Here is a 71,388-nt window from a genome sequence, read left to right on the forward strand (position 1 = left end):
CTTCTTCTCTAAATAATTTTCTCTCATTTTCCTTCACTTTCTATCCATTCCACATCTTTCACCAGATCACCATCACCGTACATAATTTGTTGTTAATTTATTGATTCGAAATTATAATTACGAATAAATCTAGGGTTCAGGCTGAATCCGCAACTCCCAATCCGAATATCTCAACCGCATTTGTTCCCTTTGGGTATAGTATCTTTTTGTTATAGGCTTCGATTCGTCGGAGGCATTGAAATTCAACCTGCTGCAATTTTTTCTAAAGGAGAAAGGAAAAATAAAATTGTGGACTCGTGTTGATCTTCGTGCTGAGTGATTTGGTCTGTGAATGAGAGATAGAGGAACGAGATTGGTTTAGATGAACATGGAGGTCGTCACTGATGCGGCGTCGTTGGACCTCGAATTGTTGCAGCTTCCAGAGTTTTCCGGTTTGGCTCTCAAGTCTAACCTCAATTTCATCGAGAAGCTCTTCGACCAGTGGTTGTCGCTTCCAGAAAGTAATCGATTGGTACGCTTCATTCCGTTTCGGAATCTGAACATTGCTACATTGCGTAATTTGAGGACTCTCCTTAGCTTGCTTTTATTCTCTTCGTTGATATATTTGTATTTATACGTGTGAATGAAGAATGATGATTTGAAACCACATGTGGTGTTGAAGGGGGTGAGGTATTATCCGTGATTATCAGGCAACGGTTTGTAGATAATTAAGGTTTAGGGAAAGATGCATCATTCTTACATTACGTTTTGGGTCACTATGACATTGCTGAGGAGTATCCACCAACCTTAGCGATGACTAATCTCTGATAGATGATTTGACTGACCATTTCCAGTGGGATCTTCCTCCCAATCATATTTTTTCCATCCACAAGATTCGAAATTGAGACCTTGCTTAAGGGAATTGAGTCAATACCACTTGAATTGAGGACTTGTTGGTTCTTACATTATATTGTTGCCAATAGAGAATGCTGTTGTCACTTAAGAGTTCAGATTTAAAAAAATTGTAATTAAAGATTACAACAGGTTTTGATAGCATTCCACACACTTTATTCACCATATTATGACTTTTCAAGTATGCTTGTGTGCTTCTTTATTCACCATATTATTAAGTAGTAATCATTTATTTTTTAAATCCTACATACTCCCAAGCAATATAAATAAGTTCTTAGTTATGTTGCTCTCCTTGAACACTCCACAGAATATCTCATGCAAAGTTGGTGATATTGTTTTAATATCTCCTTTGTTAATTGTGCAGGTAACATCATTACTCAATGAAGCAAAGTCTGGTGCTCCTTTGACTGTCCCAGGGAATTGCTCTAGTCCAAATGCTTCAAGTAATTCTTTGCCTTCCATGTTTCCTGCTGGCACTGCTCCGCCTCTTTCACCAAGAAGTACATCTGGTTCCCCTCGCATTGTGAAGCATAGAGTTGGCCCTTCTAATTTGGGTTCTCCTTTGAAAGTTGTTAGCGAGCCAGTTAAAGAAGTGATACCTCAGGTTCAGGCAGTCTTATATATATATATTTATTTATTTATTTTCTTCTTCTTTTAATTAGTATAATTTTTTATAGTAGAGGGAAGTAAAGTATATCTAAAAGGAGGATAATATATTCTCCAGAACAGGAAAAGAAAAATATATCAGAGAAGAAGAAAAAAAAGTTCAGCCAAGTTACCGAATCCCATGGAGAATATGACATGGCAACTTTTCTCGAGACAGCCATTTGCAGAGCACCAAAGAAAGGCCATACACCATCCTATCCCGTAGACCTATAGCTAGTTGAGGGACAGAGATACCCTTAAATGTGTGACTTTGCACTACAACTACAACCATATAGAATTGCATGAACTGCAGATTACCGCAAAACTTTTACCTTGTTGTTTTGCTCATGCTTGTCACCTAATCACAAGAAGCTGTTCCAAGGACACACCCAATGCCTGCTGCCAAAACCCCCCATGAACTTGTAGCAAATAATTTATATCGATCCTAACAAGTAATAAGGACGGCTGTCTAGTTCTCTCAGTATTTTATTTGATGACATTTTTATCTTGTACCTGGTTCTCTTGTGTGTTTATGCTTTCTTTTTTCTCTTGTGATTCCTGCCATGTTAATGTGTAATATAAATATTTTCTCGCTTGCAGTTCTACTTTCAACATGGACCTCCACCTCCAAATGAACTGAAAGAAGAATGCTTGTTTAAAATTGATCGGTTATTCCATGATCATATGGATGGCATGCAGGTGCATGGTGAGATATCACACCTATAAGTAGCTGATAGCCTGAAGGGCCATTTTGTTGCAACTGGTGAAAAGTGATTTTAAACAAGTTTGATATTCTAGTTTTCTAAATAATTACTTCCTCTTTAAATTGAGTAAAAATAACTGATTTAAATATTGTCTGACAATCTTTATAAAATACACTTTTTAATATATTAAAGAGTTGTAACAGCCAATTCTGAGAATCATTTTACTTTTTTTCTTCGAATGTCAGAATTCAAATCAATTACTAAGGAAGTTTGCAAGCTGCCATCTTTTTTTTCCACTTCCCTTTTCCAAAAGATTGACAATGGAACTGGTGTTGTGACAAGGTGTGTAATTTATTTTTCTGGAACTTGTTAACTTTTTTGTGTCATGGATGGTGATTCTTGTTTGAGCTGTTGGGCATTTCAAAGTTTTAGGTCTAGGTGCTGGAGTAGCATTACAATTATCATAAATCTTTCAGAAAGATTTTTCACAGCTGAGCTCCTGATTATTGCATTATTTAATTTTGTAAAAGCATGTTTTGAAGTTTGACCCTTTACATGGCTTGTTATCTACGTTATCCATTCCCTCTAGTTTGTTCTACTTTTTTCTTTTCCTTATTTTTTTTCAAAAATACAATCAAGTTTGTGTTTGAAATAATTACCAGCATCATGTTTATTATGCTTGGCTGCTCAATGAAATCTCCATCATAGCTTGAAGATTGTCCAAAGCCTAAGGGTTCCTCAATGCTTCACTATATTTCATGCTTCTTGATTTCATTTTTATACTAAGTTTAGTTTTAACAGACCTTATATTTCCTTTTCTAATCTTCTGTTTTATAGTGAGAATTTTTGTTTTTTCTTTGCACCAATGTTTATAATACAATATCTGACACTGAATCGTCCAAGGCTGAAAGGAAAGGAGGGGGAGATGAACACTAAAGAGGAGTGTCCAAAGTGAAGGAGGAAGCAACCCATAATATCCCATATAAAAAAGAGAATGGTATTACATCTGGGTATACTTACCAAGGATGTTTAATCTAGTCATGGAGATACTTACCAAGGATGTAAAAATGATTATCCCTAACTGCATGTTTTTTGCATATGGTATAGTTTTGATTGAGAAATCAAGGGAAGAGGTGAACTCTAAACTAGCGTTTTGGTGACAAACTTTGGAATCAAGAGGTTTTCGCTTGAATAGGAGTATGACAAAATATATGCATAGCAATTTTAGCAAGAAATAAGAGGAAAATGGATGGGAAGTGAAAATGGGAGATGCATACCATAAGTTTCTAGTTTTAAATATTTTGAACCAATATTACAAAATAATTGGTAAATCAATGAAGATGGCACACACAAGATGCAACTTGCTTGCTTAAAAGAGGCAAAAGCATCGAGGATTAATTGTGATTGCAAAGTACCTACCAAGATCAAAGCACAATTTTTTTGTACTGTTATACATTCAATTATACTCTATTGTAATGAATGTTTGGTTTTAAAGAGACAACAAGAGAAAAAAGGTGGAAGTAGCAAAAATGAGAATGTTAAGATGAATGTGTGGCTGCACAAGAACAGCCAAGATACAAAATGATTGTATACGAGAAGACATTGGCATGACACCGACTGAGGAAAAGATGACAATAAAGCGTTCAAGGTAGTTTGGACATGTGCAAAGAGGGCCACTAGAAGCATTGTTGAGAAGAGTAAAATGTATGGTTTTTAGCTTGGTGAAAAAGGGGAGGGGAGGAAAAGGACATTAAAGGAAATTGTAAGAGGTGTCTCATGGTGAATAATATCCTTGAGAAATTGGTCTTTGAGTATAATGACATTGTGCAATCCATGTAGCCAACCTAACCTTGTGAGATAAGAATTTTGTTGTTGTTTGGCTGAAAGGTGCCTATTGTCATGGATGGAAATACACGAGAAATGTCCTTGTTAAATTGCCATTTTAGTTGGGCAGTATGTTTCTAGCCATTCTGTTCAAATTTTACCAATTCTTCCAGTGCAAATCTTTTTACTTTTTATGCATTTAACTTTCCGTCTTTTGGCACCATTTGTTATGTAGGTTGAATTATTGTGTGAAATTTTTTTGTATTATTAAAAAAGGTAAATATGGTTAATTTGATTCTCTCCTTTCCCATGATGTAGGCGATTATTGATGAATGGTCTTGTGCCTTGTAATTATTATTTCCTTTCACTTATGCTTAAATTTGTGATTTAATGTTTCTACAGGAAAGCATTTATTGAATATTGGATTAATGGCAACATGCTGGCGATGGATATAGCAGCTTTAATATTCAAAATATTAAAGCAACCGCAGCTGAATTACCTTACTCAGGTTTTTTTTATAAAAAAAAAAATTCTATTTCTTTCTTTATGCTTTTTATTTCATTTATATTCCTTCTACTCTTCCCAAAGGTACATTCATTCCTGGCCTAATATTTATAAAAATATGTCATTTATTCAATTCCAGTTTCATTCTAGGAAGATTTATCTTTTTTGGTGGCCCAGCTTATTCATCTCCTTGGCTTTCATATTATGTTCATATCCATCTTTCTTATATTAGAGCAACACTACTACATGTCAGGATGATTTTAAACCTGTTCTACATGAGCTTTTAGCTACTCATCCAGGGCTGGAGTTCCTGCAGAGCACGCCTGAGTTTCAAGAGAGATATGGTTTGTAATTGTATATTGATGCTAATGAGTTTAAATTCTTCTAGTACATAGTTCTTTAATATTTTATTTTACTTGAGGAAGTTTTGTTTCACTTACGAATCATCAATTTCCATGAGATGTACTCAGGCGTGGTCCTTTTATGACTTCAGATGGTATCTTTGTGATACATTCCTAGTTCCTGATAATAAGGATAACTGCAGGCATTAAAATAAGTAGGATCAACAGAGTAAGAACATGCATATACGAAGCATATATTTATGATCTGTAGTAGAAAGAAACAGAGTTTAAGATGAAGGCATAAATGGTACTAAAAAATAGGCATTTATTTCCTGATTATTTTGGCATTTTGTATCGGTGATTCAAAATAAAAACAAAAATGACATTGGATTTGGAGGTGCATCTCTTTGTCGTAGAGCTGGTTGGACAAAAATGAGCTTCGTTGTGGGGTATCCTAATTCCTAAAGGCTAAAGCAATGTGTAATTTTGTATAATAGGCTTTTGAACTCTAGTTGTGAGATTGGTTGGGGATTTTCTTGCAGAAAGAGAATTCTTATATTTCATACTCTATTCAGGGTTCTCATGATACCTAAATAACTAACTATTTCACCAATTGAAAGCAGTGGGCATTGGCTGTAGCTGCACAGATGCTTATAGACAATAACCAATGGGGTTGGGCAATTGATTTTTCATATTGAGTCTCTCTAAAGCTGAATAGATTATATGTTTATATGATATCTAAACATTTGCTTTTCTCCCAAATTAGCAACCTACTTTTGTGCCTGATCCATTTGCTTTTCATCTTCATTCTCTGAAATGATTCCAACCGATGTTTGCCATCTATTATACCAGTCTCACCACTATGTTGCCACCATAATCTATTGAGACCAAAATTATCGATTCATCTGTTTACAGTTGCACTTAATATATTGTAGCCTAGGAAATAGTCCCTACCAAGTCTATTAAGATATTAAGGTACTATATATATGGATGATGTGCAGAACTTATGTACTACACATTCTACTAAATAAGAACCTGTTTCATTCCCTAAGTTCTCTCTTTCTCTCTAAATTCTCCAAATCTCCCCCCCCCCCCCTAATTGGGTAAATAGATTAATTAAGCACTTATTTATGAGTTCTTATCACATGATAGCTTATACCATAAATTTGACCATAAGACTTATTTGAATGAGCTAAAAAGAGCTTATAAACCATTTTCATAACTCAAAATAAATTCTGTAAAAGCTTTTCCAAATGCCTCCTAAAGTTGATCGTTGAAATTTGAAATCTATGCTAGTTTTCTTTCAACTGGTCTTTGGTTTCTGGTGTAATACTTTTTTTTTTTTTGCATTGAGTGCAATATTCTTAATTTGTTTTTTCAATGTCCCAGCTGAAACTGTAATATACAGAATCTATTATTACATTAATAGATCTGGAAATGGTCGTCTCACCCTGAGGGAGCTGAAGCGTGGAAACATAATTGATGCAATGCAGCATGCCGATGAAGAAGAAGATATCAACAAAGTTTTGAGGTAGATATACTATCATTATCATTAAATTCACACAATGACTCTGTTTTTCAGCCAAAATATATTGATACCAGAATGCATTGAGTGTTTTTACTTTACCTAATAATTGTCTGTAGGTACTTCTCTTATGAGCATTTTTATGTTATATACTGCAAATTTTGGGAGCTGGATACAGATCACGATTTCTTAATAGACAAAGAGAATCTTATCAGATATGGTAACCATGCGCTTACCTATCGAATTGTTGATAGAATATTTTCTCAGGTTTGTGTGGATTACTTGTTGCTTCTGTCTTTGAGATTTAACTGTTTCTGACTTCAGCAACAGACCCTATACCCCTTTTCTTTCTAACGCAAGAAGTGTTTGGTTCAGTGTCCATTCATTTTTTTTTATCAGATCATTTTATAGAAGATGCAGATTCTGACTTGCTTTATTATTGTCTCAGGTCACAAGAAAGTTTACCAGCAAGGTTGAGGGAAAGATGGGATATGAAGATTTTGTTTACTTCATACTATCAGAAGAGGATAAATCATCTGAACCAAGTCTTGAGTACTGGTATTTATTTCTCATTCATTATCCATTTCATTCGTTAGTTTCTTTTTCTGAAAGGAGTTAACAGATTAGTTGCTCAAGGATGGTGCTTTGTGAAATTATGCATGGTTATAGTGTGCTTTATTTGATTGGATTTCATAATTTTGCACATGCATGTGCTTCCATGGTTATGAAACTTATGTTAATTTATTAATTTATTTATTTGTTACTGGAAGTCTGGAATGTTATGTACATAATCGTAGGCAAGTTGCAAAGAGAACAGTTCTAATTGAAAAATTCTTGATCCAGTCCTTTGTGCCAAGTAACCCATGCCCTTGAGTGCATGAATATGTTATTGTAAGTTTTTGTGTAACTGCATTCTATGCTTATCAAGTGTAATGTCAACAACACTTAGGCTGCATTATGTGGAACTAATGAAGGAAAATTGACAATGAGATGAACCTTTTCACATTTCTGTCTGTGTTTTTTAATTTAGAAGTTGGAATATATTCCAATCTTTGTACTAAATGTCAGGGTGAAATGAAATGCTTTACATTGTCACTGCTCTCGGCAGTGTCTTACTTCACCAGAAAGCATGCTATTTGGTAAACAGTGGATATTTGACATCGTGGTTGACTTGTTTTCTGGTTTTTAAGTCATCAAAGTACGAGCTGACTTGAAAATGTCACTATTAGGTTCAAGTGCATAGATTTGGATGGAAATGGAGTTCTAACAAGGAATGAACTGCAATTTTTTTATGAGGAGCAATTGCATCGGATGGAATGCATGGCCCAAGAGCCTGTGCTCTTTGAGGACATATTGTGTCAGATAATTGACATGATTAAACCTGAGGTTTGCCTTTCCATATTTCTTTTGATGATTGTTTGATCTTCTATCATTGTGGTGTTGTAAAATTGTTGGACAAGTGACCTCAATAATTTAAGGGGGGGGGGGGGGATGAATTAAGTTTCAAAATTTTTCCACTAACAATTTTAACCCCCTTTTAAATGATAGGCTCAGAATGTAAAAGAAGAAACAATTAATTTAATAATGTTCTTTAAACGTGCAAGACAAAATTGATTGCAATAAAAAAAATAAGATAAGGGAAGAGAGAATTACAAACTCGATTTATATTAGTTCGACCACTTCCCGTGTCTACGTTCAGTTCTCAAGCAACCCACTTGAGATTTTTCACTATCTCTGTAAATCCTTTACAGACTTTGAACACACCTTGGGATCCCTCACCCTTGTGTTCAAAATTCTCACAATCCAAGAGACACACCGTCTCTTGATTACAACTGAGTTCAATAGATGAACAGAGAGATCTCTCTCCTTTAGAGTAGATGATACAAATTGAAGATCCTAGATGAATTCTCAATAGATTTGTAAGTGTTGGACCAAGAGTTGTTTAGAGAGCATTTGACAATTAAGTTCTCTTAGAACATCTCTCTATTTTCTTTTCGAAGTCAGACACACATATATATAGGTCCATCGTGCCTTTTCAAAATGGTTTGAAGAGATGTGTTTTTTAAAAAAAAAATTCTGAAATTTTTTCATTGGTAATCGATTACAGGATTCTGGTAACCGATTACACAATTATATTTTGAAGGGTCATGACTTTTCAAAACATTTTCTGAAGTGTCATTACTAGTAATCGATTACAAACATCTGGTAACCGATTACAAGATTCAAAATTCAAATTTCAAAACCCTTTTGAAAGCTTACTTGCAAACTTGTCTTTTGGTAATCGATTACACTGTCTGGTAATCGATTACCAGTCTCTTGTTTTGTTGGAAACAATGTGTTTAAGGAAAAAGCTGATCAACCAGTGATATTCTTTTAACAAATATTCTAAGGCCTTATCTTTTTCTTTATCTTGTTTGCTTGACCTTTAATCAATCTTTAATCAATCTCTGTTTGTTTAACCTTAAATGTTTGTTGAAACAATCTTATTTGATTATACTTTTGGCATCATCAAAACCTGTATTCATACATTTACAGAAATAATCTTACCTGGAAAAGAGAGTACAACTCTAGTGAGCTGTTTATAATTATTTTTTTTTCTGGAATATAGCATATCCCAAACATATTGTCCCCCTTTTCTTATTATATCTTTGGTCAGTATAATGTCATTACTGATTTATTATCATTTTTTAATCATTTGAAATTCTTTGCTTTGCAGGATGAGAGTGTTATAACTTTGCGGGACCTGAAAGGTGGTAAACTTTCAGGAAGTGTTTTCAACATCCTGTTCAATCTAAATAAGTTCATGGCCTTTGAAACTCGTGACCCATTTTTGATCCGTCAGGTGCATGAAATATTTGATAAAATTTATTGCATTCTTGAGTTAGTATGTATGCTTGGCTACTGTTAGTGACTTCCTTGGTAATTGGTATGCATATCTTGTGTGAATAGGAACGTGAGAACCCAACATTGACAGAGTGGGATCGATTTGCTCATCGAGAATATATTAGGCTTTCAATGGAAGAAGATGTAGAAGATGCCTCTAATGGAAGTGCAGAAGTCTGGGATGAATCACTAGAGGCTCCCTTCTAAAGATATTTTTGGTAAGTGTTTTTGAAACAAGACTTTTTTCTGAGCCTGCTACATGCTTAGAAGTTTGATTTATTTTACTCAAAAATGAATTAAGGAAGTTGAGATCTCTGTTCACTGCAGTGTCTATTCCCTGCTTTCTTCATTTTTAAAAATTAAAACTTCTAAACTTGTCTTATTTTGGGCATTATATATTAGTACAGGGATGAAATGAAATTAATGTCCCATAACTGATGGACTGGCCATTACTCAGAGACACTGGGCTCAGGATCAGCTTTTAAGTGGGGTTGTGCCAACTTTGCTTCAAAGAGTGGGAAATTCCAAGTTAAGAAAATGTGTTTTTGATGGACAAGATGCAACAATATTCTGATTTGCTGGTAGTGGTATACATTGGGGCCATTATCGTGGAAGTTTTGTTGCCTTGTATCACTATCCATGCAAAGTGAAGATGTTTTGTGAGAAGTGATTGGCCCGGTTGAATTATGTTGACATCAGTATGTTATTTGGGGGCACCCAAGTTGTTAAGGAACATAAATAGCAACATTTTCTCACCTTTGGATCTTTTAGTAATATGCTTCCATGATCAACTCCCTTTTGCCCCAGATCCGTTGACACATTTGTTTCATCATCTGTGCCTCTGGTTGCTGTCTTTCAGTGAAATTTATTTGTTGTTAGGGATTAAAGAATTTAAAGAGTAATGCAACACATAAAATGTCATTTTTTTTCCTGGATAATTAGATTTATATTTCAAGATATATGCAGCAGCATTATGTTAGCACCTTCTTCTGCAAAGGATTCTATTTAATGACATCTGTTTTTTTGGAGGGCGGTGGGCTGAACTGCTGATGGGGGTATATATTTTCCATCCAGTTGCTTTCTACATTGCATTTGTCTGATATTTTCTTAAAGAAAGCTTTAGTGATATCCAGCGTTATTGCTGTCTAACTTATACTAATATTAAATCCAGATGGAGTTTATCGTGGCTAGGTTGCTGTTTGTATTAGGCCTAAAACGGAGTTTAGGTTGCAGTGAACAAAAAATTGCTTTGAGAAACCTGTATTGGACATAATGAAAACTCTGTGTGACTTAAAAAATAAATGGAGCCTAAGATGTCTGGATGATTTTATCGAGACTATTTAAGGTCAATCGATAGGTTTGGGATTTATCAATTGAATGCTTGGTAATTTTATTGAAACTTTTTATAGTCAATATTTTGGGCAAGTTTTGATTACTTGTTAATAATTCGATTGCATAAGGCGCAAGCTTTATTGAATCCTATTTCAACTTGTATAAGTGCATTTGGTTATACTCAAAATTATAGAATAAATATTAATTTGGTAGCATAAGTCAAATTTAACGTCAAATTCTAGTGTAGGCTGTGTAGCCGTTCTCACTTATCTCGAGTGGCGTTAAAGGGAAACTTTGGTTCAAAACCAGTTCACTTTAACCAATAGACTTTTAATCCTACCCGTTCGTAGAAAGAGGAAAATTGGACTGGCATAAAGGTATGCAACGTGTTGCCAAGAGTAGTGTTCTGTCTAATATCTCAAGTGATTGTCCTAGCTTGTACCTTCCACTGTCCGGCAAGTCATACGGGGCCAGCCATTTAGGAAAAAAAAAAAGTCATGACCTTTTTTAAGGTGCTCTTTTCTTAATGGCAACATATCCGGAAAAGTTTAGGTCCATATCCTTATCATGATTTTACGCTGGACCCCACGTTAATAGCTTTTGTTTTATTGTAGTAAAAGAAAATAGATTGCACTAATAACTTAAGAGAAAATTGACCCCAAAGGAAGCGATTCAGTTCTTGGATTTAGGCAAAAATAAATTGGCATGGTGGAGAGCACTAACTGAGTACCCCACAAATCCTCCACTTGTTTATCTGAAAGAAAATATCCAGGACACTTTTCTATGACTGAAATTTAATTTTTGTGGACGTCTGATTGTTAGAGTTCATAGATTCGAGAGAACTTCATTCTCCCTTTTTCAGTTAGTTAGATTCACTATCATATTTTGAAGAAGAAATGCTGTTAATATATTCTTTTTATTATTAGACTGTTTCTCATACCTGTGTAATAATTTAAAACCTGTTTTGATTCCTTTCCCACCTTTTTTTTAAAGATAATTACGTACTATTTAGAAATCAATCTCCCATATAATATCTACTATTAAATTTGAAGATTATTTTCAAAACAAAAGTTTTAAAAACATACCCAAAAAAAAATAGGATATGTTTTATCATTTTAATTTGGTTCAATCTCTCTCCCAATTTCACACTCTGTTATGTGTGTGTGCTTTATACTACCTTCCATCAATTGTTTGAGCAACTTTATTTTGTTATATTTTGAAAACTACAAATATTTTTTTAAAAATAGAATCAAACACACCCTTAAAAAGAAATTTTGAATTTGTTACACATTAAAACAAAAGTTATTTCGATGTAAACTAATTTAGTAATTTTTATAGACTTATATATATGTATATAAGCTAATTTATGTGTGTTTACAAACATAAAAATAACTTTTAAAAAACAGCTAATTTTTATGATAAACTATTCAAAATAGTTTACAGATATGTACTTCTTATAGTTGATAAAAAAATGTATTGCGATTTTGGGATCATTAAAGAAACTATGTTGTTTGGTTTCCCAAGTATATGCTAAGGATAGCCTTTCCTTATTCCAATTCTTTTACTCCTCAGGTTTAGCTGCAAAGAAAAAGGAAGGGAGAAGAATCCGCCTTTTATAAAAGCATTAAAATAAAGCAACTGCAAGACAACTAAAGAAAATCAATAACGGTTAACATAATGATTTATGTCCCTTAAGATTCTAATCTTAATTATAATTAGTTCTTAAGGATAAAAAAAATCATATTAAAAATAAAATATTCATCTTAAATATGTTCACGATCTTTCTTTACTAGTCCTTAGGGATGAGTCAAAGAAATAAATATCCTTAACTTATGTGAAAATTTAAAAAACAATTTTAAAGTAAGTATAGAATATAAATATTTGGTTACTAGAATATATTTTGACACTAAAATGTTAAAAACATGTTGATAAGATTTTACTCTGAATAGGAAGGTATCAGAAATTGAAAGTAAAAAAAAGGTGGTAACATATGCAACATTGCTTAGTATGAGAAGTTAGGTTGTCAGCTTGTAATCAAACTCAAGGTATCAGTACTCCATAGACCATAAAAGGTGATCTCAGTTACTTTACCCAACTTAAGGGATGATCATGAACGTGGTTCTCTTTACAGAAATGTGTTTCTTATAGACAATAAAAAATGTTTAGCGAATTTGGGATTATTCAAGAAATTAAGTTGTTTGGTTTTCCAGAAGGTATATTCTAAGGATAGCCTTTGCTTATTCCAATTCTCTTGCTCCACATGTTCAGCTGCAAAGGGAAAGGCATAAACGAGAATCCTCCTTTGGAAAAGTATTAAAATACGCAGTTTCAATTTGCAAAACAACTAAAGAAAAGAAAGAGATTCAACTTGCAGAAGAAGAAACGAAATTGATTACTTTTATTCAACAGCTAATTAAAGAGAATTGATGCTTGAAACAAATAATTTGATTGTCATTCTAAATTTTCGCAATGCAACCTTGTACTGTAGCCGTTAAGGTGTTCGGTAACTTAAAATTGATGCAAAAATAGTTATCGGTGATAATAATTTATTTATGTCAATTGATATCTTTAATTATCTTTGATATATATTTGCATAATTGAATTTATGTCAGAGTCTTCAAATTTTCGAATTCTGTATAAATTTACCTAATTTATATATGAAATTTGACTCGTTTAAAAAAATATCATTTTAGTTAAAATAAAATTTATACAGAAAAATAAAAATAAAAATAAATATTTTATTTTGATGTAACTTTATATTTATTAAATAAATTAATGGTTATATTTTTTGATTTAATAAACTAGGTAAGAAAACTTTGAAGTTTTAATTATAAATTAATTAATGGACTATAATAAAAAATTTGAAGTAGGAGTATAAGTGAAGGCGTGTATCGCGGTGCGCAAAGCGTGAAACGTGGTGTAAGAGTGAAGGGTATCCACCGAAGGAATATTCGGTTCCAATATGCATTGATTGGGTGACTTTTCTCTCTATAAAAAACAGAGTAACCCCAAATCCCAAAAGCTAAGAAAGAAAAGAGAAGAAACGAAGATAGAATGTGCACAGCCCTAAAGACGAATTACCAGCTTAGCGAGGAGATCGGTCGCGGTCGTTTCGGCACCATCTTCCGCTGCTTCCACCCACTCTCCAACGAACCCTACGCCTGCAAACTCATCGACAAATCCCTCCTCCATGACTCCACCGACCGCGACTGCCTCCAGAACGAACCCAAATTCATGACCCTCCTTTCACCTCACCCAAACATCCTTCAAATCTTCCATGTTTTCGAGGACGACCAATATCTCTCCATAGTAATGGATCTCTGCCAACCCCACACGCTTTTCGACCGCATGGTCGATGGTCCCATCCAGGAGTCCCAAGCCGCCGCCCTCATGAAGAACCTTCTGGAAGCTGTCGCGCACTGCCACCGCCTCGGCGTGGCCCACCGCGACATTAAACCCGACAATATTCTGTTCGATTCGGCGGACAATCTTAAACTGGCGGACTTCGGTTCCGCGGAGTGGTTTGGGGATGGGAGGAGCATGAGCGGCGTGGTGGGGACGCCGTATTACGTGGCGCCGGAGGTTCTGTTGGGGAGGGAGTACGATGAGAAGGTTGATGTGTGGAGCTGTGGGGTGATTTTGTATATAATGTTGGCGGGGATTCCCCCTTTTTACGGAGATTCTGCGGCGGAGATCTTTGAGGCTGTGGTTAGGGCTAATCTTAGGTTCCCTTCTAGAATCTTCCGGACTGTGTCCCCCGCCGCCAAGGATCTCTTGCGAAAAATGATCTGTAGGGATTCTTCTAGAAGGTTCTCCGCAGAACAAGCCTTGAGTAAGTTACTACTTGCTTCTGTTTTCTTGTTTGATATAATTTTTGGGGGGTTTTGTGTTGATGGAATTTTTGGATGTTTTGTTTTTGTAGGACATCCTTGGATCTTGAGTGCGGGTGACACGGCTGAACTCACTTGAGAATGTAGCTAGAGAGAGACATGACCTAAGTTACATGGTGCAGTGTAGCTAATTTTGCTCCTTTTGTCTTTTCTCTCTACTGTCTCAATAAGGTGGTCTACTCGTGGTGGCAGAGGAAGGAACGGAACAGAGCACGCTTCTGTAGATTTTTGTTTTGTTTTAGGAATCTTATATCTGAGACTCTGTATGAGTCGAGAGAATCTTGTTTTTCCACTCTCGGTGATTTTCTCTCTGTGTAGTAGAAAGTGAGAAAGTGGGTGATCTCCCAGACTCTCTCCCCCCTAGTAGAAAGGAGTTTGTTTGCTGATATCCTTCTGGTTTTTTGTATCTGTAAATCATAAATAAACAATAATTTTGAATGGTGTTTAATTTAATCTTTCTGATTTTGTGGTTTTGATTTCTGTTTTTTTAAGGTATTTAATAAGGGTGATTCTTATTAGTAGGTGAAATTAGATGAATTTTTAATGAACATTTAAGTGCATATTTTAAATTTTATTTAATTCACGGGAAGAACTGTTATTGAAAATAAATTACAAGTAAAGAATATAGGTTCATTTTGTTTGAAGTTTTGTGTTGTAAGAATAATTTAAATTTTCAATCTTTAAAATGTTCTTTAGATGAAGATATTATTTTATTATTTAAATTTAGGATACTGATTGATATAAAGTATATCGAAAGGGTCCTTTTAAATAGAGAAAAATAAGAAAACTCTTAAGATACCGAATAGTTATTGAAATGTGTGTGGACATAAACAAGAGAAGGTAAAATTGTGTCATATCCTTTCATTGTGAAGGGGTTTGTCACACTTGAAATTTCTACTTGACAATTGCACCAATCAACTTGACTGAGTGTTTAGCACGACGAAAGAACTATCAAATGGGAAAATTGCAGTCAATAATAAACTCTAGTATTTATTAAATCAACTATTAGGTCTGACTATAAAGTAGGATGTTATTATGTTTCTTTTTCTAAAGCAGTGGGCTAGTGGTGTCTCTGGAAGACTACTGGAACTTTTGTAAATCTTCTTACTGACTTGAAGAAACAAATAGAGTGAAAAAAGGAACAGATAACACAAACTGCAGGGACCTCAACTGTTAAATTTGATTTCTAACTTAATAAAATATGTGTAAAAATATTTTGAAATAATTTTGGGTGAGTACTATTATTTCAGTAACACTTTTCCACGGTGTTTTTCTACTAAAAATAAGATGGAAAAATAATAAAAATATATTATAACTGATACTATAAGTCATTATATTATAAAATTGTTAAGTAAAAATAATATTATCCTATTTTTTTAACTGTTAAAGACTTAAAAGATCATATTCCTCCTCAATTATTGTGCCATTCATTAAAATAAGGGAGTATAAGTTGATAGAAAAGTAGTCTTGCTTATGAGTTTTAGGTTTATACTACTACTTTATACAAGCAACGTGATACAGTGATGGGTCATGCACTTCCGATCAAACTTCATATATTCCATAATACTATACAGTGATTCATTTGAATTGGGAGAAAATAATGACTACGAAGTTTACTTTGAAAATACGTTAACTTAATAACTTAAATACGTTGTTGACCAGTATCTTAGATGTATTAATAAAATAAACATATTTTACTAAAAATAATATTAATACACATTTATCATAGTTTTAAATGCATTTTTAGCATTAATTTTTATTTTTAATTAAGATCTTTAAATTACTAACTAATAAGAACATATAATCATAATGATAAGAAATATTAATAACATATTACCAAACATATTTTTTTTTGTTATTAAAAGAATAATGCATTTTAAATGATAAAATTTATAAGTTTAATGAATTATGTTTACATTTTATAATTTAAATATATTTTTTGAAAGAATAATTTAAATAAATTTTAATTAATAATGAAGAAAAAAGTGATATATATAGTGTTGCTTATGACTTACGGAGTACGCAAATGTGAAGGGAATGAAACTAAAAATCTGCTTCACAATCGAAAGGCGTATGTATGCAGTGATGTCATATTAAGTATATATAAGTAGGAAATGGTGAGTTTAAGATAAGCCATGGTATCTATATTGATACCCTTATCAAATATCAATTCATTGTGGCCCATTGTCTTTGGGACCAGCGTTCACATGTGACCCCCTCATTTGTTCCCTTTTAAATTTAGCCTCAAAAGACGTTTTACCACCTTCATGTCGAGTAAATTACTAATTTTACTGCTGCTATTTTAGTACTAGTTTATAAATTATTTTTCAATATTCAATAGTAAACTCAAAACTAAAATTAAAAGATAAATTATATAATTCACATAAGTTAAAATAAATCAAATAATCTTGTTGACATATGTGAATGTGAGTCGTCACTCTTTTATTTGTAGAAAATTATGTAAAAAGGTATACTTTGGTTTGTGTATATTAAAAATTTAATAAATCTATATATAGATTTAGTATTATTATTAGATAAAGCATACTTCGTAAAAAAAATTGAAAATTAAAATGACTATGTGAACACTGTACACGTATAATATATTCAAAGTAATGATAATGAAAATAATTAATTATCTCAAAATGAATCGAATTAGTAGAAGATGATTAATTGAGTTTTAAGTATAAACTTCATATATTTTATAGTTAAAATATAAAACAAAAACTAACCTTTAATTTTGAAAAAATATCAGTAGTTTTAAAAAAAGAGATATAGAAACCCAATTTGAAACAAAGACTCCGTCAGTGCATTATTTTAATAAACTCCCAAGTTTATTTTATTTTTGAAAAAACGTTAGGTGTCCATAGTCTAGTCTTTAGATGAGCGTGGGGCCAAATTGGATGTGAAATGTCAAAAGGAAGAAAATAAGATGCAACGGCCAAAGGTTGTATTCAAAGTTGAAGAACGTATCTGGTCCCGGAGCTTCTAGAATCGATCATGGCATATGCTCTTGCCTATTACAAAATGCATGATAAGGGGGTAAGGGTATGTCAAAACACATTCAGACACCAAACCAAGTCTATATTTTTAATAAAGTAAATGAACATTGACTAACCCATTTTTAGTTTCATTTGATGAGTCGAATCCTACTTTTCACTTCCCCTAACTTGGAATCTAATGTTAAAGACCACATCCACTAATCCAGTGGCTCCAAGCACGAGGTTCTTCTATACCCTAGATTCTCTCCGTACAGTATCACCCTCCTCTTCTTCCCATGCCTAATCACATCATTCACATGGTTGCAATACTAAACTTGCTCCATAGAATTAATGCACCAGACTCCGGAAAATTCACGCCAGCTATGCAGCAACAGCATATTATTAGGATAATCTGCATAGAGAGTGACATGCGAATATATTTAATGCTGAAATTTAGAAACAAAGAATGAAAGAAAATTGGTACTTCTATATCATGCTATTTCCTTCTTCTCTTTTCCTTCAAAACCGAACCTTTGAACTTTATTTTAGAAAAAACGCAAAGACTAAAGGCTTGCTTTATTCCTTTTTCACTTTTTATTATTATTATAAACAGTTTTTTAAAAAATTAAATTACTTCATGTAATTTTACAATCTTTATCTTTTTAGTCCTTATAGAATGAAAGTGATTTTTTTAGTCCATATAATTTACATTTTAATTCTCTTTTAGTTTCTATGATTTAAAAACATTTTTTTAGTTCTTATAATTTATATTTTAATTCTTTCCTAGTGATTTTTTCAATTTCTATAATTTTTATTTTAATTACCTTTTAGTCCTTACTAAAAATATATAAAAATAATTAGTTATAAATTAGTTATAAATTATCAACTATTTTTTATTACAAATTATCTTGCGATAAATTAGTTAAAAATTACTTGTTAATATTTTTTTAGTTAATTGTAATTGATAATATTACTCATATGGTAAAGACTAAAAAAGAATTAAAATATAAAATGTAAGGACTAAAAATATTATTTTCAAATTATAGGAATTAAAAGAAAATTAAAATGCAAAATATAAGGACTAAAAAAAACACTTTCAAATTATATGGACTAAAAGAGAATTAACATGTAAATCATATAGACTAAAAAATTCATTTTCAATTAAAAAGATAAGAATCGTGAAATTATAAATATCAAATAAATAATTTAACCTTTTTAAAATGTTTGTTTAAAAAAATTGTTTTTTTTTAAAAACTGTTTTTTAAAATAGTTTTACAGTAGTAATACTCTCTACATACATGTATATACGCTTACATAAAATGGTATAACCATACCTTAAAAAGACGTCTTAAAAAATTCTTAGTTTTTTTTTGTATTATATTTCGTGATTCATTAAGTTTATGATATTTAAAGCTTGATATAAATCCCACTTATTCAGTTATTCTTGAAAAAAAGTACACTTTAGATATAATTATGCATTTATTTAAAAATAAAAATATTTATTATATATAATTATATTTTATTATAATTTTAACTACTAAATTTTGAATTAATGTTTATAATTATACTTTTCCCATGACTTTTAAAAAATAAATCCTCCTAAAATTAGGTGTCTTGAGTGAAGCAAATAGGTAGGTGGGGGAGATTAATGTGATAAGCTTTCAATGGTGTTGAATGCTTATCAAATCGTACACCTTCGTATTGGAATCCGTGACACGTGTATACTTATTTCCTTTTCAAATTTAATTTAAAGTAACTAACTGTACGGTCGGGGCTGCTATCCCCACAGCACGTGATCGTGTTTCGGCCCAACAATGCCTTGGATGGGCTTCTTTTGTTTTTTTATTTACCTTCGTTGGATTTGTGGTTGCCAGCTATTATTATTATTTTTTAAAGAGAAAAATGAACAAGAATTAATATAATAAAGAAATAAAAATAAATTATAAAAACATTATAATTTTTTATAGTAAAAATAATAATTAAATATAAATTTATTTAAGAATATAATTAAAATATATTAACATTATAAATATTTGTTACATTATCATGCAACTATAACTTATCATATATACAATAAGTCTTTTTATAATAACTAATTTGAAAGATGTAAAAAAATTATATGGACAGTATATATAAATTACTTTTAATTTAATTTATATTATCAAATTTAAATAGTGTTTCAAAAATGTTTTTTTTTTATAAAACCCTCTGCAAACCGAAAGGTTATAAACGTTTACCTCATTTTGGGTGAATTGAGACAAAGAGAGGAAAGGGATAAAAACAAGTAATAAAAAGTAAAGAAAGAAAGTAATAGATGTGATAGAAAACATGGAGAGGGATTGGAAAATAAGGATGAAAATGAATTGCGAGTAAAATGTATGTTTATAAGAACTTATATAAATTAGAATAATTATCGTGAATGTGGAGATTTTTAGGAATTATTTTTTGACTGAAAGTGTTTTTATGATTTTTTTTTCTGAATTAAAGAACATTTTTAGAAATTTCTTATCTCTTTCAATCTGGTCTTTCATGTTTTTTTTAAATTGCATTTTTTTAAAAAATTATAAATAATTTAAAAAATAACATCACAATATAAATTTAGTCATTTTAAACTTTAATTTTAATATAATTTATATGTTAAAAAATTTTATGTATTTTATATTTTAATTATATAAAGTAAACATTTATTACTCCAAACATCTCTTGATTTCTTTGGTGAGGAATCTCACATGGAATATGTATACTTTATAGTACCATTCAGCTAAATTGGTTAACGAAAAGCTACATTTACATAAATTTTTTATTAACTAATTGTTGGCACAGTTAATAATATAATTATATTTCTTAAAATACTAACAAAAGTTTAATTTTAACTATAAATACAAAAATGATTTTTATCATAAAAGACAGTTTCTTTTAATAATCCCTTTAAGCTTAAGAAATCATCCGATGGAGGCATTGACTTTTTAGGTTGGGGAAGGAGGATTCAAAGTGTTGATGAATGATGAATGATGAATGATGAATGATGAATGATGAGTGAGAGCACTTATTTTGGAACGGGACCCAAACAGTCGTAGCAACCCACGTTTGGCAGTTGCTAGCTATTCTGTTACGGAATATAATAATGGAGCCCACCAGAGTCTTTGCTTTGCCTTTACTTTATGTGATTCCTCGTTCCAAGCAAAAATACATACTCATTATATATATATATATTACCCCACAACCACAATTACTATGAATTATCTATTTTACACCCACCCAAACACTGGGAAGATGGCACTGTTTTCCCACAGCCTACTACTTTAACTATTTAAGAGTTTCTAATAGTTTATAAATGTTATGAAGATGGATCAACAATAATTAGTTAGTTAAGTTGTAACCTTGTAACAGAAATCTATTGTAAATCTATTAGCTGTGTGATATCCTTTTTTGTAACTAGAATTGGTGTATATAAGTCTCAACTGATGTAATTCTTGTATGACATATTCTTTAGATTCATTGTGATCAAATACAAAACTCTAAGTGCAAGTGAGGAGAGGCTATTGTAAACTTCCCTAGAAGTCTTGCTGATGTATGTTGCGCAGTTGTGATCAAGTAATGAAGAAAGAATCGGCTACAGTGTGGATGTAGGGGTCTCAAATTGCCCTGAACCACGATAATATTCTTGTTGTTTTGCTCTTTCTTTACCACCTCTGTTCTTAGCATTCTTGCTGTGTGCGCTTGCATATCACCATTTCTGCAGTAATATCATCGCAACAATATAACAATTGGTATCAAGAGCCAGGTTCTTAGAGGGATCTTGCGATGGGGACAAGGTTTGATGTGGAGAAGTTCACAGGGGAAAATGATTTCAGCCTAAGGAGGATCAAGATGCAAGCTCTTCTTGTTCATCAAGGGCTTGATGATGCACTACAAGGAGCCTCTAAGCTTCCATCTACACTGTCAGACAAAGAGAAGAAAGATTTGCTCAGTAAAGCTCACATCACAATCATTCTTTCTCTTGGTGATGAGGTTCTTCGAGAGGTAGCTGAGGAGAAATCTGCAGCAGGGATTTGGCTGAAACTTGAGAGCCTATATATGACCAAATCCCTAACTAACAAGTTGTAGCTGAAGAAAAGACTACATCAGCTGAAGATGGAAGAAGGTTCTTCTATCAAAGAACATGTTTCTTTGTTCACAAAGGCAGTTCTTGATTTGAAAAGTGTAGATGTGAGGATAGATGAGGAAGATCAAGCAGTAATGCTATTATGTTCTCTTCCATCATCCTTTGAAAATTTGGTGGACACTATGCTTTTTGGGAGAGATACACTCACCTTGGAGGAGGTTAAAGCTACCCTGAATTCTTGAGAATTAAAGAAAAAGATAACTGAAAATAAAGGTGAAGGTGGAGATCCCGAGGCATTGATGGCTAGAGGAAGATTAGAAAAGAGGGATTCAAAGAGCAAGAACAAGAAGAGGTCCAAATCCAGGAACAAGAAGGCCTGCTACTACTGCAAGAAAGAGGGTCATTTCATAAAAGAATGCCCTGAAAGGAAGAAGAAGAACAATGGTAAATACAATGATGAATCTGATATAGCAGTGGTGGCTGATGGATATGAAAGTGCAGAAGTGCTCTCCATCTCAACTGAAAAACACAGTGAGGAATGGATTCTAGAATCGGGTTGCTCATTCCATATGACACCCAATCTGGAATGGTTCAGCTCCTATAAGGAGATAGATGGAGGGAAGGTTCTCGTGGGAAACAATATGGCATGTAATGTCATTGGCATTGGAACTGTTAAATTGAAGATGCAAGATGGATCTGTAAAGTTGCTCCTTGATGTAAGGCATGTTCCTGAGCTTAAAAGGAACCTGCTCTCTTTGGGAATACTAGATCAATCTGGATGTTCATTCAAAGGAGAAGGTGGAACTTTAAAGGTATTCAAAGGTTCATTACAAATAATGAAGGGTACAAGGCAGAATGACCTTTACAAACTGCAAGGTAACATTATCTTGAACTCAGCTTGCCTAGTTTCTATCTCTGAACCAAATGCTTCCAAGCTTTGGCATTATAGATTAGGTCATGTGAGTGAGAAAGGGCTAGAAGAACTACATAAACAAGGATTGATCGATAATGGGAATTATCAAAAGCTAAGTTTTTGTGAACATTGTGTATATGGAAACCAAAAGAGAGTTAGTTTCCATAATGCAACTCACACAACTCAGGGTATCCTAGATTATGTACACTCTGATGTTTGGGGGCCAGCCAAGGTACTTTCATTAGGAGGAGCAAAATATTTCATAACTTTCATTGATGATTGGTCTAGGAAAGTCTGGACTTATCTGTTGAAACATAAAAATCAGGCTTTTAAGTGTTTCAAACAATGGAAATTGCTTGTTGAGAATCAAACTGGTAGGCATGTGAAACTGCTCAGAACTGATAATGGCCTTGAATACTTAAGTGAGGAATTCAATGAATTTTGCAAAGACAATGGAATAAGAAGGCACAAAACTGTTAGATTGACCCCTTAGCAAAATGGCCTTGCTGAAAGGATGAACAAGACCATTTTGGAGAGGGTGAGATGTATGTTGTCCAATGCAAAATTGGCAAAGAGTTTTTGGGGAGAGGCTGTGAATACAACATGTTATCTAATAAACAGATGTCCTTCAAGTGCAATTGAATTCAAAACACCAGAGGAAAGATGGACAGGAAAAGCTCCAAGCTATGAAAACTTAAGAATTTTTGGATGCACTGTATATGTTCATTCTAATGAAGGCAAACTTGAACCTAGAGCTAAGAAGGGAATCTTCTTAGGTTATCCAGAAGGAGTGAAGGGATATAAAGTGTGGTTATTGGATCCTGAAGGTCCCAAATCTATTATGAGCAGGGATGTCTTGTTTAGAGAAGAAGACATGATAACAGATTATCAACAGAAGTCTGATTCAATTCGAAAGGGTGTTCAAGCTGAGCAAAACAGACACTCTGATCAAGGAATTAGGTTGGAGGTGGAGAAGCTAGCACAAACATCAAGTCCAGTAGAGGACAGAAATGAAGCATCTCATGATGAACCTATGATTTCATCAATTCCTGAACCTGTTGATACTTCATATAACCTGGTCAGAGACAGACAAAGAAGGCAGATTAAAGCTCCTGTAAGATTGGGTTATGCCGATCTCATTGCTTATGCTTTGAGTATAGAAATTGATAATCAAGGCTCAGAACCAATTTCTTACAAAGATGCAATTTCCAGAACCGACAGTGATCAGTGGAGATCAACAATGCAAGATGAGTTTGACTCTTTAATGAAGAATGATACTTGGAAACTTGTTGAAAAGCCAGCAAAGCAAACAGTTGTAGGGTGTAAATGGAATTTCAAAAGGAAACCAGAAGAAACAGGAATGGATAGCTACAGATACAAAGCAAGGCTTGTGGCTAGGGGTTTCACACAAAGAGAAGGAATTGACTATAATGAGATTTTTTTTCTCCAGTTGTGAAGCATACAAGCATCAAAATCATCTTGGCACTAGTTGCAGTTCACAACCTTGAATTGGACCAAATGGATGTAAAAACAACTTTTTTACATGGGAATCTAGAAGAAACAATCTATATGAGTCAACCTGAAGGATATGAGGTAAAAAGGAAAGAGGAGATGGTATGTTTGCTGAAGAAATCTCTGTATGGACTGAAACAATCCCCAAGGCAGTGGTACAAAAGATTTGACTCTTTTGTAGTGTCAAATGGTTTTAACAGAAGTTCCTATGACAGTTGTGTCTACTTCAGAAGGTTGAAGCCTGATTGTTTTATCTACTTATTGCTCTATGTAGATGACATGTTGATTGCAAGTGCAGATATGGAAGCCATCAAAGAATTGAAGAATCTGTTGCAATCCAAGTTTGAAATAAAGGATTTAGGGGCTGCAAGGAGAATACTGGGAATGGATATTATCAGGAAAAGAAATGAAGGTCTGTTATATCTATCTCAGTTAAGCTATGTGCAGAAACTACTGAGAAGGTTCAATATGCTTGATTCAAAACCTGTATCAACACCTATTGCTGGACATTTTAAATTGTCAATCACTCATTCTCCACAAACCGAAGATGAAATCAAAGATATGAGTAGAATCCCCTACTCGAATGCTACAGGTTCACTTATGTACGCTATGGTTTGTACAAGACCAGATTTAGCATACTCCGCTAGCATTGTAAGTAGATTCATGGCAAATCCTGGAAAACAACACTGGAGTGTCGTAAAGTGGATCTTAAGATATCTAAAGGGTTCAAAGTCTGTTGTTCTGGTCTATGGAAGAAATTCAGAAAGAATCAATGGTCTGTCAGGCTATGTTGATGCTGATTATTCAGGTGACATTGACAAAAGAAGGTCCTTAACAGGATACTTATTCACTTTGTATGGAAGTGTCATAAGTTGGAAGGCTAATTTGCAATCAGTTATGGCTCTATCTACCACTGAGGCAGAGTATATAACTCTCACTGAAGCTATAAAGGAAGCCATATGGCTTAAAGGTCTTGTTCATGAGCTCGAAGGAAAGACTGGTCCTATTGAAGTATGGTGTGATAGTCAAAGCGCAATTGATCTCTCTAAAAACCAAGTTTTTCATGAGAGGACAAAGCATATTGACATTAGGATGCATTGCATCCGAGACATCATAGCACAAGGTGAAGTTGAAGTGAGGAAAGTGGCTGGAGCAAACAATCCTGCAGACATGTTGACAAAAGTAGTTCCATGTTCAAAGTTTACTCATTGTTTAAACTTAATGAACATTGGAACTTGTGACACTTGAAGTCTTTGTAAGAGACTGAAGGGAGGAGAGCTTGCTGGTCCTAATATTGAAGATCCAAGGTGGAGATTGTTATGAAGATGGATCAACAATAGTTAGTTAGCTAAGCTCTAGCCTTGTAACAGAAATCTGTTGTAAACCTATTAGCTGTGTGATACTCTTTTTTGTAACTAGAATTGGTGTATATAAGTTTCAGCTAATGTAATTCTTGTAGGACATATTCTTTAGATTCATTATGATCAAATACAAAACTCTGAGTGCAAGTGAAGAGAGGCTATTGTAAACTTCCCTAGAAGTCTTGCTGTTGTATGCTCTACAATTGTGATCAAGTAATGAAGAAAGAATCGGCTATAGTGTGGATGTAGGGGTCTCAAATTGCCCTGAACCACGATAATATTCTTGTTGTTTTGCTCTTTCTTTACCACCTCTATTCTTAGTATTCTTGCTGTGTGCGCTTGCATATCACCATTTCTGCAGTAATATCATCGCTGCAATATAACAATAAATGTGGTACTAAATTTTGTAGGAAGAGATTCTACTATGGATCGAATCTCAATTAAGTTGTTTTAACTATATTTTATTTTTCTTTTCTTTTCGTTTAAAATTTCCAAGCTTGCCGTGTGTCTTCATCCATTCACATGAATGATTTATATGCCCAACTCACAATTCCATATAACTAGATAACTCAATTATCATTGATAAAAAAAAGATATGTTCGTTGATTCAATTACTAGGCATTTGATTAGAGGTTGAGTATGCTTACGAAACCTAGTTTTGGAATTTAAATCTAGGAGTGAATAATTTTATATCACAATAATGATTTTCAAAAAAAAATTATCTCACTGTAACAATATAAAAATTAAATACACGCACACCTTACACTCACGCAGCGGGGGAAGATATCTCAAAATATATTTCTATTATTTCAACTTCAATTTGACGCACATTACAGAACCTTCATATGTCATGCGTGGCTTTACGAATTTCATATATTAAATAATGCTAAATACCTAAACTTAATAACTATGAAAGAATACGTATTTGTGCTAAATATTAATTTGAAGAAAAATCTACTGTTCAATAGTTCTCTATTACCACTTAAGTATAATTATTTCCCTTAAAACTAAAGATACTTGTAGTCTTTAAAAGAAAAAATACGAAAGAAAACTAGGCAGTGGTGGTGGCAAACTATAAATCATATATATACATAATTTTCTTCAATTTGTGACAGACGGCGACTCTCAAATAGCAGTAACATTTAGAGATGCATAATAGTTTTTTTCGTTTACTAACACACACACACACAAAAAAAAAAAAAAAGAGGCGGTGGTGGCATCCTTGCGACTTGCAAATAGCTTTAATTTGTACTTCGGCTTCATTTAATTATCGCCTATTTTAATTATATCTGACTCAAATAAAAGTATCTCTAATAAATATAATAAAAAATGCATGTGTTTTAGAAAAAAACAATAGTAAATAAATAGAAATATTATTAGAATAAAAAGTAGTTATACCGAAACAATACTAATAATCTACATGAGAATCTCGGAAACCAGAACAAGTGTGCCCACATCGGGTGCCTCAAAGTGATTCCCCCAATTTTTTTAACTCTTTCTTTGGGTTGCGGAGAAAGATTCAACTTCCAGTTATTTCTACCATTAAAAAATTGTTAGTTTTGACAGCAATAATTGCACCAAAGTACCAAATGCTAAACCCAACCCACCACATGTCCGAACCACCAAACATGGTCCTACCCATGTGACACATTACTCTCATTGCTAGTAATGTGATATTTGAGTCCAACCAAAGTGGATAGGATTATTATTAAGAGCAATGGAACAGTTTGTCTAGAATAATTTAGGATGATAAATTGATTATATGGGTCCCCAAAATTCAATAATAGAGAACAATCAAACAACAAACATCTTAGGTTTGGCTGGTAGTTGTGAGTTGTGCTGCTGAGGTTACTCTCACTATGACTGCACAAGACAGTGAAAGGCACGTCATCTTACGCTTTGTATTTTTTTTGCTAATTCAAAACTCATGACGTTGCTAATGTCTCGACGTTTCATATTCTGAAGTGAATAATATTCATTCAATTCAATTCAACCTTTAACAATATCGAAACTACACCACCAAGCACCAATCCCTTTCGTACTCATTACTCAATTTGTTACATGTGTAGTCTCCAAAAAGCTCCAGCATAGCAAAGCAGAAGACACATTACACATTCTCGTCAATTTCAATTTCTGTACGAGGCATCATAGACAAACACACAACATTAAACAATTTCTGCTAAGTTATAAAATAATGTCACTGAAACCATGGGCTTCAGAAAACCATGCCCTTCTTTTCTAATTTATAACCAAGTACTGTCGACTGTCGCATTGACAACGCTTTCCATTATTTTCTCTCTTTTATTTTTTTATTTCACTTGTGAAAATAACCAAATTTTTTTTTTTATACTTTTAGTCTATTTTAAAAATAATATATGAATTAAGAAATACATTCTTTTCGTTTCCTTTAATTTTTTATACTTCAAAAATTATTAAATACATTAAAAAAGTACAATCAATATATTTATTTATTTTAAAGTGATTTTCAGTTTTCTAACATGCCCTTTCATTAACATTTTCTTTTATTTATAAGAATTGAACTCAAATACTTAAAATATACTAGAACTCACATATTATTCGATCGAGTTAGAATACTTTATCATTTAAAATTTATAACATTGAGTAAATTGATTAAAATTTATAAAAGAAAAAACATAATTATAAAGATTACAAGTAATACACTATTATTTATAAATTTTAAAACAAATAAAAAAATTCTTGATAGATAAAAATAAAATAATAGAAGTATGTTCTTTATTACTTTTTCATATTCTTTTCTTTTAGTTGACATGTTATAGGTTGAAAGTATTTATTAATTTTATTGATAATTAATCTCTATTAAAAATTATTTTTTTATTTCAACTAATAAGTTATAGGTATAAAGTATGTTGGACAAGCGGCGTCAATTATCTTAAGGGGATGAATTAATTTTCCATTAACAAACTTTTAACCCCTTCTAAATGATAGGCTCGGAATGCGGAAGAAGAAACAACAATCAATTTAATAATGTTCTTTAAGCATGCAAGACAAAATTAATTGCAATAATAAATGAGATAAGGGAAGAGAGAAATGTAAACTCAATTTATACTGGTTTGGCCACTTCCCGTGCCTACTTCTAGTCCTCAAGCAATCCACTTGAGATTTTCCATTCTCTTTGTAAAATCCTTTTACAAAGTCTGAACTACACAGGGACAACCCGTCCCTTGTGTTCAGGAATCCTTACAACTTAAGAGATCCTCAGTCTCTTAATCAATCTCTTTGATTAAGAAGAAGAAGAAGAATTCTCTCTTTAAGAGAAGATATTACAATTGAAGTCCATGGATGAACTCTTAATGGATTTGCAAGTGTTTGCTCAAGAGTTGTTGAGAGAGCATTTGACAATGAAGTTCTCTTAGAATATCTCTCTTTGCTTTTTGAAGTCAGACACACACATATATATAGGCCCTTCGTGCCTTTTCAAAATGGCTTGAAGAGATGTGTTTTTCAAAAAGTTTTTTCTAAAATTCTTCATTGGTAATAGATTATAGGTTTCTGGTAATCAATTACACAGTTATATTTTGAAGGGTCATGACTTTTGAATTTGAATTTCAGGAGTTTCGTTGTTGGTAATCGATTATAGACGCATGGTAATCGATTACATGTTCAAAATTCAAATTCAAAATCCTTTTCAACAGTTATTTCTCAAACTTCCCTTATGGTAATCGATTACACTGCCTCGTAATCGATTACCAAAGCCTTGGATGACTTTGAAACCTTTTGTTTTGAGGCAAGGTTTGATCTTGAAGCAAGGCTTTGTTTTGTTGAAACAATCTTGTATTAATCTTGAAGCAGTACTTATCCTTTTGAAGCAGCCTTGTTTGATTCTTCTTTGACATCATCAAAATCATGTATGCATACATTCACATTCTTCCCCTTTTTGATGATGACAATCAAGTGATTTCTTTTCGACATCATCAAAAGATACATGATTCACATTCTCTCCCTTTTTGATGATGACACTCATTATTAAGCTAATTCTTTTTTACATCATCAAAACTTGCATGATTCACATTCTCCCCCTTGTTGATGATGACGACCACTGTAGGTTAAGAGCAACAACAACAAAAAATATCTATTTGTATATAGTTTTACTCCCCCTTGGTTTTGCAATGTTTGCTTATATGAGACAATTGAAGATGTCATAGATTTCATATATAAAAAGTTGTCTCATAAAGAATAAATAATTTCCCTTACTCTCTTATCTTTTTTATCTATCTCTCCCCTTTTGTCAACATAAAAAACAAATCATAAGCAGGAAGGAGAAAATCACTTGTTGCAATGTATAAGAGTCAAGCGATACCAAAAGGCATTAAAACAAACTATTTTGCACCCACAAAAATACATATCAACTATAAAACAATCAAAAGTAATCAATAATAAACATAACCTTCAAACACAATCATCAAAATCAATCATAAAAAATGATCATAATAACTCCTAAACACAATCATCATAGACAATAAAAAATAATCATCAAAGACAATCAAAGTTCAATCAAGAACAATCATTAAAAACAATAATCAAAGACAATCAAAACTCAATAAAGAACAATCATAAAAAACAATCAAAGACAGGTGACCTGTTGGTATCATTTGATATCATTTGTTGGGCTTGTTGATCAAGTGACCTTTGTTTGTTGTCTCCATAAATCACATATTCACTATCTTGGAGAAATATGAATAAACTTTGATGCATCTCCTCTTCTCCACTTTCATAGTCTTTCTTTTCTTTGAAATTCCTTTTGTCGGATTTTTTCATTCTTCTTTTAAAGACAGAACAATTGAATCTCATGTGCCCAGGTAGATCACATTCATAGCATTTTGGGGCTAAGGAGGAATCTTTTTCTTTCTTCTCTGGATTGATATTTGATTTCCTTTGATCTTTTGTTTCTCATAAACTCATTGAATCTTTTCACAAAATTTGAAATCATCATCTTCTTCTTCTCTAGGATTTTTTTTATAGTTATTTTTCTCTCTACCATTGTAAGAATAAAGGGATCAAATTCAATGACTTCCCATATCTTTAAATCTATGGCTTCAATAAAGATGTGCATTCGGGTTTTCCAATAGTGATAACCCTTGCCATTGAACATGAGTTAGATGAGACCTATTAATAAAATTTCCCTCAGGAAATGAAAAGTTAGATGAAGTCATATCTATTCTTGAAGTTTTTAAACTTTAGACAAAAATCCTGCTCTGATACCACTTGTTGGACAAGCGGCCTCAATTATCTTAAGAGAGGGTGAATTAATTTCCCACTAACAAACTTTTAACCCCCTTCTAAATGATAGGCTCGAAATGCGGAAAAAGAAACAATAATCAATTTAATAATGTTCTTTAAGCATGCAAGACAAAATTGATTGCAATAATAAATGAGATAAGGGAATAGAGAAATGCAAACTCGATTTATACTGGTTCGACCACTTTCCGTGCCTACTTCTAGTCCTCAAGCAACCCACTTGAGATTTTTCATTCTCTTTGTAAAATCCTTTTACAAAGTCTGAACTACACAGGGACAACTCGTCCCTTGTGTTCAGGAATCCTTACAACTTAAGAGACCATCAATCCCTTAATCAATCTCTTTGATTAAGAAGAAGAAGAATAAGAAGAATTCTCTTTTTAAGAGAAGGATATTACAATTGAAGTCCATGGATGAACTCTTAATGGATTTGCAAGTGTTTGCCCAAGAGTTGTTGAGAGAACATTTGGTAATGAAGTTTTCTTGGAATATCTCTCTTTTCTTTTTGAAGTCAGACGCACACATATATATAGGCCCTTCGTGTCTTTGTAAAATGGTTTGAAGAGATGTGTCTTTTAAAAAAAAAAATTCTAAAATTCTTCATTGGTAATCGATTACAGGTTTCTGATAATTGATTACACAGTTATATTTTGAAGAGTCATGACTTTTGAATTTGAATTTCAGGAGTTTCGTTGCTAGTAATCGATTACAGACATATGGTAATCGATTACATGTTCAAAATTCAAATTCAAATCCTTTTTCAACAACTATTTCTCAAACTTCCCTTCTGGTAATTGATTATTCTGCCTGGTAATCGATTACCAGAGCCTTGGATGACTTTGAAACCCTTTGTTTTGAGGCAATGCTTTATCTTGAAGAAATCTTGAAGCAAGACTTTATTTTGTTGAAGCAATTTTATATTAATCTTGAAGCAGTGCTTATCCTTTTAAAGCAGCCTTGTTTGATTCTTCATTGACATCATCAAAATCATGTATGCATACATTCACATTCTCCCCCTTTTTGATGATGACAATCAAGTGATTTCTTTTCGACATCATCAAAACATATATGATTCACATTCTCCCCCTTTTTTATGATGACACTCATTATCAAACAAATTCTTTTTGACATCATCAAAACCTGCACGATTCACAAAGTATTCATTAAATTTATTGATAAATTAATATTTAATTGACTATCTTTAATAGAATCTCTCTCAATCAATTTTATTAATTTTTTTTAATTTCATTTACAAGGTTGAAACGTGATAACAAGACATTGGTCTAAGTAATATTAGACTCAATTTCTTAAGTAATGTTTCAAATTCAAATTCTCTAGATAAAAAAGTGTTTGGGAGAAAAATTTCACTAAAAGTGATCCAACCAAGTTTTTGAACGGAGATTAATCATCGGCAAAATCAATAAATACTTCTTATCATGATTAAAAAAATTAAATATGAAATTTGTTTGATGGGCTGCTATTCGTAATTAAGATTAGTTACAAAAGGTATACGCAAGATATACTGACAATACATATATGTTAAGCTCTATATAAACGCCCAACAAAGTGACTAGTATCCATTGTTGTAGAAATTTTAGGTTTGATAGTTTATAGAATTTTATACTCATACTAATAAATAATTTGAACGTATTTGCATACCTAAAATTTTCGATATTAATATTGCTCGGCAATTAATACTCTATTTTTAGGAAAGCACATGATACTATGGCTTTAAAATGAAGCAGCTTGCTAATACGATAAGTAAATGAACTAGTGTACAACTACATCTAGCAATTCATTTAGTCTTTATAAATTTTCAATTGCACAACCTTTAAATGCTTCATAATTTCACTTTATTGATAATTGAAAGACGTTCTTATTCCTTAAAGATCATACAGAACAATGATATCATTAACCGATCAAGGTTCAGAAGATGAAAACAATTTTTTTACCCCTACTTTAAACATTTGTCAATAGTTCAATTTATCATAAGGTGTTCAGGACTCAATTCCAAGGTCCAAGTACACCCAGGCCAGGTCCGTCATGGAAGACACAAGAGTCCTTACTCACATTTTGCTTTTTATACTGTTAGAACAGTAAACACGTTTTTTTAAGAATAAACACGGGTTTATTTGTGTTCTGTTAAAATAATTACTTGAGTCTTGACAGAAAATAAGCATAGGATGCAACACAAAGAAAAAATAATACAAAAATAAAACTCACAATGTTAAAAAACAGGAACTTAAATAAAAGCTGTGAACGCACACCCGGTACAAACAAACTCAAGTCTGTCGGCTAGGTCATATTTCTCCTGTCCTTTATTTAACTCTACTTCTATAACAAGAGACACAGGGATTACTTACTTCAAAATGATTGAAGTGCAAACTTTATATGTTAGGATTATCAAATATACATGCACATGCAAAATAAACTACTTTAATTTTTACTTTCTTGATTTTCCAATTAAATGTTATAATTCCGTACTTTACCTTCACCTCTTAATAGAAAACACAAGACTAGGCACATATTGAAAACATGAATTCAAGAGTTGATATAGCAATGCAATGTCACAAAAAGCGTGAGGACCTTTGTCTCATATGGTAGATCCCAAGGGTTGAATCAGGTTTCAGAGGTATCCAAGTAAAAGGACTTATTAGAGATCCCGCATTAACAGAGGATTTCCACCAAAGTCAAAATGACTACCAAAAAATAACAAGGAGACATCCAAAGTGAGGACCATATCCATTTTTACTGGCTTCACTGCCATTCATAAACCAATTGTACGAGCATTTTTAATTAGTTTGCAGAACACATGCAGATGTATCCATCAATGCTTGAGAACCTTATAAGTCAGAATGACATATACCAGCTACTAGTGTACAAAAGAAAACAAGGAGAGGCTGTCTACCTCAAAATGCAAATTTGTACCAGTGGAAAACAACAGTCTACATAGTTCATGATGGTGTTTCCCTTTGTTTTTACAATTCCAAAATATCATGATTAAATGGAACTCTACTTTCCTTTTCTTCAACTATTACATCTTCAAGACCAAGCTGACGGTTGTGGCATCAATTTCACCAAAATTAACTTCATACTTTTGTACCCAGGAAGGACTGAAAGGCAACAAGAGAAATTTGGAATGTATTTAATGCATTGAATGTGAACAACAAAACAATACAAAACATTGACACTAGTGATGCTAAGTGATGTGGTATAATAACTTAAATTACATGATAGGTTAGGAAATCAATATAAAATCAGATCATTCCAAGTTCCAACAATCCTAAATTAGATCAGAAATGGTTAAATCTATGAAATCTCACAAAACTACCAAGTTGAAGTCTAGTCCAACAAGCCAAGACACCATGTCTCCAAATTCAGTGTAATCATGACAAGCACCTATTTCAAAAGGCTAGAAATAAAGCAGATTTTGGCAATTACCACCGTAAGCTTATTTAATTGATCTCCGCAAAAGATTCACAAATCAAGTCTAGACAGATAAAAAACAGTCTGCTACCAAAAAATTGCCAATTCACTGTGAAGGTTGAAATTCATAAATATCTATCTACATATACAATAAAATATATACCACTCAATTTTGTTTATATATTGCATCAGCAGAGATTAAGATATCTCCATACCTTTATGCCTGCTGGAGAGTTTCCTGGCTTAGTAGTAGTAGTACTTCCAAAGTTGAGCTTTGCTTTTTTATCAGCTGGCTTTAATATTTGGAAAGAGCACATTAGTGTCTCATCAACACTCATCATAGCGCCAGCATTGTCAAACTCTCCACAATAATTAGGTGCTGAAAATATTGTTACAAGCTGCCGGTTAGCAAAGAACTCGTACCCATCCTCCACCACCTGGTCAAAACTCAACATTAATCCAATTTAAATGCAGGAACGTAAAGAATGAAGCATCATAAGCTAATAAGTGGCATTTGAAAGGGAGAAGTTTAGCCTCAATTCAGATTTGTGTCAGAATTTACATCGAAAACAGCAATACCAAGTTTGCATGAAGTAAAGCAATTGTTATAATCCTGATAGATAGATAAGGATTGGTGGAAATAAGTCTCAGTACTTTTAGTCATCAATTAAATATGGGGATACAAACTCAACCCAGAAGACTTGGCATAACACATTGAACACCAAAGGCAGGGAGTTTAACCTGATGAGCACGACAAATAAGATCCAAATCATGTTTCTGAAGAAACTCTGAGACCTTATCAGCACCAAATGTATATGAAACTCCCCTGTCATTCATTCCCCAACCTTGGACCTCTTTGCTTGGGTCTGACCAGAGGAGATCACAAAGCAAACCTGTATCAGGCACATCAGTGGGCCGCTGTAGATTTCTAATCTGATCCAGATTAAGTATGTCAGGAGAAAGACCCCCATGCATGCACAAAATCTTTTCATCAATTAGTGCTGCCACAGGAAGGCAATTGAAGCATTCTGTAAATGTCTTCCATAACCTTACATTGAACCTTCTTTTACACTCGTCATAAAACCCATATATACGGTTAATAGAAGCACATTCATGGTTACCCCTCAAAAGGAAAAAATTCTCGGGATATTTTATTTTATATGCTAGGAGAAGGCATATTGTTTCCAAACTCTGCTTCCCTCGATCTACATAATCCCCCAAAAATAAGTAGTTGGCCTCGGGAGGTAGTCCACCATACTCAAAAAGCCTTAAAAGATCAGAATATTGACCATGTACATCACCTGAGAGATCAACAAAAGGACATTAAGAAATAATCACACATTTTTCTCTGTAAACCATAATACAGTACTATGTAGCAATTGCAAAACTGTTGATATTGTTAGGTCCTATTTGACATTGATCAACAAAAGGACTACAAATTGTGTCTAAACTCTAAAAAATGAAGATCTCTGAAAAAAAATTTCATGCCGAACAAGGAACATTTGATATTGTTAGGTCCTATTTGACATTGATTAAATTCTGTTGTTTCAAATAATTGCTTTCAGCAGAATTATTATTTGAATTCATGAATATGAATTCTTGCATCAGCAAATGCTAAGTAAATGATTTTACATGGATTCTGGATATTTTGGTTAAAGTTTTGTTGTTTCAAATTGCTGCTTCTAGCAGAATCATTATTAGAGTTCATGAATATAAACTCCTCAACCACCAATACTACATATTTGGTTTTACATGGATACTGAATATATCTTACCATTTTGAAGAAAAGTTTCACAGTTACAAACAAAATAGCTTTTTAAGTTTGATTTTAATCCTATTATTCATTGCTAGGAACATATGTTAGTAGAAGGTATTCATCAAACAGATCTTCTTGCTTAATTTGGTCCTCTACAAAGAACAAACAATACAGTACTTGAGCTGAAGCCCTATTTGAGAACATATCTCTAAGATTGTGTTTCAACCTTAAAATTTAACAGTAACACTCCTAATTTTTCCAAGTTCTTCAATGTAAACTCTGGATTAACTGGCTAAACATAAGATTCATATAGCTTTGACGTGACAATCTTATAAAGGCAGATACAACAACATCCTTGACCTTGAGACAGTAAGATGGAAAATTGAGACAATATAGGCAAGGATTATGATACATTATTATTAAATGTAAATTCTCATAAGACTGCCATTTTAAGGACACTTGAAACAGCTTCTCATATAAAACCTTTTATCTCAACAAGACTTTACTAGGAAATTCCAAACATTTGTGTTTGACCCAATTTTTGTAGAGCTTAAATGCTACTTCAAGTTAAAGTTAAAGCTGTTTGGTAAATTTAGATTTTTTTAAAATGAATTACTTTTAAGTTAAAATTTCTTGGATAGTGTATTTTTGGATCTTGGGACTTGAAATAAAGAATGAAAAAGAAAAATATGCGTCAAAAGCTCCTAAAATTAACTCATTTAAAAGCTCATTTTTTCCCCAAAGTTTTCTAATTTATAAATAAAATAAAAAACTACTTTTTAAAAGCTCTTTTTGTTAAAATTCTTTTTGGCACAATTTCTTTTAAGGAGATGACAAACTAAACAAAAGCTGGAGCAAACACCATTACATATCATGGAAAATTTTCCTTATGTACCAAACTTTGAACAGCTTGTTTCACAAACTCTGTTTACAAATTTAAGTTAGCTTGAACACTTCAACTCATAGAAACAATAATAAACTTGGTCAAGCCTAAACAACTGAATCAGGACCTTAAGGTCCTGTAAAGGAATTATATATCAGCAGAGAGATCAATTATGTTATTCTGATTATAAACATATCTTCTACCCAAAATTCCACACCACAGCTTAAAAGTTTTAATTCCCCACATGGAAAGTATGTATTAGACATCTGATAAATGACTAAAAAAACCTAATAAAAAGGTTAGTAATGCTGCATCCATCCTTACACTTCCCTGATAATAATTCACAACTTGATCTCAAGGATTTCCCCATTTGCAATTAATATTATTATTTCCTCCACTGAAGAAACGCTGTTCTTGCTCTGCATGACATTTCAGTGTAAAACAACTGTTTAGCTGAGAAGTTAGAGTTTTGAGCATAGTTGATACTGCCTCTGTTTCCAATATTATTTAAAACAAAGCAGTACAACTCTTTTAAAGTAGTAAACTATTTGATTTTATAAATACTGAGTTTAAGGTTTGGCTTTATTTTTTCTATATAATAAACCCCCGTAGCATGAATCACTAAACATTATCCCACTAGCAGAGAACTAACTTTGGGGTGACACACAGAGATCATGGTCCAATAAGCCTTGATAGAGGAACATAAAAAAAATAGGGGATTAAATTATTTGATCATTTTTATTCAGACAGAAAAAGAATGAAAATGAGGAAGGCCACCAATGCTTCAACTTTCAACAAGGAAGAGAACACAGGTCCACAACTGCATTAGGTCAAGGCAGACTGAAGTGCAACAATCAATGGATTTCACCTCAGATAATAAGCTGGGAAGCTGCTTTGCCTCAGCCACTTTAGCTAATATAATATATGAACTTTCATCCATTTCATTTTTCATTAAAAATCAGATAACACGGCATGCCTATTAATGGGCTAATAGGCTATCAGTACTAATATTGGACTAATTGTACATCTCAATTGATATATTACCAACACCAGGGCCACATCAGGGAAACTTTGGTCAAATTTATCTTCCACAAACACCACTCCAACACCACTCCAAGGTTATCAATAGTGTTTTATGGCGCAACGGCCATGTTGGCAGCCACCATATCAGAAATGGCGGAACCCATTACAAAACATCAAATAATGGCTGATGGTTTGTGGCGTCCACCTTTACATGTTCATAACGCTGTTATGGCAGCACCATAACGGTTGCGTGACAGCACTGCATCACTCTTTGTTCTATACCCTACAAAAGGATTCAGGCCTACAATCATGAATTGAGCGAATGTGCTGGGCTGCTGACCCAGTACAATCAGACGCAATAGCTGACCCATAAGGCTTGCAGGTCAAGAACCTTCTGGTGCAACACCAGCAATGTACCAGGTTAGACTCTAGCGTTGTTTAGTAGGCACAACAAATTTCATCCTCTAGAGACATTTCCCACGTCTCATCATATAAGAAACATCACTGTTGCCTGCAGAGAAATAATATAAATAGGCTATACAGGCCTCAGATATCCTCGCTCTCTAACTTTTAGTCACACACTCGTTCTCGTACTGCAAACACTGACTTGAGTGTGGTTGAAGTCCTTGCAAGTACAGCACCAGAAGTGCATACCTGAGAAGATTACAATCAGATATTCCTCCACTCTGGACTGATGCTGAACATTACTGATCCACTCTAAAACATACTCACTAATAAGCAAGCAACATGCAACAAATTTGTAACCAAATACAGCAGAATAGTACTTGAGTTAAATCACCATTTGCAAACTAAACTTAAATAACTCTTTAAACCCCATAATCAAAATCATGTGGCAAGGAATCAAAACAGAGCCAAAACACTAGATCATACACAAAGAGAAAACATAAAAGCCTCGCAGTTGATCAATCCAGATGCCATATATATCCTAGTACAGATCTCCCTATGTTCAAACACGAAACGACGCCGTTTCGGGAGGGGGTGATGCTAGGGTTAAAACTAACAAGCAACAAAAATGACAATATGCAGTTCAAAAAGAAGAAGACAACAGAAATTACCGCAAATCTTAATGGGTGCTTCAAGCTCCAACAAATTAGGTTGCTGCAAGAAAATCTCTCTGGAAGCGGCACAGAGATGGCGGATCTCCGACTCCGACAGCTGCACCTGCTTCCCCGGCCGGCTGCGAACTTCGAGAAGGCGATTGATTATGTCGTCCAGAAGAGCTTGGTCCATTTGTTCCCCTCCCAGAAAAAGCACAAAGTCAACGTCTCTGTAGGGTGTGATTACGATGATGAATAATAATATCCCAAGAGCATGCCTCGGGGAAGACGACGACCAAACCGCAGTCGTTTTGCTAGCGGAAGGGTGTCGTTTGAGGATGACGGCGTGGGGTGATTATGGACATTGGTTTCTGAGGGGAGGCGAAGAGAGGAAAAGTGGGAATTGGTTTGAGAGGAGAGGATTTGATTAGGTTAGAGGAAGGAAACGGATTTCGTAACACTGTGTAATGTAGTCAATTATATAAATTATCAATTATTCAATATATATTGCCTAGTTTGGTGTCATGTGACAATATATTATTTATTTTTTCATTATTGTACTGATACAGAATATGTCTTCAAAAGTAATAATTAATTTTTATATGAAATTAAGAATACATATAAGATGTAAGATGAGATATTATCCTTTATTTTATATTTAAAGTTAGGATTTAAATTTTAAGTCAGTTAATTAAATGATATGAATCAAAAAGAAACGTAAATAAGATGTGTTTAAAAAAAAATGTCATGTTTGTGTGATGGCTAGTCTACTCTCAGAATTCTTTAGGCTAGCATTCAAGATGTATGTTAGTGTCAAGGTTCAACCAAATGAGTCATTCAATGAGTCTAGGTTGCGTTAGGGTATTGAGCCTTTTTTATACAAGCTAGTCTCTTTGACATAACAAGGTGTGGGATAGGTCTAAAACAATTCCCTCTCAAGTTAGTATCTTGGGTTAGTCGAGGTGTTGACTTAGTGATTATCTAACATTTTCCTTCGTTTAGGCATCGTCCATTAGTATTCTTGTCCTTTTTGGGTCACTTTTTATTGGGTTAGGTTCAATGTTTTGGTTTGTATCCATAGGTCGCTCATTTATAAAGTAAGTGAATATTTGCTTCTTTTAAATTCTTTTTATCAGTAGAGGACTTGCCCAAGTTGATTTTCCATTCAATTCATGTTCCTTGCCTTCATTTATTTCTTTCTCCCTCCTTTGCTTGGTTGTCTTTTCCTTTACTTATGCTTATTCACCTAGGCCATAGTGGTGTAAGTGAGATTTTTAAGCCACTAAGACGAAGTGTCATCACTTATTCTTCCTTAAAAAAAGATCTATATTTCACATAAGTGTCTTGTGGTTTTAGCTATCCTATGTTAATTTTGTTGGACAATGGCAAACTGAAGCCACAATTGTTTCATTGTGATGTCCCACATCGAAAATATAATATTCCTTTTCTTTATTCCCAAATTTCCTAACTCATTTTAATCAGTTTTGATTGTTATTCTTTTAACAAATATATTTTTTAATGCTCTTGATTAGCTATAAACCAAATAGCATAACCTCCACTTTATTAGCAATTCTCTAACGGTCAATTTGTTAAATGTGTAGCTAATAATTATGATTTGTGGACAGGAAAAGAAAAAGACGTTTTTCATTGTTTTGCTATTAAAAAAGAGGACTGTCATAGTCTTGCAGAGGTTTGCACAGGGAGAAAATAATTTTCAATTCTTTTCTTATTATCTACTTCTAAAATTCTGGACAATTGTTCTGTGATTTCCATAGCCTAAGGCCACGAGTGCACGTGTTCATAGGCTCGTTGTGTTAACCTTGGGGAGCAGTCGGCAAACTAGATTGCATCAAGGTCTAGCCGAATTTTGCTTTCAAGGCAGTGATTTTTCACGACACAACAAACCTCTGTTTTGTACTTCTGACTTCTAGTTTTTTCCTACAATTTGAAAGCATAATGGTTTATTATTTCCTTGCATCAAGTACTAAACAGAAATTGGTTGTGTTTCCAAATGATGGATGACAAACCAATCATGAAGTAGATTCATGAGTATGAGAATCTAGTTGGTGATATACTAAATGAAGGAATGAAGATGTGTGAGATATTGCAGGCTAATGTGCTTCTAGAAAAATTTCCACCTTCGTGGAGTGACTACCGCAACCAACTGAAACACAAGAAGAGGGACTTCACTTCAAGAATTAATAAATCATATGAAGACAGAGGAGACCAACCGACTTAAAGATAAGCATGTTTTACATTCTGTAAATTCAGTTAATGCTAATGTTGTTGAGTTTGCTGATCAACACAAGTCAAAAGGAAAAGAAAAACGATTTCAGAAAAAAGGACAAAAGAAAACACACACTAATATCAACAAAGGTGATAACAAGATTCAGAAAAGAAAGGGTGAGTGCTATGTTTGTGGCAAAACAGGTCATAAAGCTTATGGGTGCAAACTGAGGAAGGGACAACAATCTAACAACTCGAAACCTGCTGCACCACATGCTCCTCAAGCACATCTAGCAGAAAATGAAGAAGTGATAGCTGCTGTGGTAGTGGAGGCAAACATGGTCGACAACAAGGTGGACTGGATTCTAGATACCGGTGCTTCTAAACACTTATGCGCCAACAAAGAGCTTTTTCACCAGATTGAGAATGCTGATGACGGAGAATGTGTTTTCATGGGAAATTCAGCTACAGCTGGAGTGCTTGGTAAAGGAAAGATTCTCCTTAAACTTACTTCGGGAAAAACATTATCTTTGAGTGATGTTTTGTATGTTCCCTCTCTGCGTAGGAACCTAATTTCTGGTAGTTGTCTAAATAGAGCTGGATTAAAATTGGTTTTTGAAGCTGACAAAGTAGTAATAACTAAAAATGGGTTTATCCATGAAACTAGTGCCCCTTATACTCCTCAACAAAATGGCATAGCGGAAAGAAAAAATAGAACACTTAAAAAATGATGAACGCTATGTTATTAAGTTCTGGTATGTCTACCCAAATGTGGGGGGAAGCCATTTTGTCGGCCTGTTATATACTAAATAGAGTTCCCCATAAACGACTAGATAAAACTCCCTATGAGTTATGGAAAGGATTTGCGCCAAATTTAAATTTTTGTGAAAAGTATGGGGATGTCTTGCTAAGGTAGCTCTACCAGATTTCAAGAGGACTAATGTAGGTACCAAAACTTTTGATTGTGTGTTTATTGGATATGCTCAAAATAGTGCTGCTTATAGGTTCTTGCGTTTGAATGATAATTCTATTTGTGAATCTAGAAATGCAGAATTTTTTGAACAAGAATTTCCTTTAACAAAACATGTTAATGAATTGATTTCTTCTTGTAATACTACTTCAGTGCCTTTACATTTGCGTACTTCTTCCTCTGTAACAAATGAACAAGTTAATGAACCTAGAAGAAGTAAAAGGAAAAGAATAGAAAGTAGTTTTGGACCAGATTTTGTTACTGCCTTCGTGGTTGAAAACAATGATGTCGATAAAATAAATGATATATTTGTATCTACTTTTCTCATTGAGGAAGATCCTAAAACTTATAATGAGGCTGTAACTTCCATTGATGCCAACTTTTGGAAAGAGGCAATTAATAGTGAATTAGATTCTATCATGTCTAATCATACTTGGGATTTAGTTGACTTACCTAAGGGAAGTAAACCAATTAGATGCAAATGGATTTTTAGAAAGAAATTAAGAACTGATGGAACCATTGATAAATTTAAGGCTAGATTAGTAGTTGTTGGTTACACACAAAAGAAAGAAATTGACTATTTTGATACATATTCTCCTGTTACTAAAATTTCCACAATTCGTTCTCTTGTTGTTTTAGCTGCTATTCATGGGCTTATAGTGCATCAAATGGATGTAAAGACAGCTTTTCTTAATGGTGACTTGAGAGAGGAAATTTATGTGGAACAACCTGAGGGCTATGTGATTCAAGGTCAAGAGAACAAAGTGTGTAAGTTGAGAAAATCATTATATGGCCTTAAACAGGCTCCCAAACAATGGTATGAAAAATTTGACCAAACTTTGGTAAGTGATGGTTATATTGTGAATTCATCTGACACTTGTGTTTACTCTAAATTGTTTGGACAAGAATGTGTGATAATATGTTTATATGTTGATGACATGTTAATTTTCGGTACTAATGTGACTGTAGTGGAAAAGACCAAATTATTCTTATCTTCTCATTTTGATATGAAAGATCTAGGAGAAGCTGATGTGATTCTTGGAGTTAAAATGAAAAAAAAGTGATAATGGTTTTTCCTTGTGTCAGTCACATTATATTGAAAAGATACTTAAAAAAAATTTAACTGTTATGATGAATTACCTGTGAGAACTCCCTATGATCCTAGCATACATCTTAAGAAAAACAATGGTTCTAGTGTTTCACAAACTGAATATGCTAAAATCATAGGGAGTGTTATGTTTCTCATGAATTGTACTAGACCTGACATAGCATATGCTGTGAGTAGACTAAGCAGATATACTCACAATTCAGGTAATGAACATTGGACTGCACTTCGTCGCTTACTCAGGTATCTTAAAGGTGGAGGTGCCATATCATGGAAGTCTTCCAAGCAAACTTGTATAGCACGTTCAACTATGGAATCAGAATTTATTGCTCTTGATTTAGCAGGTCAAGAAGCTGAATGGTTGAGAAACTTGTTGGCAGATGTGCCATTGTGGGGGAAACGGTCTATACCAGTTTCTCTTCATTGTGACTCTGAAGCAGCTATTGGAATTGCTAAGAACAATGTTTATAATGGAAAAAGGAGACACATACGCATTAGACACAGTTCAGTCAGAGAATTGTTAAAAAATGATGTGATCTCATTACAGTTTGTTAGATCAGAGAACAACTTGGCAGATCCGTTCACTAAAGGTCTAACAAAGAAAGTTGTACTTGAATCGTCGAGGGGGATGGGGCTTAAGCCTTTGTGTTGAGGAAAGTATGGTGGATACCATCAATGGTCAAACGAAACCATATGATTACTCTATTGTATTACATTTCTCATCTCCATGACATGTGGTAATACATTGTGGATAGGTTGAACTTTCAGTTCTTAATGAGTGCATAGCCTTAATTATTAGGTGGTCCATATGAATTGGACTTGATGGACTCACCGCTTGTTATTTTGAAAGATGAGAATTTTTTGCTCTTAATGAATCCATAGCCTCTTTGGTGGTGCTTTTGAGACGCACTTGATGGATTCAACTTCGTGAGAGTGAAGGTGGGCCGCCTTCTATGAAAGAATTAGGCTTTCTTTCTAGAGCTCTCATTAGTATCCAAGGTGTGCGCATGGCCATTAAAAGCGCTGGTTTGTAATATCGCGGAAATCACAAATATTAGAGAAATACATGTGTTGTAAGGGTCTCATTTGAAAACTTGGTAGTTCAAGAGTAATTCACTACCTAGACACAATTGTTGCCTTACTTCACTATGTATCAATTCAATCATTATGATATTGATACTTAAATGTTACTCTCTCTTTTGCCCAGAAATTGCTCTTTTTTTTAACTCCAGCTTTACCATTGGTGGGGGATTGTTGGACAATGACAAACTGAAGCCACAATTGTTTCATTGTGATGTCCCACATCGGAAATATAATATTCCTTTTCTTTATTTCCAAATTTCCTAACTGATTTTAATCAGTTTTGATTGTTATTCTTTTAACAAATATATTTTTTAATGCTCTTGATTAGCTATAAACCAAATAGCATAACCTCCACTTTATTAGCAATTCTCTAACGGTCAATTTGTTAAATGTGTAGCTAATAATTATGATTTGTGGACAGGAAAAGAAAAAGACGTTTTTCATTGTTTTGCTATTAAAAAAGAGGACTGTCATAGTCTTGCAGAGGTTTGCACAGGGAGAAAATAATTTTCAATTCTTTTCTTATTATCTATTTCTAAAATTCTGGGCAATTGTTCTGTGATTTCCATAGCCTAAGGCCACGAGTACACGTGTTCATAGGCTCGTTGTGTTAACCTTGGGGAGCAATCGGCAAACTAGATTGCATCAAGGTCTAGCCGAATTTTGCTTTCAAGGCAGTGATTTTTTTACGGCACAACAAACCTCCAATATGTGTTATATTTTTCTGTTTTGTACTTCTGACTTCTAGTTTTTTCCTACAAATTTCTTGAGGGAGGTAAGAACTTGGAAATGAAAATACTTGTTTAAGGTTCGCCTGCCTTGATGGTTGTAGTGTCAGGTGGCTAGAAATTTCTTACACAAATTATCACCTTCTATTCAATAATTTCGTACATAAAAAAAACAATATTATATTATAAATTCTTATTATATGGATCATATTTTAGTTTAAAATGATTTAATATTTAATTTCCACGTTTTAAAATTGTCATAATATTATTTTAAAAATATAAAAAAAAGTTTTAATTATACACTTATATTCATTAAAATAGTTAAATCAATAAACGTACATTTTATATGAAGTAACTGATGAGTGATGACTGATTTCTCAATGTAATATTTTTAAAATAGTAAATAATATATTAATTTAAACTAGAAGAATTTTTACGAAATCTATTTAAGTTTATCTTATCTTTTAAATGCAGTTAAGGTTATGAAAGATAATAGAAGAGAGAATATATTATCTTTTATAAAGTAATATCTTTTACTGTATAAGTTATTTTGATTTTATTTCAATAAATTTCGCGATAAATTTGGTCAAAATAAATTAAGAATTGTCATTAGTGTATCATGACTTAAACTTTGAGTTCGCTTTGGTGAGTTAGATGATACAGTGATTTGGGCATCGGCGAATCCAACCCAACTGCGAGCAATCAATTGTTGGTGTGAGAAGGAGGGCGAACTAAAGATTTGATTTTGGGGTGAAGAGAAGCGAAGCGAAGCAATGAGACGAAACCATTCTAACTCGGGCAATTACCGGAATCCATGTTTAACTATGCACCAGCCTTGGGCTTCTCTCCTCGTTTACGGGATCAAGCGCGTCGAGGGCAGGTCATGGCCCGCTCCAATCACAGGTTTCTCTTTTTTGTGTTTAATGTTATTATTGTATCAAACAAACAAACAAACAAAGACATCATTGACCACCTGCACGTGTCCTATGTTTTGATTTTGTTTTTTAAGGTCGTCTTTGGATTCATGCTGCCAGCAAAGTCCCAGAGGAGTCTACAATCAAAGCAATGGAATACTTCTACAAGGAGATTTATGCACTCAATGGCATCACTGATATCCAATTTCCTCAGCACTACCCTGTTTCTAGGCTTTTGGGTATAATACCTCAACCTCGTTCTCTGTTAAATGTTAATTCAGTTCAATTCATCGCTCACCAATTTGAATGCTTGATAACAGGATGTGTTGAAGTTGTTGGCTGCTTAACACGTGATGAGCTAGCATGCTGGGAGATGGTTCCTGAAGGGGTAAGGGGTACCATGTCAATTACTATACTTTTGTTTTTAACTATTCATTCCTAGTTATACACATTATCTTCACTTAAGCGGTTAAGCCCGTTTTTTTATTCCTTAGGTGCGGGTGGAAGCACAAACTGATTATTGCTGGCTGTGCGAACGACCACAGGTTTGTGTCTTTCTACTGCTGTGCGATTCCTATGATTATCAGATTAAGAACTGTTTGTGTGTATGTTGAACAAGTGTTAAGTGTTTTTTTTTCCTGTGCTTAATTCAGAAATTGTTGATTCCTTTTGAGATGCGGGGGTACCAAGGTGTTTATAACCTGGAAAAGAAGGTATTATGGTTCCAAGTCTCTGTCTTGATTTCTGTTTTTTTCTTTCTTGGAATGAAGGCTGATTTTTCCTACTTGTTAAAAGATTTATGAAGCTGCAGTTAGAGGTCTGTCTCCAGTTAATAGTCCGTTGCCGGTGAAATTTCCACTTCCAGATCCACAAAACCCATTTTCATTGAAGCCAGGTTCCATCTCTGCGCTTACTCCTAACTTAAAAGCAACTGAAGTGGATAAATCATCAAGTATAAGTCTGGCCATAGCTGGGGCACAAGCAGCAGCCACTCAGTTCTCAAAGAAGGATCAGAATTCCCATAGTACTGCTCAGAACAATGCACCTACTAACATGAATGCTAATAATGAGGACACAGAAGTTGCAACATCTTATAATCTAAGATCACAAGGCAGGTCTATGGAAAAGGGCAATATATCATCCACCAAGTTAAGTAAGACATTTGATGATCTGACATTGCCATCATATCACGAAGAGAAAAGCAGTAGAAATAGGAGTGAGGGAAGCAGTAAGCAGAATCGATCTCCTGGTGCAGAAGCAGATTTGAGACAGTTTCCTCAACCACCGTCTAAGGTATCTCTTTCTGAAAATGGTGTCTTTATGTACGTTCTATCATTCTTTGGAAAATTCTGCTTCATTTTATATGATTAATTAAAGCAAACACAGTGGAAATAAAAAACTTAAAGAAAGAGAGGAAAAAAAAAGGTTTTTTTCATTTGGTGTAACTCTCAGTTTATATCAATTGTATCACCCCTTTCTTTTGCCAAAGGGACAGTACATAAATTATGCCTAATGCTGATATGACTTGTTTATGTACTATGTCAGTAGTATATTGCTCTAATTCATATTGATTTATGTAGTCATTTGGACCAAGGGATCATTCAACATTAGGGTTTACTTGCTTATTATCCAGAATAGAATATATCTAATACATAATAGTTAAATCATAAGGCCGGGCTTCCATGTTTCTATTAATAATATGGCTTCCATGTTTAACTTAATTCTTAAAACTTAATATCTATTTTATATATTATTAAAGTAGAGAGTGTGAGAGGATTTCTGTCGCCCTTGATGGGGAAAAGGATGGGTACCCATTTTTCATTCTTGGCAAGGATGAGGGCAGGTTTGGAAATGCAGGGTCATGTCTAGCCACAAAGCACCCTGAGAGATGTGGTGACTTTGTCATCCGATCTACCCCATCAAAGCCATCTAAGTTGAGGCTCTGCCTTTGTTATGCTAACATACACAAATCGTGTTTAATGTCTTAGCTCCTTCCATCTGTTTCTTTCATCATTGTGTATCTAATTTTGATCCATGTTATGGAGTGGTCAAACTGAAGCTGCTCATTTATGCATGTATCCATTACCTTGTTTTGTGAACGAATGCAAAGTTGCTCCAGCAACTCAAGGGATAAGCCACATTCTCAAATGATGAATCTTTTGTCATTCATAGCTTCTTGAAAGACATGCTTTTCAAGAGTGAGGCTTTCTTTATTTGCACAATTACATCACGTATCTGTCTTGTTTTAACTTAAGTTCTGTAGAAAAGAATGCATTAGGACATCACAACAAAAATCTGAATATGACTATACGAGTCACTTTCTTTGCTTGCTTTAAAATTAGGACACTAGTTTTGATAATATACTGCTAAAATAAAATACAATAACAGATAATTAAATTATGCTTGTTTCATTATTAGATTTTTGCTGCTGCGTTGAAAGGCCTGAGGCACTGATCGTGCAAGGAGTCTGACCACTTGGAGTCTGAATGTGTATTTGTAGCATAACGAAGTGTAACTTACGAAGCTGAGATAAAGCTTGGAAGTGGTTTGCTCTCATGAAATTGTTTTGATGTTTTATAGTCTCTAAACTATTATAATTTTATGTCATTTCTCGGTGTCTGAGTGATTGAGCTTAGGTTCATGTATCATTAGTAGTAGAAGATTGTAGTCTGTAGACAATGGGGTGATGGATTGCATCCAAGCATTCAGACTCGTGCTGCATGATGTTACAAATGAATCCGCGTTAGTATCCATCTAGAACACATATTGCCATCTCTGATTTCCATTTGTACAACAGTACATGGCTGTTCAAAATATCCAGTTATTTATCCCAAACCACATATAAACTCAATCCACATTAGAAAATAAATAAATCAGATTACAGTTAAAACCAGATAAATTGGCTCATTTTTTTAAACCAGAGATTACTTTTATTTCTCTTTTACAAAACCCGGATCAAAACCGGACTTCACAGCTTGCATTCACTGTTGACAAATCGAACCCTCTCCATTCCCACATATTCTCTCCTTGAATCTGGAACCCTAATCCCCATTTGTGCAGTGGAACTGTAATACGCAAATCCTAATCCTAATCCTAATCTCTAATCTACTATTGGACCTTCATTCTCATTTAAAGATTAAGTACTGAACACTCACAATTCCCTGTTTGATGAACCCTCATCTCTTTGCAATCTATTCTCTCTTATTACTCTCTCCGAGAAGTTTTCTGTAATTTCAAGTCATTTGCTTTAGTCTGCAATTTTGATTTCGAATCTTGAACTCACCATAGCTACACACCATAATGAGAGTATGTTGGTAAGTAGGAAGATGCATACTTAATAGGAAGAGGCAATATACACTTTGTCCCTCAATTTGTAGAACGTTTTCATATTAGTCCTTAAATTGAAGTTATTAAAAAAATCTTTGAAAATGTAAATTGATAATCATATTAGTCTATTTTTTTTAAAAAAAAACAAGTGTGATTAAAGTGATAATATCAACTTATATATAAAGAATAAAATTACAGCAAATAGTTAAATTTAAGGATTTATTTGATATTCCAAATACTTATTTAACATTTTGTTAATTTTTCAAAGACTAATGTAAGAAAGTCTACTTCTTAGAGGTTAAAATAGTTGTTCACTCAAATTTGAAGATATCAAAGCAACTATATGACTTGGATTATATAACCCATTTTTTCACAACTATTCACTGATGTAGAACATGTCTTATTTCCAATATTGTTTACATTTTTAGTCATATGACTAAAGTCTCTTCTTTAAAAAACCTTTCATAATAGATAATGTAGAGGAATGTTCTTAATTAATTATCTAAATGCAATCATATTTAGATATTTTTCTTCAAAGGTGTCTTCCTCGTATGAAACCATATTTTAATGAAGAGTTTAATGACTATGTATAATTTTATATGTTACGTATAGTTTTAAACTATCATTCAATTACAAACAACTAATTGTATGATTTTTAAGATAAATACTATAAAGAGTTTAATGGTCATGTAAAAAAATATTTGTACACTGTTGTTTAATCATAAATCATCGTTAGTATAACTTTTAAAATAATTATTATAAAAGTTAACAATCTTTCTGTATATGATAGATTGTGATTGATGAAGGTGTAAAATATTTTATACTATAAGTGTATAATCTTTTTTCTCTTATAAAAATCAACAAACTTATCTTTACATTGTAACTCTTTTTTTTTCTATAGTTAATTTCTCTCTCTTTTAGTGGTTGTTGCTTCCTGCACTTTCAAATTGCTTCCTGCACTTTCAAATTGCTACTTACACTTTTTCTGTAATTTTTTTTTTTTTTACATTTTGGATTGGTCATGTCAAAAGCTAAAAAAGGAGTGTATTTGGGGATGTAATTTTAGATTTTGGATTCACCATTTTGGATGACAAAAAAGGAGTGCAGAAAGTAATAGTACCTTTTAATGTCTCTTCATGAATCTACATTTTTACCATCTTGTCGCCCGATAAAGCACAACAGAAATAACTGAATCCTTTGATGCAACACTTCAATCTTTCTCGTGATATCAAAAGCATGTCATGTATGCTACAAACCCTTTTTCTTTGAAAATAAAAACTTATTCAACTTATGTAATATTAAATATAATTTCTCGTGATAGCAAAACCATGTCATTGTATAGCTTAATATTATAAGTGTATTTTTTTTTACATTATTAATCAACAATAAAGTTTTACATTACAATTGTTTGTAGAGTAGAATGATTATTATAAAATTCAATTGTTTCTTTCGTAAGTACATTACAATTTGTGAAAGGAGATAGGAAAGTTTTACATAGTAGATGGCAATATTAGTTGAGTGTGAGCAATGAGAATCGAAGACTAGTCCTGTGCATGCTCAACTCCTCCTACTAGATGCGAATATTATTTATTCTTGTAAGATATTAAGTTCATAATTATACAAGTTGAAAACAAAAGTGGATAAGATATTTTTGGTATAGTTGTTTCTGGTGAGTAAGACAGTGAAGCCAGAAACAGGAGATAAGGTAAGGCAAGGCACGCAACTCCAATCTTGAATCACTCTGCACTCTGCACTCTGCACAATGCTTTCCCTCTCCGTCCCTCCTCTCAACCTCAAACCCATAACACCCAATGACCTCTTTCTCTCATCAGCCTCTCCCTCACCTCACCGTCGCTACTTCGTGAAACCCATCTCCGCCGTCCTCAACTCATCTTCCTTCAAGAAACCTGAGCAGCCTCTGCTGCCGCAGCATCAAGTCTACCAGCCCTTCCGCCCTCCCCCGTCTCCCCTCCCCTCGCAATTCGGCACCCTCGACATCGCCGGCCGAATCGACATCCTCGCCAACCGCCTCGGCCTCTGGTACGAGTACGCGCCCTTAATCAATTCCCTAATCCGCGAAGGCTTCTCCCCTCCGACAATCGAAGAAACCACCGGCATCTCCGGCGTCGAGCAGAACCGCCTCATCGTCGGGGCGCAGGTCCGCGACTCCCTCGTCCACTCCAAGGCCGACCCCGACCTCCTCGCTGCCTTCGAGACCGGCGGCGCCGAGCTCCTCTACGAGATCCGTCTCCTCAGCGCCTCGCAGCGCGTCGCCGCCGCGCGCTTCCTCGTCGAGAATCGCTGCGACGGGAAGGCCGCGCAGGAGCTCGCACGTTCCATGAAGGATTTCCCTAGCCGGCGCGGGGATAAAGGATGGGCGAGGTTCGACTACACTCTCCCCGGGGACTGTCTTTCTTTTATGTATTACAGGCAGAGCAGGGAGCATAGGAACCCGTCGGAGCAGAGGACTTCGGCGCTGGAGCAGGCGCTGCGCGTGGCGGAGACGGAGGCGGCCAGGAATATGATTTTGGAGGAGTTGGAGGGGAATGGTGAAGAGGGGGATAAGGTGGATGCAGGGGAGGGTGCTGTGCGTGTTCCGGTGGTGAGGCTGAGGATTGGGGAGGTGGCGGAGGCGAGTTCGGTGGTGGTGTTGCCGGTCTCCGCGGCGGAGGAGAGGGAGATTTTGGAGGCGCCGTATGAGAGTAGGAGCCAGGGGGTGTTTGGTGTGGTGGTGGCGGAGAAGGGATGGGGAAAATGGGTGGTGTTGCCTTCGTGGGACCCAGTGGTTGGTTTAGGAAAAGGGGGTGTTGTGGTATCGTTTCCCGATGCTAGGGTTTTGCCGTGGAAGGTGAATAGGTGGTATAAGGAGGAGCCTATATTGGTGGTGGCTGACAGGAGTAAAAAAGAGGTGGGTGCCGATGATGGGTTTTATCTTGTGAATGCTGATGGTGAGGGTTTGAAGGTCGAGAGGGGTTCGGGATTGAAGGAAAAGGGTTTCACTCAGAGTTTAGGAACTGTGTTATTGGTTGTTAGACCTCCCAAAGAAGAAAATGATGAATTGAGTGACGAAGACTGGGAGTGAACTCAAATCAAAGGGAAGGGAATGATTGAGTTGCTAAAGAATAGCGATAACACCACAATATATATATATATGGTTTTCTCAATTCAAGAATTGCTAGTTAACTCAGCTCAATCCCCTGCCTTTGTTTTTTGTGTCATGCAAAATAAGGTTCTATTAATTTGGGATTACATGCAACTTTCTTTTGTTTTCCATACTTAATAGAAGGATTTAATCGTTTTTGTTTTCTCTTTGTACGTTATATTCATGTGGTTAATACAGTGAGTGGTTTCTTTTAAATCTTTGATTGTGTTCGATAACCATTTGATCTTTAGAATGCATAACTATTTAACTAGTATATGCAACATTCAATCTGTCATACAGTTTTGTCACTGCAGTATATGAATTATACATAGTTAAGTTAGAGGTGGTCAAGGTGTATAATTGTGTTTGGCACACTTGACCAAATGTGAAAAAATTCCAGAACACAGATCTCTACGAGATAACTTCCCATTTTCCCCAGCACAACCAAATTGGCCGTGAAACTACAGATGACAACACAATCCATACAACGGAAGTTATCATAGGGAAGGTGGCTCCTCACATCCATGGGGCTGCATAGCGAACATTGGATTGAAATTACAAAATTGAATAAAATAATTGATTACAACCAAAGATGGCATCAAAGGACTGACCGACTTGACTTCTAATTCATAAATAATCAACCAGAGTATAAATATCATTGTGTACACACAAAAATCACAATGTTTGTTGCAATGTAGTAGTGTTTTTTCCTCAGAAAAGCTGCTTTTCGCTAAAAATAAGCAAACAAGGGGGCAACAGCAGATGTAGCTTATGATTATGTTATGTCCTGATGTATTAAGTAAAATCAGCACAGGACCGTCCATAAGCACAGAGTGTGTTAAATAAACCATCCAAAAGAAAATGCTTCTCTTTAAAAAGTTGAATGAACCTTTACGAGGGGAAAAATAAAAAAGAACAACTTCAAAATAAATCAAAGCAGAATAGATAAGGTTGCGAATGCTTCATCAACAAAGATAAAAATCCGCAAGCATAGGCAGAGCAAGAGGATCTGATAAAGCTGATGAAGAACGAATCGGCACAAGTTTTGAGCTCACAGGGTTCATCTTAAGCGCGTCTGCACATCTTTATTGTGCAGAATTTAGGAATATTCATACAAATTATGTGGTTTTAGAAAAATTTAACACAGTTGGAGATTGGGAAAAGGAAAATGTTCAGAAGTAAGACGGAGGCCACAAAGCAGTACCTTGGTCTAAGTCTGATGCTTATCGTTGAACCAAAGAAGCTCTGCCAAGAGTGAAAAGGGTTTAGCTCAAAATCAAGTTTAAGTCATTCATTGATAAATTTTGAAGCTGAAAATGTTAATTTCTTATCACGATAAAACCCTTAATAGATGCCTGTCCTGAAGATGAAACGTTAATAGCTTAGATCAAGTATAAAATTGGTTTATTCACCAAAAAACAAAAAGTATAAAATTTTCCCTGTCCAGAAGTTCTCAAATGTCATGTAACAGTTTGTTTCAACCACCGTGATTTCGGAATCAAATCCCATTCAGACTGTTTTAGTTAATAGATGTCTGAGCACACTACGCAAAACATGATTTCGTGTTTTGAAAACAAATCAACAACTTATATCTGCACAAATAAAAAAATTAAAAAAAATCACATTTTTTGAAGTCACTTCCTAATTGTTTGGTGGATATTCAATCAAGAGCGACGTCTGAGACCTAGCTAAGTTACAACACTGAATGAAATGACGAGGACGCATCCTCTCCCCTCCTTTAAACTATTTTGCAGTTGCCATCATCCTCTCTATTACTTTAATAGAAAGGTCACAAGAATATTTAACCAAGCCATTGTTGGGCACGACGGTCTCCACTAGCTCCAACAGAATGACGAATGCTAATCTTTTCACCAGCATATTTTTGTTGAAGCCATTCAAAAGCATTTACATCAAGTTTTCCATTAACTGACTTCCCTTGCTTCCGACGAGTTTGTTGCTCCCGTATTGAAGCCCACAATTTCCCAACAGCATCCCTCTGACGAGCTGTAAATCTTGCCACATTATCAAAGGCATGCTTCACTAAAATATCAATTACAGTTTGACACCTGGATAGAGAAAGGACAACAAATAATGTCAACAAGATAAATCGTGTAAAAAGACATCCAATAGAAAACAGCACCAGCATTTACCAGGGTGTTTTATAACGCCGAGCAGCAATTTCTAAACAAGTTATCAGGGCTTCTCTTTGTGACTTGAGGAATCTATTGGTTTCTTCCTCATCCTCCCTTATTTTCACAGATGCCTCATTCTTTGCCTTTAATTTTTCACCTTTCTTTGTGGAATTAGGAATCAGAGCATCAAGTCCAAATGGGTCAGCTTGAGCTTCCTCCCCCTCATTATCATTATCAGTGGCAGGTGTTTTACCACCTTCATCTGCTATAACTGTGCTATCTTTCAGAGACTTAGCTTCCTCTGTGTCCTCCTCTTCTGTTGCAACAGGAAGATTAGATATAGCTTCCTTGATTTGCCCAGCTGCTTTAGAAAACTGTATAGAAAGTAGGAAACAAAGTATGAGTAACAAATAGACAATCTTTATGGATCCAAGTATTCAAGGTAAACTGAATAAGATTAAAATAGGCAACAATATCCCAACTCTAAATCTGGTGAGTAGACAAAAGTTAACATTACACGAAAAAATCCAGACAAAATTTTCACAGCAGTTAATTTGATGCATTAATAGTCCCTCCAAAAATTCACAAAGTCAAAGTATCAGCTAGCAGAGGGCTGAGCCGGGAACCCACATTCCACTTAAGTGACAAATACTGCTATTTGAAACCAAGACAAACTTCCACTACCCCAAAACAAGAATACTTTGTCCCTGGAGTGAGTGTATATATGTTAACATTCAAGAGGTAACACAAGCCATGCATGAGTGCACTTCTATGCTCCATTATTCACCTGTCACAAAATAGTATGGCAAGGGTGAACACAGTAGATGGCTGCTGAATTGGGAAAGGTGGTGCTTATCAATCAGTCATCCACTTGACAAAATGCACAAAGAAAAGGACAGTACATCAATGACAGCATACTTTTCATTTTGTGATGATTGAAACAGCATTACATGTCAAAACAAGTTGCATATCATTCCAATATTTTTTTGTTGTCTCAAATAGGAGGAACATTGCAGTAGTTGTCAGCAAGTTTAACATAAAAGTTTGGTGAGAATCATACCACAAAGCTGTCATCTGTATATAAATCATTCGCCACCACAGCATTAATTGTCCAAGTTTCCAGTTGATTCTTTTGCTTCTTATTGAGGTGCTGCAATTAAAGGATAGGTCAAGGGTCAAGAAATTTTCCACATACCCTATCCAAGAAAGATGAATTATGAATATCTTGAACAGATTCTTAATCTTACCTCTTTGGTGTTTTGAGCTACGGAGAACAGAGAATGATAATCTGCCCGAACTGAAGGATCTGTAGAATTAATGGATGATGACATTGCAGCTTCTAATATGGCAAAAAAATAATCACTAATTTCTGACTTTACACTTCCTGCCTGAATCAGCTGTATAGCAAGCTTTGCAGCCTTGCTGAACTTTGCAGGGTTCTTGATGTGTGAAGTTATCTTCTGCATGGCCTCAATAACTTGTGCTTCAGAAGCATCCGTTGTGGTTTTGAACTTCAAGCTTTTCTTAGGTGCTGCAGCTGAAATTACAATAGATTATTCAGAATTCAGAAAAAAGCAAATGTAAAGAAAAATAAACTAAATTTAGGGAAAGGGGATGATGCCCCAGCCCAAGGCATCTGGGCTCCAAAAAACACTTACCAGAGGAACTTACGTCTACCTCATTCCAAAAAGACAGGTAGAGGCTTGAATTTGCAACTTATTGGATTTCTGTTTGTTTTGGAACACTTAAATTAGGATACCTTTCATACTAAAAACCAAGGCAAGCTCAAATAGAGTTCTTAGTTTTGATAAAAACAATATAAGGAACTCTTAAATTAGGATACATTTCATAATTCAACTTAAGTTCTCATTAATAAAAGAAACAACAACAAAGTTTTATCCCACTAAATATTAAAGACTGGAATTACTGAAGTTCGCAGTGTGAAAAGAAAAATCAGAGAATTCCAAGAAAAAAGGGTCTTGAAGCTGAATTTTGCAGCCCAATTAAATGGTGAATGAGTATGTTAATGATTGTTATCCATTCTTCTCACCGTCTTGCATGTGCACATTCTTTCCATGAGTCCATGTCATAAACAGTGTAGAATAAAAACGCGCCCCCCTCAATTGGTTTCAGAGTTGCAGCACAAAAAGCGAAGGAACGAGATAGCGAATTGGAAAACCTATGTTATCTACCTTAGGGTTCACGCGAGAAAGCTAAACAAAAAGGAAACACTCAACGACTAGGAGTTTAATAGAATTAATTATTAATTGGTTTGAATTCGAGTAACCCTAGGGTGGTATTTATTGAAATTGCAAAATAGCTTGAAAACATAACTGGAAATAACCGATTAAGGGGGGGAAAGAAGAATTGACCTTGGGTGTCGGGTTGAGTAGGGTTGGGGCGCTTGAGGGCACTTTTGAGGATTGGCTTTGGAGCCGGAACTGCAGAGGATTCAGGGTTGTTGTTGTTGGTAGCAACAAGAATTGGCTCATGATTATGTTGTTGTTGTTGAGGAAGAATGAGAGTGCTTGAGGAAGGAGGGGGCAATCCATCAAACAGATCGTCTGCCATCACAAATGCTTTCTCTCTTCGCCTTGGGAAACTCAGCCTTCAAGCTAGTCAAAAACACGCTGCATATATGTCGTTTTTAATTAAACGACACAGTTCTGCAGCATCCCTCTTTCCGCTTTCATTTGGTCAAATTTTAAAACTATTTAAATTGTATTCACATTTTTTATTTTATTTTAAAAATAATTAATTTTTATTTTTTGGTTTCCTTCTTCGTCAAATTTTATTAAATAATATAAATGAGTATATTCAATATATGATAAATTGTACTTCTGAATTTTGATCTTGCCTCTTTAGTCAAATTTACTTTAATTCTTTATCTTTTTAAAATTTTCATTTTAATTATTTATTCTTTAAATTTAAGTCCATGTTGTCTTTCAGTCAGTGTAGAATTAATATTATTAGTGTTTTATGTTTAAAATAATTAATTTTAACATAGTAACAATTATAAATTACCACCATTCACAAACCATTTTCTTTGAAATAAAATCATCATTATAGTGATAGTTGAAAACCGTTATTACATTAAACTTATCTGCCAAATTATCTAAAGACATTCCATGGTTGGCCATCTTATCTGCCACTTGGTTTGCTTGATGCAACTCAAAACCACCTCCTCTGACTGAGGGCCAGACTATAGCACGGATTGGAAGGATCACAACCTTGCTTCAGAATTCTAATAGCAAGTTGAGAATCACTCTCAACCAAAAGTCTTGAAGCCCTTACTCCAAGCTATGGAGATACCAATATACAAGGCTCATAACTCAGCAAGCAACACTGAACAAAAACCAATATTAGCAGCATAAGTGAAAATCACAGAACCCAAATGATTCCTGAACACACCACCTGCTGTGGCTTTTCTCTGATCCAAGCTTACCGAAGCATCACAATTCAATTTCAGTTTGTCAGCTGCCATCTAATTCCATATGTCACCTTCTGAATCACCTCAGTTTGGTTATAAAAAAAAAAAAGCATCAATCTATGAATATTCGGAATTTCGGATAACTTGAGGTTGCTATATATTTGTTGTGTATGATGACGAAAAGAAGAAAAAAAAATCACGCAATTTCTTTTTAATTAGCATCAGATAATTAAGATGAAGTCACATGCGAGCACAAGGATGTTAGTAGCTTAGTTAGTTTTCTTTGCAATTAGGTATTCTGTCCCTAAAAGAAGTGCCAGCGTAAGGTTTGGTGACCAACTTTCATGATACACATGGTTTTGGTCCTTTGGAACCCCAAATACTGAATTCTGAACAATGTTTTGAAAAACTAACCGAAGACTAAACTGACGTTTATTGAATTGTTAAAATCGATTTCTTGGATTGCTTGAACCACCCATATTCTTTTTTTTTTTTACAATTAGTCTTAATTACACTTTTTCTTTTTATTTTTTCAGTAAATTTTATCAATAATAAAATAATTTAGTGCATTTTATTCCTAATATCTAAAAAAAGTTTTAAATTTTATCATCAACTACAGAAGGTCAAATTTGCAAATTATTTTAAAGTTAAGAGTGAAATTTATTTAAATTAATTAATTTATTGGGAGTGAAATTTGTCAAAAAATAAAAAAAAATTAGAATAAAAATTGAAACTAAGCCAATAAATTATTATTGAAGAAGAACATTTTTATGAATTAATCTTAAATTAAGAGTTTTTTATGAGTTATTATAAAATTATCTTTCTCATTGAGTCACTTATTTTTTTTCTTAAAACATGTATTTTATTTTAATATACTTTTTTCTTTTGATAATCATAATATTGGTATGAAGTTATTTCCATGGAAAATAATGACAAATTTTCGTCGAAGATCTTCGACATATATAAGGTGAGTATTTTCCTTATAACACAATGTATTCCATATGCTATGTACTTTAAATACACTTTTCTCATTAAGTCAAGTATTGATTACTTATTTTATTTTCTATTTCTTTAAATACACTTCACAATTTCAATTTAATTAAACAAGCAATCCAAAAAATTTCTTTCTTAAACATGTCAAACAATAGTTGATCTTAGTGGTACTGAGATTCTTTTAAGTAAGATCTTGAATTCAAATCTTATAAATGAAGAAAACATGATTGGAAGGAGAAAATTTCAATAAAAATGATCAATTAGGTTTTTTGACAATTAATCATCAACAAAGTCAATGGATATTCCATACTTTTTGTTATAGAAACTTTGAGTTTATTTTTTTTCATATATTTTTTAATTGAAATCTCTTTTCACTATATCCTTTTTTATATTGAAATTTATTTTTAATATTTTTAAAATAAATTTCCAATTGTAAAAAAGGAAATAATAGAAACACTAAGGAGGAATGGAGGATTGAACAGTATGTGTGTGAAGTTTAAAACTTTTTTGCAAGGTTTTCGCAAACCACAATTTATAAAACAAGTTAGCAAATATTTCATAAAAAAAAAAAAACATAAAGGGATGAACAAACATAAAAACACGAGTTTTATATTTGTTCTCTCAAAGTTCTCCTTTAATTTTACAATAGTGTGACTTTTGACTACGACAAATAACAATCTTAATCCTGAATTGTCAGACTAAAGTATTATTTAACACAAAAACTAAGATTACAATGAATCAACTCATAACGTGAAAATATGAAAGTTAAACCCAAAATACAACAGCTTTACAAAATAAAGAATAAAGTATTTGAGTACAAAAGTTCCAGGAGTTTGAGAGTTTTGTCCAAGACGTTCGTTCACCGTCAGACCAGTGGCATTCTATAGAATCCATGAGTACTGAATTGAAGTTTGATTTCCATTGGCTAGAATTCAAGGAGGTATGATTTTCAGCCCTAATCATTTCCACTTTAACTTAATTTCCTTCAAGCGAACAGAAATTGAGTACAATTTGGATTTATACTTATTCAAGAAGGGGGAAATGAAATTCCCAAAGCAGTCGTTAGCAAAGACTACACAACCCTACTCATCACTCTCATCTCTCACTCTCTTTTGAAAGTAAAGTTTAACAGATAATTGAATAAATGAGCAGATCATTCTTCAATTTGTTTGGCTAATAATTGTAGAAAAAACAAACTTGGAAAGCTTTAATTAAGTTTCAAACGGTATAAAATTAAACGGAAACGATAGGAAAATCAAAACAAACAAGGCTATAGAGGTTCCACCATCCCCCTTAGACCTTATCAACGTGAAGTGGCTATTATGCCTTCACATTGAATCATTGATGTGAATGAAATCAGTTATTTTAATTACGTTGAATTATCAAAGTCGCCGCAAAATGATTACGTGGGCATTGAATACTTTATTCACAGAGAATTCAACCATCTGATCAAACCTTGACATTAATGTACACTAGAAAATGTTTTACTAACAGAGTAACCAAAATTATCCCTGACTTTGACATTTCAGCTACGTATTAATGGAAAGAATTATAGGAGAAAATGAACCTGCAATCACAAGTATACAGTATAGCCAAGATTGTCTGAGGTGCCATGTTTTAATCTTCGAAGATCAATTAGTACTTAGTAGATAATGGAATTTAATTTTGTTAATGTACGTAGGCAAGAGGATGGAGGAGAAGAGTGCAAGAGTGCGTGTGAAATTGTTTATGAAAAAATAAGTATATATCTATGTTATTAGGTTTGAAAAAAAAAAACACTTTAGCGGAATAAGTATATATCTATTTTGTTTAGGAATCACATTCTAATATAAAGAAAATAATGTCTAGAAATATTATTTTCATGGAATGCTGAAGAAATAAAAGTGAAAGAAATAATAGAATAAATTTGGAATGATTGATTATTGTAAAAAGTAACTTTCATCTTCAAAAAAATATAAAATATTCATCTTTTACCTGGAAAGTAAAAAGTAAAATAAATATAAATATTTTATATTTATAGGAATTGATAATATCTTGAAATATATTTTTTCATAATTTATATCAAATTAAATATGAAAATATAATATTCTCATATTCACTTTTCTAAAAATAGTTTTTATATCTTAGAAGAAACACAACCTAACAAATGTAAATGAATGTTCTTAAGGATCTACTAAACTTGTGCGACTAAGTCAAAATCCTTTTACATATACCTCTCAATTCTAAATATTTAATTGTATTTCAAATCCCAATTTCAGAATTTGAAGTGACAAAAAAGACTTAAAGTCATGTTAGTCATGCAGTATACACGCATGGAGCCATGGAGGGCAACAGAAATCTGCCAATTTAATCCACCAATTTGAACCATCGGTTAAATTCTCTGTAGTCTCTTTTATAACTTCAAATTCAATGTTATACTACTATAAGAATAAGTAATACATATTTTGTTTCTCTAAAAAAAGTAATACGTATATTGTTAAAAAATTATATTATCATCTAATAACAAATAAATATTCATATTCATGTATAATAAATTTATTAATTTTATGATAATTATTTTAAAAAATTATTATTAATAATAATTTCTGATGAATTAATAATATTTTTTATATGCTGATAGAACATATTTATTATGCTCCATATATAATTTTTTTTATAAACTTTGTTGTTAAGTAATGTAAGACTTATTTCTTTTTTTTAATCTTATTTTTGAAATAACTTCAATGATCCATAAAAATAAAATAAAAAAGCCAATAATTATAGTCATAATGAGAGAATTGAATCCATGAATTAGAATGCAAACAGAGTCGAATAAACAAGTAATAAAGAAACTGAAATAACAAAACTGTAGATTAGAAAAAAAAAGGGTATAATATATCACAAAAGTTGACAAGTTTTTCTTTCTCTAGGAGAGAGAAAAGTTACAGAGGAGTGAGAGAAGAAAATAAAAATGACTGAGAGACAAAAGAATATATTTAATTAGTTATATTTTTTTTAAAAAAAAAAGAAAAAAACGTATATGTACCCATAGCATAAAGATTTTTAATGCAATTATAAACGTATCATAGTTTTTTTGGTTTTAATAATAATAATAATTTTAAAAATCATAAAAAATTACTTCTATTTGATTGACAGTCTAAAAAATTAGACTACTAAACGCTTTTTTAAATTAAATTAACCGAGAGAAATGAATGAGGAATTAAATTTATTGCATGCAATATTGCATTTAAAATCTGAAAAACGCAGACTCGTCTTAGTGAACTACGTTGACGCGCGTCAGAAGCGGGTGGAAAATAATTCTGCGTGAAGAACACAGAATGGAATCCACCGGAAAATAAAAAGATGACGTTAATTAAATAATACTATATACATAATCATTCACATATGAAAAGACAAATAGCGATACGCAAATTAAGCAAGGAATCATACTCGCACCCAAATTACTAGCAGTGACAAGCAACAATCAAAAGATGGTGGGTGACCTGTATTATGTGCATTTCTTTCGTCTTTCTTGACCCAACTTGCAACACACCATTATTTTCTACGTTATTAATATCTCACTCTATCTTTACGCAGTTCTAGCTAGATCCTTAATTAACTATTCCACTCGTGTTGATAAAAATTAAAGAAAAAAGCATATCAAAATTCCCTGATAAATTAGAATTAAACACCCGCTCTTACACTTAACTGTTTAATTTGTTCTCGCGTAAAACAAGAAACAAACAATCCCTTGAGCCATTCAATAATTTAGTCATAGATATGAACTGAAAGTCGTAGCTATATTTTAATGTAGGATTTTGAGGATAATAAATATTCAAAACATTAGTCAAAGTCTCAAAGAGTAAACATAAATTAAATTAAATTATTAAACAATTAAAAACCACAATATTGAATAGTACTAGTATATTTTAAAAATATTAATTATTTAATACTTGTTATATTATTTTCCCAGTCTTTAATTAGAAGTGTTGGATTCAGCATGGTGAAACATGAAACTGAAGCTGTAGTGTATGAGTGAATAGCAAGTAGCATACTAGCAGTTTTCTGCTCCATCAATCTCTCTCGTATATATCAATATTGTCGGGGAGCGAGCAAGTTCGTGCGACCCACCTTCTCCCCCACCCACACAATCACATATATAAATATTATATATATAACACACAAAGTTACAAACCAAACCCTAATCACCTTATTTCCAACCCTTCTCATTATTTTTTTCTTCTCTGTTGACTCAAAAACAATACTATATCTATCACTCTTACCATTAATCAATCATCTCCCTCCGATCTTAATTTCTTCCATATAACGAGAGAGAGAGAGAGAGAGTTAATTAGTTTTCCTGCAACTTCAACTTTTGTTATGGCCAACCGGTGGTGGACCGGGTCGGTGGGTCTAGAGAACTCTGGCCACTCGATGAAAAAACCGGATCTGGGGTTTTCCATGAACGAGAGTACGGTGACGGGGAACCATATAGGAGAAGAAGATGAGGACAGAGAAAACAGCGACGAGCCAAGAGAGGGAGCTATTGACGTCGCCACCACGCGCCGCCCTAGGGGACGTCCACCGGGCTCCAGAAACAAGCCGAAACCGCCGATATTCGTCACCCGAGACAGCCCTAACGCGCTGCGGAGCCACGTCATGGAGATTGCCGTCGGAGCCGACATCGCCGACTGCGTGGCGCAGTTCGCTCGGAGGCGCCAGCGCGGGGTTTCCATTCTCAGCGGCAGCGGGACCGTCGTCAACGTCAATCTCCGGCAACCCACGGCACCCGGCGCCGTCATGGCGCTCCACGGCCGCTTCGACATCCTCTCCCTCACCGGCTCCTTTCTCCCTGGGCCGTCCCCTCCTGGCGCCACCGGGCTCACAATCTACCTCGCCGGAGGCCAGGGGCAGATCGTCGGCGGCGGAGTGGTGGGCCCGCTCGTGGCGGCGGGCCCCGTATTGGTAATGGCGGCTACTTTTTCCAATGCTACGTATGAAAGATTGCCTTTAGAGGATGATGATCAGGAACAACACGGCGGCGGAGGCGGAGGAGGTTCGCCGCAGGAAAAAACCGGGGGTCCCGGCGAGGCGTCGTCGTCGATTTCGGTTTATAACAATAATGTTCCTCCGAGTTTAGGTCTTCCGAATGGGCAACATCTGAACCATGAAGCTTATTCTTCTCCTTGGGGTCATTCTCCTCATGCCAGACCTCCTTTCTAATTATTGAACGTGCTACATGGCAACAATTAATATATTATTATAGAAGGATCATATCATAATATTATGATATGAGTAAGTTAATTAATTAGCTCGAGACTTGATTTATATAATAATAATAATGATATGCTATTAATCATAGTGTATTTGTATATTTAATTTACTGCAACCGCTTCCGATCTGGTCTCACCTTAATAAGCAACCTGCACAGTGGCCATGGGCGTTGCTTCTTTCTGTAATTTCTTGAGTGACTTTTTAGTTTTCTATCACTCTAGCCATGTCTGCTTCTTTCTTTTTTTATTTGGCTCAAGTATGTCTGCTTCTATTTCCTTCCTTTCTACTGTTGTTCTTGCACAAGAAAGGGACTGGACTAGACTAGACTGCCGAAAAACAATACTATTAAATATATTAATTTTATTATACATGTATTATGCAATTTAATTTGATGGATGATATTAATTTAAAGAAGAATAAATACAAGGACAACAGAATTCAGAGGCGATATATATATATATATATATATATATTCTTTGATGCATGATTGCTAATTAATAAATCATATTAGTATTATGCAGCACAATTCCATTTGAATATGAGTAATGCATGAACGATGACGTATAGAAACTAATTAATTAATATATACTATCACCTTATTAAAACCTTCTTTCTTTTAGTTTCACATATTTATACATACATTTCTCACTTTCTCTCTGCAGATGTCATTTAGTATTGAGTATGTCCATAAATTTTTTCCCTTTGAATATATCTTAACTTGTTCTTCTAAAAAAATGTATATATATAACATATGAACCTGGACTAATTTTTCTTTCTCCTATATTTTGAATAAGATAGTGTAAGCGTTTATATCACGAGGTAAATTCAAATGAGGTATAAACTACCCTCAATTCTTTCTCTTTTTCAATTATAGATGGTTAAAATATTATCTTATTTGCAATATGCTTTTAACTCTCGTGAACACACTCAGCACCTTACCTGCAGACACGAGACAACCCATGTAGATTTCTTAATATTATTATTTGGCCTTGTGCTGATCTATTGTTAGAATATATTGAAGCTAATCATTGGTTAATGTTATTTGTTAATTAAATTTTATTCAGATAAACAAAGCCCTTTATATTAAACTGCAAAAATATCTATTTTCGTTTTATACAATTGTAACTTACATGTGCAACTTGCCTATTATGAGTATGACAGTATGACAAACTATGTTATATACAAATAAAAAAAAGGTGACATGCTTCTATATATATATATATAAGGAATTAGACATGCTTCTATTGATATGAAGTTTTTATATTATTATAGTCAATTTCTCTTATAATTTAATTACTTTCACCTCACATTTTTCTCTATAAATCTTTTTTTACCACATTATATATTAATAATGTGATTGATTGGTAATATAAATCAATTTCCGTACCAGCATAATTACATGTAAATATGATAGATTATACTTATTAATATATATAGAATTGCAATATTTATACGTACTCATCATTGTTTTGCAGTTAAACAAAAGTTTGTACTAAAGAAAGCAAATCCAGTACCTATAACTGCTAGTGAATGTATGTGAGTGCGTAACATTTTTTTAGGGAGTGTTATTTTTGGAGACTCACAATTTTAAACACTTAGGTTAACAATCTTATTTTTTTATTTGATAACCAAAGTTAGTTGACATCTTGACAGAAAAAAAGAGAAAAGGGAGAGGAATGTTAATATGATAAATGATATGATTTGAGAAAAATTATTAATTAGGTATTTGAAATTTTTGGGTGTAAAAAATTAAGACCCACGATAGCTAGTAGCCTAGTACATTACTAAAGATAGAGATAAAATACGCAACTTGTTAGGACAAACTAACTCTTATTACTTACATGGTCTCATCATGAGTCATGACACCTGTAGGTTATTTACAAAAGTTAGGCCGATTGATCTCTATTAAAATTGTATTTAGTTCAAAAGATAAAAAAGTCTTATAATTAGATTTAATTGGCTAATATTTTTTATAAAGAAAAATATTTTTTATAGGAGACAACTTTGTTTTTGGACAATAAATCTCTGCTTTTGAGTATTTAACATAATTACATGTATATTTAAAATTCAATTTTAAGACTACTAATTAGGTTAAAACAATTGAATTTATGTCTGTTAGTTGATCTATGCCTTCGTTAGTAATATTTATTTAATGATGATGATAATTGTTTTGAAATTATATATTTGTTAACTGTTTAAATGTTTAAGCTAAGTCCATAAGCTTTAAGAAATGAGTTTTAAACTTTACAGAGTTTAGATACAAGAATGTGGATAAATAATAAATTCATTTTATAAAATATTTGTTTTAAAAAAGTAAGACATGATGTACTTTAAATGAGTAAATTGTTTATTCATCATCTACATAATAAAATAGTTAAATACATTAATTATTTGATTTTTAGTATATTTTTAATGAATTATAATAAATAATTTATAAAAATATATATACACTATCATCCAATTATAAACTCTCTCACACACATATATATATATATATAATAAAATTATTGATTTTTATAATAATTATATTAAAAAATATATAAACAATAATCTTTATTAATTAAGAGTGTAAAAAAATTTACACATAAAAATTAATATCATAAATTCATTATATAAATTATTTTTAACAAGTATTTTATGATTAATTTAAAATTTATCCAATCTAACTCCAGGTAGCATCTCTCAATTAATCTATTATATATTCAGAAAGGGTTGGCGCACAGTGATTAGCAAATTGTTTTTTACAAGGGGGTGAAGGTTTGAACCTAGCACAGATGAACTTGCCATTTGTAGAAAACAAAACATATTCATCTGTAACGGAAAAGGATTATTTGTATGTTCTCAAAGTATATGAGGATGGGAAATTTTTCTGAAGAAAAGTCTACTATCTTAATTAATTTGTTTATAGTGTTTATATATAGTTTTTTAAATATATCTAAACTTAATTATGTGCGACCCAAATCCCTGTATTGTCTGCGTCCCGAAAGTCCAAATATTTATTTCGGTGATAGCGATTATGAATGAACCTCAGCTGTCATCTCAGTAATTAATATATAGTAGGTTCTATATTAAATCACAATTAATTAAATTATGTGAACTAGCAAGCAATTGTCAATGAATTCCTCTATAGCTAATTGGTATCGATCTACTACAAAAAAGGAAAGTATGATGAGATTGAAAATATAATTAAGAATGTGATTTTTCTAGTTGGTAGAGTATCAACAAATACATAGTTAATTATTTAGATGGATTATTTATTATAATTTTGTGAGACTTTATAATTTTATATAAAATTTATTCTAATGTTAAGATTATTGAAATGAGTGATGAACTTAATTTTATGGATCCTATAATAACTGAAAAATATTCTATTTATAGTATAAATTTCTGCTTTAGTGAAAAGAATATTAAATAACGTTATTTAGAGTTAAATAATTTATGAAATTACTTTCATTAGATGCTCTTGTAAGCGGCTCGGAATACTTTTGTGCATATTTGCAATTATTTAGTCATTCATGTCGCAAACACACAGAAGATGTAAATTACTTTTTGAAAGATCAATTTAATCATTGAAATGCCAATAATTTAATATATTAATGATTGCAAATACCACTAGTTTAATTAATCAATATATTTTCAATTTTTAGGATTTCCACCATCATCTACCATATTAATTCTTTCAAAACAAATTCAAATTACATTTCTTGAGAGACCACGAATGTTCGCATGGACGAATGAACGTTCGGGGGAGGGGGGTCTTGGCCCCCTTATTCTTTTTAGAAAATTAAAATTTAATAGGTTATTATTTAATTATTTTAAAGAAATCTGTTTTTATTCATTAAATAAAAAATCCAATTTGAAACTGAATAATATATTTATTTAAATTTAAATTATTGTATAATTAATTTTTATCCCTGAACTCTTTTTAATTATAAAATCAATAGTAATATTTTTTTTAAAAAAATCTTATTTATATTTTATCAATTTTTAGTTATTATATAATAAGTTTTTATCTCCTAAATTTTTTAAATTATAAAATCAATAATAATTTTATCTTTTTTAAGAAATTTATCTAAATATTACATTTCATTCAAATTTAATTATTATAATCAATTTTGTATTTGACTTTGTTAATATCTAATTATTTAACTCCATTTTCTTGGACTGAAAGAGTCTTTATTTTTTAAATCTCATATAAACAAGTATTGTTATTGGATTTATGAATATTGTGAAAAATTCAAATTTTACGTTGGTTAGGAATAAAGTCAAAATACAATATATAAATTAGGGTAATTCTCATCTTATAAGCTAAGATAACAAAGTCTAGATCCAATAATAATATTTTAATCACGAGTTGTAATATTAGTAAGAGGCAAATATATTTATTTAATATTTTAGTGATAAGACTACTCTTTATAATAAGATGAAAGATGAAATTTTATTGACTATTTGTTGATATACATTGAAAAAAATTGTTAAAAAATTAATATAAACCCTATTGATTATTTTTGTGACATAATAAAAATATTATGTTTTGATAGATTATTAATATAATTTAACATATTGAAACATAAAATTATAAATATTTTTGTATAAAATTGATGGTATAAAGTTGTCTAGATGAATTTTTAATTTTTGTGGTTGATCCCCCTCATATTTTAGTCTGGATCTGACCCAACCAATTTATTGAGTTAGAGATTAATTTTGTTCGTGGTGTGTAATTTTTGTTGGTCCAAATAAATTTTATATATGATGAAAATTGAATACAAATTTTTCAATAAATAAATCGTTCTCAAACATGATCTTACATCATCATACCAATTCTTTCGATTTATTATTAATAATCTTATAATTAATTTGTTATTTGTGTATAAAAATACTGGATTTTGATTTTTTTATATAAATAAATGATTAAATTGAAATAACAGATATATTTTTTGAGAATCAAAATAAAGCAAATGTAATTACTCAAGAACAAACACATGCCCCGTCTATTTAAAAGCAAGAAGAGGAAAAAGAAAAGAAAAGATGAATTAGACTGTAATATTGATATATCTAAAAGTTACGAATCTTATATATATGCTCTTTTAAACGTCCCAAAATAGGACATTGATCCGTCATAGCAAAAAGTTAGGCCGACAAAATTGGCAAGTGGATCGTGAATGATCTAATCCAATCTTTCAGCATTTCGCAAGGTTTTGTTTTTTGTTTTTTCTTTGATGTTGACTCTTGGGGTAAACATATTCACTAGCAGACACAAGCAATGGAGAAAGAGTGGTTAAAGTTACATAATCATTTTTTACTTTTATGCAAGCCGTGCTTAATTAAGGCAAGATTAAAGTCATGTTGGATTTTAATTTGTGGCATCTTGCTAGCTCCTTCTTGATGTTCATACATACATACTGATAATTCAAAACCAATACCACATTCAAAGAAATTACTGTCTAGAAAAACTCGAAGTTCCAATTCATTATCAGAAGCCGCTTCTGGGGCTTTTGCTAACAACAATTGCTTTAGAACAAAATCTCACCAACTAACTTCCCCAGATGTGCCTACTTCGTTAGCGTGTGGCGGTTAACTCTTTAAAAGTCAAAACAAAAATCTACTGAGCATGCATATGCATGTATAATTATTTTCTTTTATTTTATTGTAAAATTTGTCGGTGGAAAAATGAGCTAATTAAAGGCAAAATCTGCAGTGTGCTTAATCTGGAAGGATGTTTTATACACCCAAAGGACCTAGAGAAGCGAACATGGAGGGTCCAATTCACAAGGAATCACGTGTCGATGTTCATGAAAACCCTAATATATTATTCATTTGCTTACTCATTTGCAACATTCTAAGGGTAAAGTGTGTAGTTATGCGCTGCTGGAGCCCATTTAGGTCTGACAATTCAATATTCAATTTGCTTAAAGTAACGATAACACTTCAATAAAGACTATCCAACGAATGCTTTATCCTATTTTTTTTCCCTCCAAATTGTTGCTCTTTTCAGGTGGAATTTCGCCACCACCAGGATCTCATCAAGTACCATGATGATATTTGAAAGTGTACAAAACAAACTAATTACTAATACTTTAATAGGAATTCGTAGAACAAGCATTATGAAACATGAACCATTTGTTAGAGCACAAGAGTGCATTTTAATATGATATAAAAAAATTTGATAGTGCTTCACAAACATCTTTTATATAAGAGCAATTCATCATCAATTGAAAATTGAGTGAATGTCCGTAGTTCATTGTCAAAGTACTAGACGCTTTAACATGTTTTTTTATTGACAACATGAATTAGCCGTGGCGTACACGGCTCTAGCTGGATTAATAGGGATATCAGCCTATAAGTAGTTAAAAAATATATGTGAATACTACAATTTTATTTGACACTTAATAAGAAAAAGAGACAGAAGAGGGTTGTGTTAATTAAAAGTTATGTGATATGATAAAAAAAGATAAAGAATAAAAATGAAGCCCTCTTAATTAAGTGTTTGAAGTTGATGGGTGTTCATGTATTATAAGTTTGTATGCACATGTGCATGGAATTTGTTTAATAAGCGAATTAATATAACACACTAAGAAGTTTAAGTTATGACTATATATTAATTGTGTAAAGATTTTTTATATTGTCTAAGAGTCTCCATAATAAATGTTTATTTAAATATGTTATTTATATTAATTTTATATAGGACCTACATGCCACATAAATTTAGATATATACTTTATATAAAAATATTCGTTAATTTTAAGATTGTTACAATAATTGTTAATTAACTTAATTTTGTGACTAAAAAAATGATATTTTATTGGTATGAACTAATGAAGTAAACGCCATTCTCAAATCATCTATTTTAATGGAAAAAAATTAAATAATATTGTTTAAGTTTAAGTCAATCACAAAAATACTTATACGTAAGAAATTGTTAACATTTATAATAATTACATTATAAGTCACATTTAATTATCATAATTTTTTATTTATTGAAAGTATAACTTTTTCTTACAATGATAATGTATACAAATTAAACTGTTGAGTTATTTAATAAAAATATTTAAATTTTTTAGTTATATTTGGATGTAAAAATAGGGAAGAAAATAGAGTGCAAAATTTGTGTCAATTTTTGTTGCTGTTTGAATTAAGGAAAAAAACTTTAATTCTCTTTTCACTTGTTTGGTACGTAATGCAAGATAAAAAAATGATATAATATTATAGATATTTTTACGCTAAAAAGTAATAAATAATTTATATCATTAATTT

General features: G+C 33.1%; 7 protein-coding genes and 1 long non-coding RNA gene across 12 annotated transcripts in view; 5 read left to right on the forward strand and 3 right to left on the reverse strand.

Moving 5' to 3' along the window:
* LOC114369353 (probable serine/threonine protein phosphatase 2A regulatory subunit B''delta) overlaps positions 1-10,403 on the forward strand; it is a 10,426-nt gene extending 23 nt beyond the window's left edge. Inside the window, exons 1-13 of one of the 4 annotated variants that reach the window (XM_028326570.1) lie at positions 1-511; positions 1,256-1,495; positions 2,137-2,242; positions 2,486-2,582; positions 4,467-4,572; positions 4,822-4,912; positions 6,299-6,440; positions 6,554-6,701; positions 6,883-6,992; positions 7,664-7,820; positions 9,151-9,276; positions 9,384-9,535; positions 9,720-10,403. The exon at positions 1-511 is cut by the window's left edge and continues 23 nt beyond it. In XM_028326570.1, coding sequence (XP_028182371.1) covers positions 362-511; positions 1,256-1,495; positions 2,137-2,242; positions 2,486-2,582; positions 4,467-4,572; positions 4,822-4,912; positions 6,299-6,440; positions 6,554-6,701; positions 6,883-6,992; positions 7,664-7,820; positions 9,151-9,276; positions 9,384-9,524 — 1,614 coding nt within the window. In that variant the 5' untranslated portion in view covers positions 1-361 and the 3' untranslated portion in view covers positions 9,525-9,535; positions 9,720-10,403. Of the gene's footprint in view, positions 512-1,255; positions 1,496-2,136; positions 2,243-2,485; positions 2,583-4,466; positions 4,573-4,821; positions 4,913-6,298; positions 6,441-6,553; positions 6,702-6,882; positions 6,993-7,663; positions 7,821-9,150; positions 9,277-9,383; positions 9,536-9,719 lie in introns of those variants that run through there. The other 3 variants (XM_028326571.1, XM_028326572.1, XM_028326573.1) reach the window with 3 other exon arrangements.
* A 3,247-nt stretch (positions 10,404-13,650) lies between these two features.
* Positions 13,651-14,998, forward strand: LOC114369354 (phosphoenolpyruvate carboxylase kinase 1-like). Its single transcript, XM_028326574.1, has 2 exons — positions 13,651-14,481; positions 14,572-14,998. Exons 1-2 carry the CDS (start codon positions 13,704-13,706, stop codon positions 14,616-14,618), a joined length of 825 nt encoding a protein of 274 aa, XP_028182375.1. The 5' UTR covers positions 13,651-13,703; the 3' UTR covers positions 14,619-14,998.
* Positions 14,999-17,401: 2,403 nt separating this feature from the next.
* Positions 17,402-18,079, reverse strand: LOC114370343. The gene is made up of 3 exons (XR_003657820.1): positions 18,002-18,079; positions 17,655-17,898; positions 17,402-17,553 (listed from the first exon to the last, which is right to left on the reverse strand). It is a non-coding gene; the product is annotated as an uncharacterized LOC114370343 (long non-coding RNA).
* A 15,329-nt stretch (positions 18,080-33,408) lies between these two features.
* On the reverse strand, positions 33,409-39,309 carry LOC114372421 (serine/threonine-protein phosphatase PP1-like). The gene is made up of 4 exons (XM_028329960.1): positions 38,850-39,309; positions 34,853-35,412; positions 34,327-34,548; positions 33,409-33,798 (listed from the first exon to the last, which is right to left on the reverse strand). The coding sequence occupies exons 1-4, from the start codon at positions 39,022-39,024 to the stop codon at positions 33,775-33,777; spliced, it is 981 nt and encodes a 326-aa protein (XP_028185761.1). The 5' UTR covers positions 39,025-39,309; the 3' UTR covers positions 33,409-33,774.
* Positions 39,310-45,523: 6,214 nt separating this feature from the next.
* LOC114372420 lies at positions 45,524-48,636 on the forward strand. The gene is made up of 7 exons (XM_028329959.1): positions 45,524-45,846; positions 45,953-46,096; positions 46,178-46,245; positions 46,352-46,402; positions 46,511-46,570; positions 46,653-47,150; positions 48,276-48,636. The coding sequence occupies exons 1-7, from the start codon at positions 45,717-45,719 to the stop codon at positions 48,309-48,311; spliced, it is 987 nt and encodes a 328-aa protein (XP_028185760.1). The 5' UTR covers positions 45,524-45,716; the 3' UTR covers positions 48,312-48,636.
* A 2,183-nt stretch (positions 48,637-50,819) lies between these two features.
* On the forward strand, positions 50,820-52,542 carry LOC114371135 (rubisco accumulation factor 1.1, chloroplastic-like). Its single transcript, XM_028328563.1, has one exon. The coding sequence runs from the start codon at positions 50,947-50,949 to the stop codon at positions 52,264-52,266; it is 1,320 nt and encodes a 439-aa protein (XP_028184364.1). The 5' UTR covers positions 50,820-50,946; the 3' UTR covers positions 52,267-52,542.
* Positions 52,543-53,786: 1,244 nt separating this feature from the next.
* On the reverse strand, positions 53,787-57,134 carry LOC114372501. 2 transcript variants are annotated; one of them, XM_028330085.1, is made up of 5 exons: positions 56,831-57,134; positions 55,706-55,989; positions 55,519-55,608; positions 54,477-54,832; positions 53,787-54,392 (listed from the first exon to the last, which is right to left on the reverse strand). In XM_028330085.1, the coding sequence occupies exons 1-5, from the start codon at positions 57,027-57,029 to the stop codon at positions 54,128-54,130; spliced, it is 1,194 nt and encodes a 397-aa protein (XP_028185886.1). In that variant the 5' UTR covers positions 57,030-57,134; the 3' UTR covers positions 53,787-54,127. The 2 variants fall into 2 exon arrangements, with proteins under 2 accessions (XP_028185886.1, XP_028185885.1); XM_028330084.1 differs by having other exon boundaries at positions 55,706-55,995; positions 56,831-57,133.
* Positions 57,135-63,036: 5,902 nt separating this feature from the next.
* Positions 63,037-64,497, forward strand: LOC114369530 (AT-hook motif nuclear-localized protein 19-like). The gene has a single exon (XM_028326761.1). The coding sequence runs from the start codon at positions 63,241-63,243 to the stop codon at positions 64,081-64,083; it is 843 nt and encodes a 280-aa protein (XP_028182562.1). The 5' UTR covers positions 63,037-63,240; the 3' UTR covers positions 64,084-64,497.
* The last annotated feature ends 6,891 nt before the right edge of the window (positions 64,498-71,388 follow it).

This window comes from Glycine soja, chromosome 10 (assembly GCF_004193775.1).
Source record: "Glycine soja cultivar W05 chromosome 10, ASM419377v2, whole genome shotgun sequence".
In the NCBI taxonomy this organism is placed as follows: Eukaryota; Viridiplantae; Streptophyta; class Magnoliopsida; order Fabales; family Fabaceae; genus Glycine; species Glycine soja.

Coding starts and splice junctions, on each gene's coding strand:
- LOC114372501 (XM_028330084.1), bottom strand. CDS start 57,029: ATGGCAGACGATCTGTTTGATGGATTGCCCCCTCCTTCCTCAAGCACT. Junction 54,833..55,518: donor ATACAGATGACAGCTTTGTG/GTATGATTCTCA, acceptor CTTTCTATACAG/TTTTCTAAAGCAGCTGGGCA. Junction 54,393..54,476: donor CGGCGTTATAAAACACCCTG/GTAAATGCTGGT, acceptor TTCTCTATCCAG/GTGTCAAACTGTAATTGATA.
- LOC114369354 (XM_028326574.1), top strand. CDS start 13,704: ATGTGCACAGCCCTAAAGACGAATTACCAGCTTAGCGAGGAGATCGGT. Junction 14,482..14,571: donor CTCCGCAGAACAAGCCTTGA/GTAAGTTACTAC, acceptor TTGTTTTTGTAG/GACATCCTTGGATCTTGAGT.
- LOC114372420 (XM_028329959.1), top strand. CDS start 45,717: ATGAGACGAAACCATTCTAACTCGGGCAATTACCGGAATCCATGTTTA. Junction 46,571..46,652: donor TTTATAACCTGGAAAAGAAG/GTATTATGGTTC, acceptor ACTTGTTAAAAG/ATTTATGAAGCTGCAGTTAG. Junction 47,151..48,275: donor TTCCTCAACCACCGTCTAAG/GTATCTCTTTCT, acceptor TTTCATTATTAG/ATTTTTGCTGCTGCGTTGAA.
- LOC114371135 (XM_028328563.1), top strand. CDS start 50,947: ATGCTTTCCCTCTCCGTCCCTCCTCTCAACCTCAAACCCATAACACCC.
- LOC114369530 (XM_028326761.1), top strand. CDS start 63,241: ATGGCCAACCGGTGGTGGACCGGGTCGGTGGGTCTAGAGAACTCTGGC.
- LOC114372421 (XM_028329960.1), bottom strand. CDS start 39,024: ATGGACCAAGCTCTTCTGGACGACATAATCAATCGCCTTCTCGAAGTT. Junction 34,549..34,852: donor TTATTTGTCGTGCTCATCAG/GTTAAACTCCCT, acceptor AGTTTTGACCAG/GTGGTGGAGGATGGGTACGA. Junction 33,799..34,326: donor ACTCTCCAGCAGGCATAAAG/GTATGGAGATAT, acceptor GTTGCCTTTCAG/TCCTTCCTGGGTACAAAAGT.